At 41.2% G+C, this 64,114-nt stretch overlaps 1 protein-coding gene across 1 annotated transcript; it reads right to left on the reverse strand.

The window, feature by feature from the left end:
• Positions 1–24,875: 24,875 nt before the first annotated feature.
• LOC117871648 (transmembrane protein 68-like) lies at positions 24,876–58,657 on the reverse strand. Its single transcript, XM_034759444.1, has 6 exons — positions 58,281–58,657; positions 47,525–47,689; positions 39,061–39,254; positions 35,380–35,440; positions 34,804–34,943; positions 24,876–26,493 (listed from the first exon to the last, which is right to left on the reverse strand). The coding sequence occupies exons 1-6, from the start codon at positions 58,594–58,596 to the stop codon at positions 26,389–26,391; spliced, it is 981 nt and encodes a 326-aa protein (XP_034615335.1). The 5' UTR covers positions 58,597–58,657; the 3' UTR covers positions 24,876–26,388.
• Positions 58,658–64,114: the final 5,457 nt, after the last annotated feature.

Consider the following 64,114-nt stretch of genomic DNA (forward strand, 5'->3'; position numbering starts at 1 on the left):
GCTGGCCTGACAACTGGGACACTTCACAACAGCAGCAGGAAGTGACTCCAGAGGCAAACACTTTTAAAAGTATCAGCAGACACCGCCTCATTTTTTTTAAAGTCTTACATGCTAAATGGTCTAGAAGATGAAGGGCTGAGTCACCAAATAGGGACATATATAAGCATAAAAGACCAACAGGCAAAAGAACTAGGATCGGCACAGTATGTAGTTGGTATTCCAGGTGGCTGGAGGAAGAGACAGCAGAAGCTGGAGAGCTGAGCAAGTGGCAGGCAAACAAGAAAGAGATGATGGCAGCCAGTCAGGGTAGCTAACGCACAGGAGGAGGCAAAGAGGAGCAGTGATAGTTTTGTGAATGCAGGATCTTTAGCTGCACACATTAAATGAGGGGAGGGTTTGACCATGGAAGTTACTTCTGTGTAGGCTCCAGTGAGGTCCAGCAGTAAACCCCTGGTCAGATATTTGCATTTCCATCTCCTTTTGTCTTTTGCTCCTCTTAACATTTCTTTCTAATCTTCTCTACTGTGTTATAGCTCTTCTCCCATTCTCTCTTTCTACTATGACTTCCTCAGGCCTCTTATTTTTTCTATCTCCTCTTCCACTCTGTCCGCTTTCCACTATAACTCTTCCCACACAGTTTATCCTGTCAATCACTATCTTTTCCCTTTACCTAACCTTTTTCACATCCCTTCTCTCAGAGTTTTTTTGTCAGAGATGTCACCCTTCTTGGAGCTAAGAGAGGGTATGTCAACACTATGGAGCCTATGGTGGCCTGTAGCTATGAAAGCATAGCCCTGTAAATGCAGCATACACCGACAGAAGCTTTCCTATTGGTGTCAAAACACCACCTCCCCCAAATCTCATTAGCTATGTCTACAGAAGCAATCTTCCATTGACATAGCTGTGTCTACACTGGGGGTTTTGTTGGCATGGCATGATGTCAAGGGTGTGTGGGTTTTTCAGTAATAATTTTCTTGTAGATGGAGCCAGAGTTTCCACCTCATTTTCCCAGAGGAGTGCTCTATTTTCCACCTAAAAGGCTTACATTACCATCGGTCTCTTCCTTTGTGGACTTCTACCCTTTGTTTTTGTCTCTTGTGGATTTTTCACATCAATCTCTATTTTACGCTTCTCTTGGAAGTGGGGGATTCCTGATCAGTAAAGGATTCCAGCATAGTTCTGGGCAGCAGTGGAAGAGCAGAGAGGCAGCAGTGGCCCAGAAAGGACTGTGTTGCAGGTTACACTGCTCTACAGCCAAAATGCTTTTGAAATAAATGTAGTCAAACTTTACTAATTCTGGGTCACTGAGAACGAAAATGATGCTTAAAATTGTTGATTGGCTCTAGTTTTCAATATATACTATTGGGTCAGTATATACGACCCTTGACTTGGGAATGGCGGAGGATAAGTGAGTTATAAAGGGAAGGGATCTCAATTTAAACCAGAAATGACTAAAATACGTCTTTGACTGGGTCTATGAATAAATCTATGACTGGGTTTGGACAGTACTTGCTTTTTAGGCAAAACAATGAATGATGCAATCTGAAGCTGGTATTGTGTCATACATTATATGAATTGCATCATGTTATTCCTAGAAGTCATGGATGATGCAATCATAACGAAGCTTACATTACTCTGCTGAACAAATTGCCCTATATCAGCTCTAGAAATCATACAGTATCGTGCTCTCTTATTTGTCAGTGTTTGATTTTGCGAAGGGACACATTTCTGTTTAGCCAAAGTGAGTAGAGATGCCTCGTACTTTTGTGAACAGTGCAGATAACTTATGCTATGTTTGTGGTGAAGTGACTTTTGCATCACAAAAGCGCAGTATAACCACTATGGTTAAGAAAGCCTATCACCTTTATTTTGGCTGCAAAATTGGAGATCAGGACAAGAGGTGGGCCCCACGCATATGCTGCAACACTTGTGCAACAAATCTTCGCCAGTGGTTGAACAGGAAAAGGAAATCTATGCCTTTTGCAGTGCCAATGATTTGGAGAAAGCCAACAGATCATACCTGCAATTGTTACTTCTGCATGGTGCCTCCAGTTGGGAAAGGTGTGTCAAAGAAGAAAAAGTGGACTGTGCATTATCCAAACATTCCATCAGCTATACGCCCAGTACCCCACGGAGAAGGACTGCTGGTTCCTGATGCACCAGAATCATTCTCACTTGAGTCAGATGAGGAAGAAGATGAAACTTCTGGTCCTGAACCATCAATGTCACAGGACCCACATTTTCTCCCATCCTCCTCCTCTGAACCACACCTCATAACACAAGGTGAACTGAATGACCTTGTCAGGGATTTGGAACTACCCAAGAGTAAGTTGGGCTCCAGACTACAGCAGTGGAATCTCCTGGCAGGTGATGTTAGGGTTTCCATGTTCCGTGACCGTCAAAAGGATCTTGTCCCATTCTTCTTCATGGAAGGTGATCTTGTAGCTTGCAACAACATCGATGGTGTGATGGCAGCCCTCAACATCGTTCACGATCCAGATGAGTGGAGACTGTTCATTGATTCATCGAAGACGAGTCTGAAAGCTGTTTTACTGCATAATGGCAATGTTTTGCCATCAATTCCAGTTGGTCATGCAGTCCATATGAAGGAAACCTATGACAACATGAAACAACTTTTGAGGTGCATAAACTATGACCAACATCAGTGGCAGCTTTGTGGCAATTTGAAGGTTGTTGCTCTCTTGCTTGGTCTGCAGACTGGATACACAAAGTACTGCTGTTTTCTCTGCGAATGGGATAGTCGTGCAAGAGATTCCCACTACATCAAGAAAGATTGGCCACTCCGACAGTCATTGGAGCCTGGGAGGAAAAGTGTTCAGCATCCACCACTTGTTGAATCAAGGAAGATTTTGTTACCACCCTTAGGCCTGGTCTATACTACCCGCCTGAATCGGCGGGTAGAAATCGACCTCTCGGGGATCGATTTATCGCGTCCCGTCAGGACGCGACAATCGATCCCCGAATCGGCGCTCTAACTCCACCAGCGGAGGTGGTAGTAAGCGCCGCCGACAAAAAGCGGCAGAAGTCGATTTTGCCGCCGTCCTCACAACGGGGTAAGTCGGCTGTAATACGTCGAATTCAGCTACGCTATTCACGTAGCTGAATTTGCGTATCTTAAATCGACTCCCCGCTGTAGTGTAGATGTACCCTTACACATCAAGCTGGGTCTGATGAAGAACTTTGTCAAGGCCATTGACAAAACACAAGCAGTTTTCAAATACCTCCATGGAAAATTTCCAAGGTTAAGTGAAGCTAAGATAAAGGAAGGTGTCTTTGTTGGTCCTCAGATTCGTGAACTTCTTTGAGATGATGCATTTGACCATGCACTGCGTGGCAAGGAAACGACGGCATGGAAAGCCTTCCAGTTAGTGGCAATAAATTTTCTCAGAAACAACAAGGCAGACAACTACAGGTTGTTGGTGGAAAACCTCCTCAAGGCATACAAAAGCCTTGGTTGCAACATGTCACTAAAGATACATTTTTTGCACTCTCATCTAGATTTTTTTTCCACCGAACTGCGGAGCAGTGAGCGACGAGCACGGCGAGCGATTTCACCAGGACATTGCAACAATGGAGAAACGCTATCAGGGCAAATGGAGCCCATCAATGCTTGCAGACTATTGCTGGACAGTGACAAGAGATGCTCCATTTAATGAATACAAGAGACAAGCCAAGAAGTGCCGAGTAGACACTGAATAGGACTAAACTATGTACATAATAGTTTTTTGCCTTTTCTTTCATAATCAATTTTATTTATATAACCCTTTTGCTGATTTTTAAAGTGTTACATAAACAGGACAGGTGAAATAATATCATGTAAAGCAACCATAAACACATGAAAAGACCTAGGTTTACAATTTATGATTAAAACTACTATCTACACAATATACATAGACATAAAATGTAAAAACTTATATCTTAGAAACAGTAGCCAATCAGTTGTTTTAATTGTCATATTTGAATTCAGCACATCAAAATACATAATAAATAGCAATTTTGTCTCTGAAGCAGACGACTTCTCAAAAATTGTAGACCAGTGTTACCAGTTTACCAACCGGGACTAGTTCCCCTTGACTACAAGCATGAGAAACTGGTTAGCAGAGACCCTGCAGAGCCTAATCAACGTTGCCATTTCTTACATCTGCCTCTGGCCATTCATTATGTATGGTTAGATTTTTTAAAGATAAAATATGTGGCTGAACTATCATGTGAAGTGTTTTTGGAGCAGATAATCATCATACATACTTAAAACCAATGCTCAATACAAGACAAATAATGGCTGTTTTATTATAGTCCCTTTTTTCTTGATGAAACATTGGATGTGGCCACTTTATGCAGGAGGTAAGGGTGCTATTTGAGATGATCTTGCTTGTTCCATTTTTCTGAATGTGTAAGTTTTTAACTCTTGCAGAAATATTTATTTGTGGTGCAGTTCTTAGAAACTGAACACAGCAGTCATCTCTGTTCTGCCTTAGGCCTGGTCTATGCTACAGAGTTAGAGTAATGTAAAGCAGCTTTCATCAATCTAACTCTGTAAGCATCTACACTAAAATGTAGCTCCCACCAACGTAAATCGCCCACTACACGGACTTAATAACTCCACCTCTGCAAGTGGCATAGCACTTACGTCAATGCAAAGTTAGGTTGACACAATGTCAGGGTAGACACTGCATTGCTTACATCAACTGTTGCTGCCTTTCAGAAACTGTCCACACTAGTAGTTAAATTGGTGCAAGCACTCCAATACACACGGACAACATAAGGAGCATAATGTGGACATGTAAAACCGATTCAATTACAGCAGTGGCTGTATGTCGACATAACTTAGGTCAACTTAATTTTGTAGTGTAGATTTGCCCTTAGTCTCGATGATTTAAATTTGTAGTTGTAGAGCTATTGCCTATAGCTTATATCTACAAAAGCAAACAAATCATCATATGGTGTCAGAAGCAGCCTAAGAATCAAACTGGTTTGGACTATGGGATGTGCTGAATTCAGTTACCCAGCATAAACTGGAAAAATATTCTTGGGGAGGGGAAGACATTCATATAGCATGCAGTGCCCATTTCCATGGGTCCCCTGCACTCCCCAGAGGAAGAGGAAAAATACGGTATCTGCTAGTAGCAGTAAAGACTTATTCCTTACTTGTTTCTTTTGGGGGGCGGGGAGGAATCTGCTACCTGCAAGATTTTCAACGAGAGAAACCCAGTGCTAAGCTCCCAAATCCATATTTTTTAAATATGGATTTTGGAGCCTAATTTTATGGTAATAAAAAAAAATCCTATCAGAGCAGTAGAAATGCAAGTAAGCAGGTACTAAAACATCACTGTTATAAAGAAAAACCCACCCTCTATTTTTGTTTGGTTTGCCATATATCCTGTTGCCCCAGTCACTGTCCTGATCTTTGACACCCTTTGATGCCTTATATTCTGTTTTCAAAGCTGTAGTGGCCCAATGAGTCCAGGTTCCAGAAGAGCTTTCTCTTCCTCTCATCATTTGACAGCCCAAGGTGTTCCCTTTGCCCAAGCTTTCCAGTTCAATCCTCTTTGTATTGCATCAGCATGCACATAGCAGAATCATTGATTTCCTTTTCCCCAAGGCTGCAAAAGATACTGGGGAAAAAATCATCTGAGTAAAGTGTGTGCAGGGGGGATCCACTTTAAGAAGAATAGTAAACCACTTACAGTGGCTAGTTGTCACCCTAATAGTTTCCTTTGAAAACCAATAATAAACAGTTATGGTGTCAATCTAGGAGAGATCTTAAGTGTTATTAATTCAATGGGACTTAAGTTCATACTTAATGTTAGCATGTGCTTAAGTTCCTTCCTGAATTAAGGAGTGCATCTGACAGTGCAGTTGTGAAATGAACATGTTAATCACAGAAGACTCAGTCCTTTGCCCATTTAAATAGACAGCAAAGTTCACATTGAGTTCAGTGGAAGCAAGGTAGTCCTAATATAAATCACACAACACTCTTTGTAATATTTGACTTCATAAACTTTATTTCTAGACTATTTCAATGGGAATTTAACAAAACTGATGTATTAATAAAATGGAAAAACATACAGTACAATCCTGTAATTTCTCAGGTGACACTCAAAACCTTCCAGAGAGGATGATAATCAGGAGAGCCAGTTCAGCAAGTTTTGGAGAATGCAGTATTAGGCAGTAAGCACATACCCTGCCGGGCTAGCTTCCCAGACTTGAGAGAGCCAGCCTGATTGGCTCTACAGTTATTCCTGTGGAGCTCCCAAACGTCACAGGAACAAAGTTTTCAAGAAGATCTTGGGAGTGGCCTCCAAAGAACAACCTGCAAAGTTTGACTATCTTAAGATAAGCAGCCTGCATGACAGTTGTACAAACGTGACCATCTTAAACCATACACATTTAATTTAATTTTTATTCTTGGTGTCTATATCAAATAATCATGTACAAATAGGATGAAAATTCCTTCAAAGGTTTCAAGCAATGTCACACCACATGAGGTTACACTTGCAGTGATTTAGCACCAGAGCCACTAAATTCAATGGTATTGTACATTTTATTTTATTTTTTATTGATATGCTATTTTACAGGCTACTAGTATATTAGTATCTATTTTATGTTACTACCACTACTTGGTACTTAAACTGCTTTCCCTCCAAGCAACTCAAGGTGCTTTATAAGCCACCCTTCTAAGATAGTCTATGTAAGTTTTTGACCTATTTCATTCACTTCTGAAATTAAATGTTAAAATACTAGCTTTCAGGGAGCTGTTGGATTGCAAAGTCTATTAAAAAAAAACACAGCACGTTCTCAGGCATAAAAGTACTAACAACTATGATTCTGGCTGTTCTTTGTGCTTGTTTCAAACCACAATTATAATTTAAACTCCTGGTTAAGAGCTAGAAACATATTTTTCCCCTTTCTTTCATTTGTATGTGTGTGTACACAAACACCACAATACTATACAATTATCCAAGTAAATCAGCTGAGAAAGAAATTTAGATTAATTCCCTGGCTGTTAAAGGTCAAATACACTCAAGAATGCTTTTAACTAGCACAGTATTGATGGAGAAATGGAGCCCTGTAGATGGCATATACTTCCTGAATACATTAACCAAAGAAGTGAAGTGAAAGGATTTAAAACATTTTGGGTTATATGTAAAATCAATTTTAACAAGACAAATCTTGTGATGATTCATGCTAAAAGAATGCAAAACACGTTTTTTGTGGTGGTTATAACAAAAAAATATGGCCACTGCTCTATCATCTGTCTATGATTACAGCTGGAGAGTTTCTCCTTTCTAGCTCTGGAGAATTAATTGTGGTACAATTATAGATGAGGAGGTTAAAGGGAGCAAAAAATAAGAGTTATAGGTGGCAGACAGCAGAGCTTTAGCTACTTGACTTCCTAGTAAGCCCACAATTTGTGGCATCAGAGTCATTTAAATAAATAAAAAAAAAAGCAGCCTCCCATGGCATATCTTTGTGAGCCTCCACAGCAAGGTGATACTTCAGACAAATATGTTAGCCATGCTTGGTATCCATGATCTTACATGGCCCAGATGATGGCAGATTTGTCTGGGTAGAGCCTTCATATTAGCTTTCATACCGAAAAAAAATAAAGATGCAACTCTTGTTTATAATGTACATACTGTATGCAATACATGACAGACAAAATTCACACTAAAAAAATCTAATGAAGATGTAATTTTAATTCTTTCATTTACTCTTAAACACAGAAATATTTCAAATACATTTAAAATAATGCAATTATAGAATGGGTTTTGATATTGCCAACAGAAGAATCAAATTTACCTTTTCAGCTAGTTCTGCAGCAATCTTTGGATCATATGAAATAGGATTTCCAATACATGTGCAATATTTGACTGGAAACCCGCAATAGAGAGGAATAACTGGCACTCAAAAAACGTCATAAAGCCACCTAAAAAACCCTGTATGTTTATTTTAAAAAATAGTCTTATAGCTGGGAAGGGAGTAAATACATGTCAAGCTTAGGAAAAAATCAGAGCCCCCAAATTAATTGAATCTAAATGGTGCCTGTTTGTCTCACTCTCGACAGAAAATTTAGGTGTGAGGATGTGTCTGTTCTAAGACAAGGCATGGCAGATTTAGTAAACTGGAGTCTAAAAACTGTGCACCTGAAACTGAAATTAATCTACTGATGGTTCTATATATACACAAACACACCAAGCAGGTTTTGCAGAGATGTTTTATTACGAAACATTCATATCATCTGCCCAAGTTTATCCATAGTATCAAAAGAAAGCAAAATTTAAAGACATTTAAAAGAATATTTATTCTGACATGCAAGTGAAGAAAACCATTTCAGACATTTGGAGGAAAAATATACTTGAAGTACAGTATATCTTACTTGTTTCTCTAAGAGACCTATATGCTTCCCGGACATTTTCAGTGTACGTTGGAATGATGGGCTAAGAAAAAGGAAAAACAAAAAAGTGAGAATTTAATAATGTACATACGAAAGAAATATAACAAGTATGAATTTTTAAGTGCTTATTAATGCAAATGAGAAAATTGATTGAAGCTGGAATAAGAATTCAGTTTATTAAGCAGTAGGCATGGAGTTCTGCGACAGTTCAGTATATGATCTGGACTGGAGACACTGCCCTCTAGAGGAGAAATATATTTCAGTCAGTTTACTTACAACGTTACTCCTGAACCCCAGAGACATTTAGCATGCATGTCAGGAACGTCGATGTGTTGTTAATCACTGTTGTCTCAAATCTAAATGAAATCCGTTACAGTATCCTGAATAATAACATAAGGAATTAGATTTGCTAGGGGGAATTATGGAGAATTATATAATTCTTTGTGGTGATGCATAAACTGTTGAATTAAATCTTGAGGTTTTTAATGAATCTGCAGAATATAGTGGAAGGTGTAACGTTTAGGGAGCCCTCTGAAGCTCTCTTACAGGTTTCAAAGTCTCAAAATGTCTTTTTATTCACAGGATTAGAACAATCTCCTGTGACTGTAAGGGTGCAGTTGTGGATTCTTCAAGATACACGAACATATTTGAGATTAGAGTAGAATACTCAGATTAAAGGAAGATTAGCTGGTTTTGTATCCTCTTATTTAAGAGTAATGTCAAGTGAGTCAGTTTTTATAACATACTAAACTTGAAAACAGAAGTCAGAGGTCTACTTTTGTTCCCCTCACCTGTCACAAATGTTGCTATTTTTTTGACTGCCATTTTTCTTGGACACTAATGCAGCCACTTTTATCTAGGGGTAAATCTATATCAGTGGTTCTCAAACTTTTGTAGTGGTGACCCCTTTCACACAGCAAGTCTGAGTGCAACCCCCCCTTATAAATTAAAAACACTTTAAAAATATTTAACACTATGATAAATGCTGGAAGTGAAGCAGGGTTTGGGGTGGCGGCTGACAGCTTGCGACTCCCCAGGTCATAACCTCAGAACCCCCTGAGAGGTCCCAACCCCCAGTTTGAGAACCCCTGGTCTGTCACTTCTAGAGGGATATCTGTTTTATTTTAATTGTAACTTGACAAAACAGACTATCATAGATATAATTTCTTTAGTAGAATAGAGTACTGTTCAACCCACCATCACAACAAATAGTAGCTATAAAGAGAGATTCCATGATTTCTACACATGAAACTAGAACAGTGTGTGGTATTGAAGATAGAATGAAGGAAGCAATTAACTGATGGCATCTCAGGTTACCTGAAAGCAATAAGGGAATTCAATTCTGACTCTTAAAATACCTTAAGCAAAATGCAGAATACTGCTTCTTTTGAGAGATAAATGTTCTACCTACACTTGTAGTGGTTGAAGGATATTTGGAAAAAAGGAAAACTTTGCATGTTAAAAATGGACAAATACTGACTGCAACTTAATTTCATCCGCTTTTTGGACTTTCTCAACACTACCCATAAGAAACAATACTGTTCTATATGCCTGGGTCTCTAAAGTTCAGGGCTTTACACACCTGTAGAACATGGGAACAAACAGCTCTCAGGAAAGCCATTAAAATTAGATGTTTTGGTATTTTTTTGTGAACCTAATGTATATATAGTTCACAGCTTAAGACAGAGAATTGACAATCAGTAGACAAACTAACCATATCTGGTGCATACATACATTTTATTCACCATCACTTTTTGTTCACTTTTCTTTATTCCTTTTCTATTTTATCCACTTGCCCTTATTTTATGCCACTTAAACTTATGTATAGTTTATTGATGCTGTTTGAGGAAAACACTTATTATCACACTGACTTTATTATCTGTGGAAGATAAAAACAAAATATAAAGAAAAAAAGGAAATAAGTCAAAGCAAAGAGGACTGAGACTCTGATTAGATGTACTTTAGAGATACAGGAAAAGAACTGAATGATAAAACAAAAACAATTCACTCATGTAAAATTATATCAGAGAACCTCCACAGAGCTAGTAGAACAATTAGAAGCAAATACTTAAGGATCAATAATACCTTCTAATAGCACTCATATGGGAAAATTTTTAAAATATCAGCAATTATGCCATATTGAATTTTGGTCACTTGATTTGAATGCTGCTTGATTATTTAATATTTAAAAATATAAGTCAGGACTAATTTATTATATTTCCTGTTTACCAGTATAAGTCTGATTTTGCGCCTGTTCCCCAAAATCTCCAATGGAAGTCCATTCAGCTTCAATTAATGCTCAATGGCATGTGAAGTTTTGTGGGCATTTTTTTAAGATAATGCCCAAAATATTGGTTATTTTTAAGATAATAACTAAAATCTGAGTTATACATACAAATCTTTTAAAGAGGTCTGCAAGAGGGGAGCACACAAAAAGAATCAAAGATGTTAACGTGACCCTGAAGCTCTCCAATATTACACAGTTTTAAACAAGATTCAGGGTTAGGAATACAGAGACTTCAGCTTTCTTAGTTCTATGGCAAACACACTAAGAAATCCATGCTAAAGTCTATCAATGTATTGGTTAGGATACAAAAGAGAAAATGAGCTAAAACACTTCAAAATGGCAATTAAGTGATTATATAAAACAAAAAACTAAACCCTATCAAAGCGCCTTTTAAAACAGCAGATATCAGCCAGGTTGTCCCACAAAATAATGAGAATCTTTCTTGGTGGAAAGGAAAGGGTTAGTTTTGTTGCTCAGCTCCAAGGAGGTGAAGGATGGCCACTTTTCCTGCTTTTGACAAAGAGCTGGACAGATGGGCATGAGCCCAGCAGACAGGCTAGTAATCGCGAGATTAAAAAGAATAGTGGTGATTAATCACAGTTTTAATCACACTCTTAATAATTGAATACCAATTTAAATTTATAACAACTATTTTTGGAATGTTTTCTACATTTTCAAATATATTGATTTCAATTACAACACAGAATTCAGAGTGGGTCATAGGTACAAACTCAGTGCAAACAGACTGAGAGGCAAAAAACACAGAAGCCCCAGCCCCAGGATATGGTGGACCGTGTTGGCTTTAAACCACGGTTGTGCCCTCCTGATCCTGGGTTATTCCAGGGGCTGGAGGAGAGGCTCCTGTCTAGGTTACAGGAGCTGTCCTATGGCATATAGTACTGCTTGGAAACTCCTAATGCTGTATACTGCAGCCCTGGCCCTGCTATGCTCCTCCCAGCCACAGACACCTCCTACACTGACTTTATGGGGAGCCGCCAGGAGGCAGCCTTATGCCTGTCTTCCATATTGCCTGCATGAAGGGAGGCCTCACCCAGCGAGATGCAAGGCCCTTAGGATTTCTTCACGTCAATCCAGCCATTTTAGATAATGTACAGGGGCTAAAGAAGGGGTGAGACTCTCACCTCATTATTTAATGAACTTTAAATCTGCATAATACAGGAAAGGCCACATTCTCTTAGCTAACCATGGAAGAAAAACCTGTGAGCCTCCTGTGATTCAGTCAGTGGAAGATGCAACCTTCTTTGCATGAGGAAAATATGACAGAATGAGTTTGGGGAAAATATTTACACTTGTCTTCAGATTGCATGTAAACATTACTGTTGTTAATAAACAAAAACTCCTGCCTATGAATGTGAAACTATTCACTGCTAGGCTGATTCAGAGGCCACTGAAGTCAATGGCCTTTTTTTTTCAAAATAGACTTCAGTGACTTTGGATGAGGTTCGTTAAGAGTGTGTGGCTACAGTTCTATTAGGGTAATACTTACACTGGCATAAATGGATTACTTCAGATTTACACCAGTTTAACAGATATCTGACCCAGTATCACTAAACCATTTGAAAAATACACTGTATACGCACCCTCCTTTCTGTCTAGCATTACTTAATATCAGCAGACCCGTACCCCCTCCTTTAGCTCCCATTCATTTGGGGTTTGGGTTTGCAATCTTTAATCTGCCAAATCTACGTCACTTTACAACTCACAACCCAATTCACACAAAGTATCTAGACGGGGCATCAGAAATGGGAGGGGCCTGGTGCCATTGGGCTGTGGCTCTCCCATTTGGTGCTACAAGAAAATGCACTATATGAGCCCCTTCCACTTCTGGGAATGGAGGGAATGATCCAACAACAGTTGCCCAAAGTATGGGTTTTATCACACAGCACTACAGGATTATCATTTATTTTATTACAGCACTTCTGTGAAGCATACAGAAAGCAAAGTATTAAAGAAGTGACTTTTAAAATGAAATTTGAAAGAGGAGCGGATGAAAAACTGTTTTTTTTAAATGATTAGTGATCATATTTATATGTCCAGTTGCTGTGACAGTTTTACATTTTTGATTTTTGGCATGTGAAAGAACATTTAAATTAGGGTTATTAAGGAGCAGGCAGTAGGATGTAATCTTTGTTGATAAAAACAATAGTAGGTCCCACACGCTATTACACAATAACTATGACACTGACATGGAGACAAAAGAATCTGAAAAAGGATCCAGAAAGAAATGTAGAGACAATATTATATTTAGAATATATACTATATTAGGAATAGTAACAATCCAACACAAAATGTTTGCCCATTTTGAGCTAACCTCAATCCCATCTTTCTTTTAATCATATCTTTCAATCCCCACTTTCTTTAGAAAAAATAGCTAGGTGTCTCAAACTGAGTTACACTCTATAATCTTTACTCAATTGACAGATTTTCACTATCAGTGGCCCTCACCTGTTCAAACCCACTACTATTAGGTTATACTCTTAATAATATCTATGCAACAAAACTGAAGGCAAGAGGGTTGCACAGGATTGATTGGAGCTCAGTATGAATTCTGTTGATATATTAGGAGGATATAGTCAAGCTCACTGTCTTAGGTATGTTGACTTTGCAGTTCTAACAGGAATAAATATTAGTGCACATTATTTTTGTCACTAAATTAAGCAGTGATGACTCTGAATAGATAGGAGGGGCTCTCTGGTCCTAAGAGGTGTCATTTTTAAGTACACACTTTTCAGGACAAAAGCAGGCTAAGTACATTGATACACTGCAGCATTGGCTAACTCAGTTCAACATACACAATGTGCAGTGCTTGTTCTGACATCAGAAACCTATCTAGTAATTGATCAAATTCAATGACCTTGAATTTGCAATAAATCCACTTTACACCTCTCTGGCATCATAAAGGAGGCTTTTTTTTTTTTTTTTTTTTTAAATACGTGTGTCTTTTATACTGCCACAAGTGACATATAGAGGGAGGCGGAAAAGGATATCATCAAATATATGCAGTTTATATATACATTTTTCTAACTAACTAAATTATATCTATCTATATATAGATCCTATATAAAATATAAAAAAAAATAAATAAAATTAGAATCTTGAGATCTTGCTTGTTCTCAAGGCAGTTACATCCTTGATGTGGTGTATGTGACCAGCACTGTCATAAGTCTGAAATAGTCCTAGTTTATTGATCTTCAGAGGATCTTTGCTCAGCAAAAGCCCATTTGTTTATTTCAGGGGTAAGAGAGGACTCCAGTAGGACATTAGAAAGATCTAAATATGTGCAACTGCTGGGTTATTATATATTCTAATTATTGGGTGAAGAGGGTGGTAATCATTTTTCTATAATTGTGGCAAGGAATGTCTAGAGCAGAGATGGGCAAACTATGGCCCACGGGCCACATCCAGCCTGCGGGACCGTCCTGCCCGGCCCCTGAGCTCCTGGCCCAGGAGGCTACCCCCAGCTCCTCCTCTGCTGTTCCTCCTCCCCCTCGGCCTCAGCTCGCTCCGCCGCCGGCACAATGCTCTGGGTGGCGGGGCTGTTAGCTCCTGGGGCAGCGCAGCTGCAGAGCCCGTCCTGACCCAGTGCTCTGTGCTGCGTGGTGGTGGTGGCGGCGGCAGCAACAGCGTGGCTCGGCTCCAGCCGGGCTTGGTGGCTGTAATGCCACCAGCGCTCCAGGCTGCTCAGTAAGGGGGCAGGGGGGTTGGATAGAGGGCGGGGAGATCGGGATGGTGGTCAGAGGGCGGGGGTGTGGATAGGGGTCGGGGGGAATTGGGAGTTGAATGGGGGCAGGGCAGTCAGGAAGGAAGGGGGTTTGGATGGGGTGGCAGGGGGCAGTCAGGGGCAGGGGTTCCAGGGGCAGTCAGGGGACAGGGAAAAGGGGTGGTTGGATAGGGCAGGGGTTCTGGGGGGGCCGTCAGGAATGAGAGTAGGGGTTGGATGGGATGGCGGGGGTCCGGGGCAGTCAGGGGACAGGGAGCGGGGTGTGTGGATGGGGCAGGGGTCCCGGGGGGGGGTGTGCAGATAGGAGGTGGGAGCCAGGCCACGACTCCACACCCTAACCGGCCCTCCATACAATTTACTAAACCCAATGCGGCCCTCAGGCCAAAAAATTTGCCTGCCCCTGGTCTAGAGAAAAAGGATAGAGGGTCCTTTTTATGAAATGGGTGTGTGAATCAATACAAATACATACATTTCTTTATTACTTAAGGGCACTCTTAAAAGTGTTTCTCAACACTGGACAGTGATTGTTAATAAGTCTATTCAGTTAGGTTGTGCTGCTGCTTTGAAACATTCTACAAAAATGTGGTGTACACTTATGCTAACTAAAGGCACTTTCAAAAATGTCCCCCAATAAGCCCCCTAACAGAAATGTGCATGTGTCCTGGACAATCTGCTTCTTCTGGAATTTGGCCTGAAGCACACCTGTCTCAGAATCATTGGGGTAAAGGGGAGCAGAAGGAATCACCCCCAACAGTAAAGAAGGAGAAGCCTCATACCCCTAAGGCTGGGAGGTCTGCTGTCACCACTGCGAATAGGAAACATAGGGTAGTGGTGGTCGGAAACTCTCTGCTGATGGGGACGGAGACACCCATCTGTCGCCCTGACATTTCATCTCAGGAGGTATGCTGCTTGCCGGGAGCCCGTATCCGAAATGTTACGGAGGCATTGTCGAGGATCATCCAGCTCTCCGACTACTACCGCATGCTACTCATCCATGTGGGCACAAATGATACTGCGCGGTGTGACACTGAGCGGATCAAGAGTGACTACAGGGCTTTGGGAGTACGGGTGAAGGAGTTTGGAGCGCAGGTGGTATTCTCTTCGATTCTTCCTGTCAAAGGTAGGGGCCCAGGCAGAGACAGATGCATCATGGAGGTGAATGCCTGGCTGCGAAGATGGTGTCACTTTGGCTTCCTAGACCACGGGATGCTAGTCGAGGAAGGACTGCTAGGCAGAGATGGCGTTCACCTTTCAAGGAGGGGAAAGACCCTATTTGGGCACAGACTGGCTAACCTAGTGAGGAGGGCCTTAAACTAGGTTCGACGGGGACAGGTGAGCAAAGCCCACAGGTAAGTGGGGAACATGGAGACCTGGGAGATGGGTCGGAAACAAGAGGGAGTGTGGGCTATACTGGCAGAGAGAAAGGAGGGTCAGGACAAAACTGGGAGGAAAGATCAAACCAGTATCTTAGATGCCTATATACAAATGCGAGAAGTATGGGGAATAAGCAGAAAGAACTGGAAGTGCTAATAAATAAATACAACTATGACATTGTCGGCATCACTGAAACTTGGTGGGATAATACACATGATTGGAATGTTGGTGTGGATGGGTACAGCTTGCTCAGGAAAGATAGACAGGGGAAAAAGGGAGGAGGTGTTGCCTTATATATTAAAAATGTACACACTTGGACTGAGGTAGAGATGGACATAGGAGATGGAAGTGTTGAGAGTCTCTGGGTTAGGCTAAAAGGGGTAAAAAACAAGGGTGATGTCATGCTAGGAGTCTACTACAGGCCACCTAACCAGGTGGAAAAGGTGGATGAGGCTTTTTTTAAAACAACTAACAAAATCATCCAAAGCCCAAGATTTGGTGATGATGGGGGACTTCAACTATCCGGATCAGGGCCGGCTCCAGGCACCGGCCTGGCAAGCAGGTGCTTGGGGCGGCCACTCCGGAGAGGGGCAGCACGTCCAGGTGTTCGGCGGCAATTCGGCGGACAGTCACTCACTCCCGCTCGGAGCAAAGGACCTCCCGCCGAATTGCCACCGCAGATCGCAATCGCAGCTTTTTTTTCTGGCTGCTTGGGGCGGCCAAAACTCTGGAGCCGGCCCTGATCTGGATATATGTTGGGAAAATAACACAGCGGGGCACAGACTATCCAACAAGTTCTTGGACTGCATTGCGGACAACTTTTTATTTCAGAAGGTTGAAAAAGCTACTGGAGGGAAGCTGTTCTAGACTTGATTTTAACAAATAGGGAGGAACTCGTTGAGAATTTGAAAGTAGAAGGCAGCTTGGGTGAAAGTGATCATGAAATCATAGAGTTTGCAATTCTAAGGAAGGGTAGAAGGGAGAACAGCAAAATAGAGACAATGGATTTCAGGAAGGCAGATTTTGGTAAGCTCAGAGAGCTGATAGGTAAGGTCCCATGGGAATCAAGACTGAGGGGAAAAATAACTGAGGAGAATTGGCAGTTTTTCAAAGGGACACTCTTAAGGGCCCAAAAGCAAGCTATTCTGCTGGTTAGGAAAGATAGAAAATGTGGCAAAAGACCACCTTGGCTTAACCACAAGATCTTGCATGATCTAAAAAACAAAAAGGAGTCATACAAAAAATGGAAACTAGGACAGATTACAAAGGATGAATCTAGGAATGCCCACAGGTAAGTGGGGAAATGACACAGGAATGCAGGGGCAAGATTAGAAAGGCAAAGGCACAAAATGATCTCAAACTAGCTACGGGAATAAAGGGAAACAAGAAGACTTTTTATCAATACATTAGAAGCAAGAGGAAGACCAAAGACAGGGTAGGCCCACTGCTTAGTGAAGAGGGAGAAACAGTAACAGGAAACTTGGAAATGGCAGAGATGCTTAATGACTTCTTTGTTTCGGTCTTCACCGAGAAGTCTGAAGGAATGCCTAACCTAGTGAATGCTAATGGGAAGGGGGTAGGTTTAGCAGATAAAATAAAAAAAGAACAAGTTAAAAATCACTTAGAAAAGTTAGATGCCTGCAAGTCAACCGGGCCTGATGAAATGCATCCTAGAATACTCAAGGGGCTAATAGAGGAGGTATCTGAGCCTCTAGCTATTATCTTTGGAAAATCATGGGAGACGGGAGAGAGTCCAGAAGACTGGAAAAGGGCAAATATAGTGCCCATCTATAAAAAGGGAAATAAAAACAACCCAGAAAACTACAGACCAGTTAGTTTAACTTCTGTGACAGGGAAGATAATGGAGCAAGTAATTAAGGAAATCATCTGCAAACACTTGGAAGGTGGTAAGGGATAAGGAACAGCCAGCATGGATTTCTAAAGAACAAATTGTGTCAAACCAATCTGATAGCTTTCTTTGATAGGATAACGAGTCTTGTGGATAAGGGAGAAGCTGTGGATGTGGTATACCTAGACTTTAGTAAAGCATTTGATACGGTCTCACATGATATTCTTATCGATAAACTAGGCAAATTCAATTTAGATGGGGCTACTATAAGGTGGGTGCATAACTGGCTGGATAACCATACTCAGAGAGTTGTTATTAATGGTTTCCAATCCTGCTGGAAAGGCATAACGAGTGGGGTTCCGCAGGGGTCTGTTTTAGGACCGGCTCTGTTCAATATCTTCATTAACGACTTAGATATTGGCATAGAAAGTACACTTATTAAGTTTGCGGATGATACCAAACTGGGAGGGATTGCAACTGCTTTGGAGGACAGGGTCATAATTCAAAATGATCTGGACAAATTGGAGAAATAGTCTGAGTTAAACAGGATGACGTTTAACAAAGACAAATGCAAAGTGCTCCACTTAGGAAGGAACAATCAGTTTCACACATACAGAATGGGAAGAGACTGTCTAGGAAGGAGTACGGCAGAAAGGGATCTAGGGGTTATAGTGGACCACAAGCTAAATATGAGTCAACAGTGTGATGCTGTTGCAAAAAAAGCAAACATGATTCTGGGATGTATCAACAGGTGTGTTGTGAGCAAGACACGAGAAGTCATTCTTCTGCTCTATTCTGCTCTGGTTAGGCCGCAGCTGGAGTATTGTGTCCAGTTCTGGGCACCGCATTTCAAGAAAGATGTGGAAAAATTGGAAAGGGTCCAGAGAAGAGCAACAAGAATCATTAAAGGTCTTGAGAACATGACCAATGAAGGAAGGCTGAAAGAATTGGTTTTGTTTAGTTTGGAAAAGAGAAGACTGAGAGGGGACATGATAGCAGTTTTCAGGTATCTAAAAGGGTGTCATAAGGAGGAGGGAGAAAACTTGTTCACCTTAGGATAGAACAAGAAGCAATGGGCTTAAACTGCAGCAAGGGAGGTCTAGGTTGGACATTAGGAAAAATTTCCTAACTGTCAGGGTGGTTAAACACTGGAATAAATTGCCTAGGGAGGTTGTCGAATCTCCATCTCTGGAGATATTTAAGAGTAGGTTAGATAAATGTCTATCAGGGATGGTCTAGACAGTATTTGGTCCTGCCATGCGGGCAGGGGACTGGACTCAATGACCTCTCGAGGTCCCTTCCAGTCCTAGAATCTATGAAAATCATTTATTGAACTAAAATCTAGGGTCCGAGACTGCAACCCCTACTCACAGGAGCGCCACCAGGTTTTCTGCCGCCCTAGCCAGCGGACGGTTCCTCCCCGAAATGCTGCCCCCCACAGAGGCGGCAAAAGGTCCCACTGTCGAAATACTGCCGCGGTCGCTGCCCCCCAAATTGTAGTGCCCTAGGCGACCGCCTAGGTCACCTAATGGGTTGCGCCGGCCCTGCCTACTCAGCCAAACAACCACTGAAACCAACAGGATTTTCACTTGAGTATGCACTATCGGATTGAGCTGCAATTAGGTAAAGAAATGCATTGTAAATACATTAACCAAAATTGTGCAAAACAACTACCTCATCCCATATCTTCACCCAGATGAGGAAATATTTTTTAATTTTCTTAGGGAGAGCAACATCTGTAATTAAAGTTGCATAACTGGTTCCATTCTAGATGGCGTTTTCCAATCATTTAAAATTCTCAATTTTTTAATCTTTCAGGCTTAAAAATTCCATGATTAGTTACAGCCTAAGGTTTTATTTATTTATTTATTATTGGGTAAAAACAAGTAAGCCATTTTTCAATAATAAAGTATTAAATATATTCTTGTCATTAGGGGAAAAAAAGACTTAAAAAAATAGCTTTAACACCTCTGGGGTTTGAGAAAAGAAACTTGAAATTTACCAGGGAGATAACATCTAGATTACTAATGTGTTTTCCTTGGTCTAATGAAAATCCATTTAGATTTGCCTGAATTATAAGAATTTTAAAAAGAAATTTTGAGCATTTTTATCAGATAATGAGGATTTTTAAAAACTAAAGATCTTCCAATATTTCACTGGCACTACGTGTTTGTATGTTAGCAGAGCACTAATACTCATTCAGCAAACAATCTCTTACTATTGGCACTGCACTTGTGCATATGAAAGCTGTGCGGCATTTCTCATTCAGGGTCTAATCCAAAACTCATTGAAGGGCTCATAATCAGGACTGTAGTGCATGGGTTAGATGAGTGAGGCATATAGAGAATGTGCCACTGCAGAAATTGAATTTTGCATAGGGAATGAGGCAAGGATCACACACTAAACAATGAGGATAAAAATAAGTATCAAACAGGTGTCTCAGTCACTGTGTGCTGTGGAACCTGTGCACTGCAGATGTTGCGTGGGGAAGGGATAGTATTTGTTCATTTAATTGAAATCTGCATTGTAATGCATATACACAAGGGAGCAGTTAGTAATGCAGTGGCCACCCTAAATTTGTCGTTTCCTGACTTTTGAGTATTTCACTTTGCGACCTTAATGTCCCTTTTAGATTGTTCTGTGGTTTATAATAATTTATATGCTGTATAAAAATGTGGTGGGTGCTGTACATACATATGACAGGTCACTGATCCAAAAAAGCATGCATTCTAAACAGACAGTTTTCCCAATTTTCATCATTCAGTGTTTTAAACTATTGTGTTGGGGATTTTTTAACAAGGATATGTACATGCACACCTCTTGCATTTTCATTTTTTGTTTTACACAAGCATTTTTAAAAGGCAGTTTTTGTCCAATGTCTGGGGAGTGTCATTATAGACATACTGCTTCCCAGGAGAGGGTGAGTGTTTCCATAATGTCAGAATAAGTTGAAGATTGGACTGGATTTATTTTAATTTAAGTTTCTGTGATGGGGCATGTCCCCCAACAGGGTTAAGAGGGGTTAAGGTGATCAGGCAGGCCAATTAATTCCAGTGGGAGGAGGAATCAGGGAGCATGCCACTAATTAGAAATAGGGTCAGATGAGCAGAAGGCAGGGCCAGTATAAAGCCCAGGAGCAGTGATCAGGAAGGCAGGCTGTGGTTACTCCCTGAGTGGAGGGAGTTGGGAGACTGGCAAAGGCAGAGCGGGGGAAAGTCAGAGGAGTAGGAAGAAGCCCAAGGAAACATCAGCAAGGGGGTCAGACTGGGCAGAAACCTTGGCTGCTTATTATAGGGTCCCTGGCCTGGAACCCAGTGAAGAGGGCTGGCCTGCGTTCCCTTACTATCTACTGGCAAGGGCACTGGAGACACCTGCCAGACAGCAGGTCCAGAAGGACTTTGAATTCCCTGAAAGGAATGAATTACTAACATTCTGCAAGTGATGGCAGTGTTCATTTGGTCAAGGGGGATTCATTTATGCAGCTACCTGGACTTCTTTGTCATCAGTGCAGCAGTCTGCTCAGGAGTCTTGTTTAATTTGATTTAGTCTTGGTCAGCACATCTTTCTTGAAAGCAAAGAGACACTTCATTTGATTTCTTCTCAACAGCTCTTGTACCGAGACATGGTGCTGCATGCCAGGTTAGCAAAGCCTGAGACTGACCCCGATTCAATAGTAACACTTCCTGCTTCCTGTCACAAGTTCTGTGCAGGAACCTCTCCCGATAAATGTAATCGCATTAGTTTACTTTGCAACCTGTATTACACAAAAAATAGTCCTTCTCTGTTGCTAACTAAAGAATCTCTTCTCTTCAAATGAACCTATTTGTGGGACTTCATACAATGGGTAAAGGTGACAGTTTTGCTGGTATAAATTATAACAGCAGCAAGTAGATTTGCAGATCACTCATTTGAAATAAGTGTTTGCTTCCCCAATCATCTCCTTGGGTGTTTACTGTAAAACCTAATGATAAATGTTGGTACGGTTACCTGTTTCACTGCAGACCATTTTAGAAGAAACATTCAACAAGCATGCTTGCTTATTCCCCTCTGATGGATGAAGCAGAGATATTGGCATGGAGGACAGTGAAGCAACTGATTGTTAGGGGACTAAGAGTCCCAGCCTCCCACTCAAAAAATTGAAGTCACTCCAACCCTGCTTATAGGAGAAGGAAAGAGGAGATTCATTCCCTCCCTAGTACCAAAAGCCACAACTGCCTCCTGGCTACAAGGAACCTGAGCTGCCTCCCTCACCTTTCTGGCTGCCAAAAGCCCCACATGTCTCCTTACCCAGCTATTAAAACTCAAGCGCTTCTCTGACACTAAACAATTTCTACTATGCAGTTATGGCTTGGCAATGCATAACTAAATAAATTGGAATTAGATATCAAAATAGGCTAAGGAATAGTGTAGTGATACTGTTCACTGACAAATGTGAAAATTAAAACTTCACTATTTAAATTTATTTGAAGCTGCTACACAATCTCCACACCATTAAGAAGCCAGAAGGCCTTGCTGAACAACCAAGATCCAATATACGGGGACTTGTCTATGGGGTTCATTCATACTGCCCATGATAGTAAGTTAAGCAGATTCCTTCATAGGAAAGTTAAATCGCCTCTGGAGCCCCAGGCAGCACTGGCCAGGCAGCGTGGAAGGGCTGGTTGGGGACGCTGACCCCTCCAGCTCCGCCCCTTTTGCCCAAGACACCGGCCCCCCTACCAGTAAGTTTGTAAGAATGCATACTGACTGGACAAAACTAGCCAACCAGCAACTCCAAGGCCATAAGAAGCAAATATGTAAGAATAATTCAACTGTTGTAAAATAAATACATATGTACATTAAAAAAATGGAATACATGAAAAGACAGCTGGATTGAAGAGGATAGCAATGGCTAAAAATAGATAAATAAAAAGGCACCAATTTTAGCAGGATAAGTAAAAATATATCAGTTACAAGGATTTGGGGTTATGATGCAGTTATATTTAGAATAAAATAGTTATAAATGAGAATTTTAGTGTGCACCTGCATAGTGTAACAAAACAAGACATAAAGAACATGTATTTAACAGAGGGAGGTGGAACAATGCAGGACATTCACCGGAGTGGACCAGCATTAAGCTAACACTAGCAAACAGCTTACCCGCACCCCAGAAAAAGGTAAGAAATTGTTACTCACCTTTAGTAACTGTTGTTCTTCGAGATGTGTTGCTCGTGTCTATTCCATATTATGCTGTCTACTCTATCTGCTTTACTTATGCTTTTTGCTTAATTAAGGTGGTAATATATTGTCCTAAAATTTTCATATTAAAGTTTTAAACTAGTTAAGCTTAGTTTTGGTGTGGATTGTGCTTTTCACCCAACAATGTAAAGCCATCTTCTCAAGGCCTACTGATACTATGGCAATGAAAGATTAAAGTAGGTTTCCACCTAGGTTACTACAATACCCCTTAGTCACTCATCAGCCCTTGGTTATTCACTAACAGACCAGGTTCTACATCCTTTTTCTGTCCAAGAGTTTGGAAACAGGCCTCCAGGAAGACAGCCCTGGGAGGAGTTGCTCTGTACAAGGGCAGTCAGACAATGCTGCAGAGCCGAAGACGGGATGAAGAGTGCAGAGAAGTGAGCCTGGATATAAGTGAAGAGTTTGAATTTAATTTATTGGACTTGTAGTAGTACCGGGGTGGGGTTCGTCCCTTCCTGGGGCACCTGGGAGCCAGGCCGCCCCGCTACAAAGCTAATAACAGTTAGGGCCCAGACCTTTGGGCAGGGATTGAGCACACAATTAACAGTTCAGAGCTCAGGCCCTTAGACAGGGGCTGAGCACACAATTAACAGCCCCGGCCCTGGGTCAGGGCGGGGCAGCAAACCAATAGTCAGTCAGTGGCCCAGGCCTTGTAGCAGGGGCTGGGTCAGTTTGGGTTAGCCCAGGCCCTAGGTCAGGGCAGGGCAGCCAACAGATGGTCTGCCAGGGGCCCAGGCCCCTTGGACAAGGAGGAGGAGAGACTGCCACCCGGCGCGAGGTGGCAGGGGGGAACACAGGCCCACCCACTCCACTGTGTTCCAGCCCGGGGCCCTATCCGCAGCAGTCCGTCTGCCACGCAGTCAGTGGGGATCCTGACCGCAACACACTGACATGGGGACGGGGTCTGCTATCCCCGGGCCACTTCCCATCTCCTCCTCCATGGGTGCCTGTTCCTCCTGAGTTTCGTCTGCTGGGTCGCAGATCATGGGCTCCTCCGGGCCCCGAGCACCAGGTAGGTTTGTCGCTCCCTCTGGGCCCTCGGCAGGGGGAAGCTCAGACTGCTCCTCTGGATACCGGGCTCTCAGCAGGCTCGGCCAGTCCTCCTCAGGATACCGGGCTCTCGGCAGGCTCGGCCAGTCCTCCTCAGGATACCGGGCTCTCGGCAGGCTCAGGCCCGCGGGAGCTCGGGCACCAGCGTCTGTCCTCTCCCGCTGCCGGCCAGCTACTGAGCGCTGTGGCCTGGCCTTTATACTTCCTGTCCCGCCCCTTGACTTTCGGGGGGCGGGGACAGGCCACGGTGGCTCCGCCCACTCTGGCGGCTGTTCTGGCTCGTCGCTTCCAGGGGCGCCTGGGAGCCAGGCCGCCCCGCTACAGGACTCCTAGATTGTGCTAGATGAGAACCTGCTATACTGCATTAGCCACATGGGACAAATCACTGATCTCCAGTTGGGCTGGCCCTATTCTCAGAGCTCTTAAAAAACGGGAGAGAGCCTACAAGACTCACTTCTGGTTTCTTTTTGTCAAAACAGCTGAAATTTGGCCACTTAAAGGTACGGGAGGAGGTTCACTGCAGAAGTGCACACAACTGGAAAACATGAGTATGAGCATTGGTGGCAACGTATTTGGTAAAATACCATTATGAAAGATTTCAGAGTAGCAGCCGTGTTAGTCTGTTTTTTTCCTCCTGCTGATAATAGCTCATCTTAATTAATTAGCCTCTTACAGTTGGTATGGCTACTTCCACTTTTTCATGTTCTCTGTATGTATATATATCTTCTTACTATATGTTCCATTCTATGCATCCGATGAAGTAGGCTGTAGCCCACGGAAGCTTATGCTCAAATAAATGTGTTAGTCTCTAAGGTGCCACAGATACTCTTGTTCATTATGAAAGAGTGTTTGAAGAAGGAATCCACACACAGAAGTTTGTCAGTTTTACAAGAGTGAGTCAAGTATAACTTCCAATTTTATTTGTTTCCAGGATTTCATGCACTACATTTAAAATATAGATTTGAATTACTAAATACATTAATATGTAGAGTGAAGCAACAGGGCATTTAGTTTTGATTCTTTTCTGTACTCATATACTTCTGTACTGGATACTTTTCAAATTGAGCTTCCAAGAAGACAAGAAATCTAAATGCTTCAGTGCACTTTTTTTTATGAACATAGATTTAGCTCAAAAGTTTGTACTCTACACATTTTAATACCAAATCAAGCAGACCATGATGCTGTACAAAATGACCAACTGGAGTTGTTTCTTCAGATCAAATTTTCCTGATTTTCCTCTTGTAAAAGTAGACAAGTGGCTATTGCAAGAAGATTAAAGCACAAAAAAATAAATGTTTGCTCAGTCTTTTGGAGTCATTAAAGAGCAAATACTATAAGGGCAATAATTGCATGAAATAAAAGCAAAAAAGGCATCTTTGAGTAGGAAGTTTTCTGCCACTGCCACTTGGGAGCTCATCTCTAACATTTTGGATAAAATGTTGGTCCAATTAAAGTCAAAGGGATTTTACTATTGAGTATAGGGGGGGTCAGGATTTTCACTCCCTATTTTTTGCAATTTAAACAATTCAAACATTAGACAGTGCTTCAACTTTTTACGTTAGAATAAGTTAGTAATTCTGCTGTGAAAGAATGAATATGATTACTATATCAGAGCATCTATGCCAAGCAAATTACTGTTAAATTTGGTGAAACATCAAAAATTTAAAAGTAACCTGCAAAGGAGAAAAGATGGGTTTGTGCTTTTTGTTTGTTTGTTTTTGTTTCTGGTACATCAAGAAGGCCTGAAGAGTTTTTCTCCCTGTGAGGATCTAGGAGGGTTTCTTCTTTCTTTTTTATATTAGAAAATTTTAGGTGTTGTCTGCCTTGGAAGAATCTGTGATGATTGGAGAACTAGCACAATGGGAGCTGTGCTATTGAGCAGTCAAAGCATTCTTAGACTCTGGGTTTTCATTTGTTTTGTTAGCACATGTTTAAAACATAACTTTTAAGGAACATCTTGTCATTTCAATTAAAGTGAGCCCACAGTGCCGATCTGAGACACCCCAAGAGGTTCTCCAACACAACCAGACTAGATGTTTATTATTGGCCTATTCCTATTCCCATCGACTTAAAATGGGCTTTGGATCAGGTTCATGGCTTTCAGTGGTACCAGTATCAAAACCTAAGTGGGGGGGTGGGGTGGAAAATTCCACCTCCAAAAAAACACCCCCACCTTTTCAGGCCATCTTCACATATCATAAGCTAGTAAAAAGAGCATGAGCCTAAATTTTTCAAAATCCTTTGTAAGCCAATTTTATCTTTTAAGAATTTGAGTTTTGGCCCGTTTCCACTTGCTGATCAGAGATATAAGAGAGACCGCCCTTGTTGGGAGAAAAACGAATTTTTTTAAAAGTTCAAAGTTCAGTAACATGTAGTTATTAATACTTTTACAACAAGGTATGTACATTTTAAACATATATGTAAACACACTAATCATCTTTCTGATGTTTATCAAATCGTTCCAATAGAGCCCTTAATATATTTCCTGGGAGTTTTTGGTGTCTGTCTCTTAGCGCTTCGATGGCAATCTTTGTCTGTTGAAAGAAAGAGAAGTGGAAACATTTTATATTATAGGAATGACGAGTCATTATTTTCTTCACGTTTTCCCAAGGTTGCAAAATATATACAAAAAGTCTAAAACTCTATGGAAACTGGTAAGGGTATGGGCAGAGGGGGCAGAAAAGGGAAATTCTTCACAAGATCCCATCAAACACTTGCTGAGGAAGAGTCTCATTTCCAGATGCTAGTGTATTTTCCTGTGATAACTAAGCATACTAAACAATTATATCTAGCTATGCAATAGTGACATAGACATGTTATCTCACTAAAGCCCTAATTATAATAATCTCTAAACTAAACCAGCACCGAGGAAAACCTATTCAGTGTAAAATCCTTTGCCACAAGTTTCAAGAGGCAGTTTCCCTTTCAAAACCAGCTATACACTTTTCAAACTCTATTTTAAATGTTTACTGTTCATTAAAATATTCATGGCATGGCTAAATAAAAAGGGAGATTTAGGATGTAAAAGGACAATTCCTTCAGCATTCAAATGTACTGTTCCCAACAAATCAGGTTTCTTCAGGCCTATTGACTCTCATCCACTATAATTAGGCTCCAGCTAAAATATGGTAATCAGCCAAGACTCTTTCCTCTACACCCCACCAACACTATAAACCAGGTCAACTTGAATTTAGTTAAAAAGGTCAATGGGAACTCTTTGGTGCTCAAACTCTTGGGGTGGGGGGATCAGACTATTTTTTGTAGGTGCCTAAAGATGGAATACTGAGCCTAGATTTAGGCACATAATTTTGAAAATCTTGGCTAATACATATAAATGCTTTGGAATCCGGAAATTTTAAATGTTTCTCATACTAACATTAACACCCACAGTGCTCCGGTAGGGCCCAAACCTCAGCCAGTTTGCACCAAGTAAGGATCTGACTTATAATATTTATCATTTGCAGATGACAGTCATGTATTTTCTTGGATTTCATAGATTCAAGGACTGGAAGGGACCTTGAGAGGTCATCAAGTCCAGTCCCCTGCCCTCATGGCAGGACCAAATACTGTCTAGACCATCCCTGATAGACATTTATCTAATCTACTCTTAAATATCTCCAGAGATGGAGATTCCACAACCTCCCTAGGCAATTTATTCCAGTGTTTAACCACCCTGACAGTTAGGAACTTTTTCCTAATGTCCAACCTAAACCTCCCTTGCTGCAGTTTAAGCCCATTGCTTCTTGATTTAATTTCCATTTTAAGAAAACTGGGGGGAGGGATAGCTCAGTGGTTTGAGCATTAGTCTGCTAAGCCCAGGGTTATGAATTCAATCCTTGAGGGGGCCATTTAGGGATCTAGGGCAAAAAACCTGTCTGGGGATTGGTCCTACTTTGAGGAGGGAGTTGGACTAGATGACCTCCTGAGGTCCCTTCCAACCCTGATATTCAATGAGAAACTTCCTCTGAGTTTTGGTATTTAAAGATGACCAGTAAAGCAAGACTTTTTTTTTTTTTTTTAATTCCTCCTTTAGGAAAAGTATATAAAGCCAGTCTCAGCGATTTTCTTTTGCTTATAATATTCATATGAAAAGAAGGCTCTATTATTTCTAATCTTTGTAGGAGAAACTTGATAAGATCACCAGAAAATGAAATTAGTATTACAGCCTTAAGTAACATCCTGAGCCACATCTCTCCTTCCCTCCAAAGAGTCTCAGAGACTATACACAGATTGTTTACTCTCTCTGTCCCTCTCCACCATAAATGAAGCAAAGTGTGGATTCCATTTCTTAGGCTTGGTCTACACTAAACCCCCAAATCGAACTAAGGTACGCAACTTCAGCTACGTGAATAACGTAGCTGAAGTTCAAAGTACCTTAGTTCGAACTTACCTCGGTCCAAACGCGGCAGGCAGGCTCCCCCGTCGACTCCGCGGTACTCCTCTCGTCTAGCTGGAGTACCGCAGTCGACGGCGAGCACTTCCTGGTTCGACTTATCGCGTCCAGACAAGACGCAATAAGTCAAACCCAGAACTTCGATTGCCAGCCGCCGAATTAGCGGCTGGGTGTAGACATACCCTTAGAGAGAAAGGGATTGTGTTTGGAGAGATGCAACATAGAATACATCCATGTAAGACATCTAGTCAGGTCTGCTAGCAAAGAAAGGAAAGGAAAGACTATAGCCACCTGACATTTTTACTTAAAAAAACAACAACCCTGAACATGCCACAGAAAAATGTCATGAAAAAATATGTTAAGGTAGTCCTACATCAGGAAGAACCAATGGAAGGCACAAACAAATAGTTGCCTTTGCTTGCAGTGCACCTTTAAAATATTCCTCTCCAAACTGTAGGAGTTTTCAGGCTTTCGTGTATTGAAAGTGATGTTTATCAAATAGCACTGTCAGCTATTCATCAGCAACTTAAATTCACAGGAGTACCATTTATCCCAGATTAAGCTCTCTCACATCACAAATGAAGTTTCACTAACAGCCACACCTGTAAACTTCTGGGTTTAGAGTCAAGCTGTGTTCCTTTCTCCTGCAGAATATTTTAGTAATGAGGAGGCCTATCAAGTTACCTTCATTTACTCCTGTGCAATCCCATTGTCTTCAAAGAGGAGACTACTGAAATCTTATTGGTTCATCTTTGTGCAGGAGTGTCCTTACAGCCTTTGAAGTTGGTGAATGATCCTTTACCAAGCAAATATAGGAGAAGAAAATGGAAACCTCCTAAAGTCCAGGGGCTGCTTTGTCATTTTGCCTGAGTAAGGCTTCTACTCTTTCCCCTTGTTCCTTTGAAAAGAAGTCACTCTTTCCTTTGTGGACCTTCTCTTTGGCCTCTGCATCTATCTTAGATGACAGAACAAGGTTGGATTTGTTCTTTGGAAATTTATAAAAACACAATGTGTCTTTTCACATTACTGTTAATTCTCAGTCCTCTTTAATTATTCCTCTTATTGGGTTTAGGGTAAGTCGTGTTTCCTTTTTCCTTCTTTTTGGAAGTGTCTTCCTGTGGATGAATGGATGGACATATTCTTTTTGGCTACATGCCTCCAACCGTAGTGGAGCAATGACTCTTGTGTAATGGAGCCAAAAGCCATGCTTGGGTCACCTGAGTTAGATTTCTCAGCATGTCCAGGGGACTCTGGGTGCCCAGGCCTGAGGGATTTTGGGAAGTTAATGTGTGCTGAGGAAGGGCAGGTACTGTAGAGAGAGGGGAGATTCTAATGTAATTCTGTTTCTTTCCTCTCCCTGGTTTTTCCCATTGTACATTCAGGAGGTCCTTCTCGGTGATGGTGGTGGTGAAGGGGAAGAGGAGACAGGATATTGGTGATCTGAATCTAAGGGAAAGCAAATAATTCTCTGAATTTTTAAGTGACTGAAATTAAGTTTATGTTGGTGGAGGAACGTAGCTGCTCCGATATTCCCACATCCAAGTAAGTGGCTCAGTCTGGAACTTACGAACATAAGAATGGCCCTACTGGGTCAGACCAAAGGTCCATTTAGCCCAGTATCCTGTCTTCCAACAGTGGACAGTGCCAGGTGCCCCAGAGGGAATGAACAGAACAGGTAATCATCAAGTGATCCATCCTCTGAGAACCTGGGAATAGAAAAGATATTTTCTTCCTCCTGGGAGTCAGGCCTGCATTTGATTTTAGAAACTACTTTGTGCAGGTCCTCAACTGTCTTCTGCTTCTCGAGACATTTTATGCTGTACTTGTCACTGTGGAATCTAAATATACCACAAAATAGAAGAGGATAAAAAGCAGGAGGAAAGAAGTAATAATAATATAGTCCCTTTAGCTCCCATAGAAAATAAGAGCAGAAAAAGATTGCAGAAACTACCTCAGGGAAAGATGCAAATGTAAACGAAGGTCTGAATGTAAAAAGTGTTCACTCTCAGGTGAACCCAGCAGTAATCCAGTCAGCTTTTTACCTTCTTTGTCTTCTCTAGAAGCTTGTGTCCTTTGCAGACCTCTTCACCATCACTTACACATTTGTTACCTCAATATCAAACTATAGCAATGTGCTCTAAATAGAATTATGCATTGAAAGCATTCAGAGAGTAACACTGGGGCAGAACACACAGCAGCTGTCTCAGTGAAGCATTTTTCTGGGAACTCATGACATAAGTGCTCTGGGATCTGCACTGGCTGTGTAATGGTGCTATCTAACTCCAGGTGGTGTTTAAGGTATTGGTTATGACTTAGGAAGCCTTAAATAGCCTGTAACCCTGCCTGCCTGAGCTGGGCCGGCCCACAACATTTTGGCACCTGAGGCGGGGAGCTCAAATGATGCCCCCATACCCTCTCGCTTGGGCCAAAACTTTGAAAGGTCTCAATTCTGCCTTCTTCCTGTTCTATTCCTCTCATGGTACTGCTCTGCTACCTACCCCAATAAAGGAGAACTAACAACTTAAAATGCCTTGTTCAAAAATTTTAAATAACACTTAACTTTCAAACACCTGAACAGCAAATGTAACTTTTCTTGTCTGCATAACAAACACTGGCATTTTTATCTGTTTGAATAATCAAAGTGGTGCTTTCCATGCCTTCTTGGTTGCAAAGATTTAAACTGCTTCCTGAAGGTCCACAGTCTGGGCCAGCTCATGCTCTATTGAGATGGTTGCAAGGCCGACCAGCCTCTCCTGTGTCATTGTGGAGCGTAGATGTGTTTTTATTAACTTCAGCTTGGAGAAGCTGCGTTCTCCACTGGCAACTGTTACAGGAAGTGTTAGAAGTATGCACAGAGCACCAAAAACATTTGGAAAGAGGATGGTCATCTTATTTGTGCACATATATTCTGGAACAGCCTTTGGAGTTGATCCTGCTGAAATATATCTTAAAAGGGCTTTCAGTTCATCACCTAAATCACTCGCATCAATAACGCGCATGTCATCATGTGTCAACACTGTCTCTAGTGCCCTGCATTGCTGGTGTAGGTCTTCTTCTGGTATAGTGAGGAGTTTTGGAATATCATACAACATCCCAAATATACTGCTGTGTTCCTTGAGCTGCATGAAATGTTCTTCAACTGCACAATCGTTCTTTATTGCACAATCTAGCACCTGGTTAAAGAATTCAACTTTGAATTGTTGTTTCGGGTCTCTTATGGGATTATCCCATGCCTCATAATCAAAATGTCTTCTTCTTCAGTGGCTCTTGTATTCTTGAATGGGTGGGAAAATAGCTTCAGTGTGAAGTTCCTTTGCCAACTTCTGTGCACTCTTCAGAACATTTTGAAATCCCTCATCTGACCAGTAAGACTGTAGGTATAACTTTGCTTTGTCCAGTTTTTCCATTGCTCCAGATATATCAAGGTCAACACCTTGGAGTCGCTTGCTTACAACATTTATTTCAAATAGTATGTTATGCCACAACACTAAGTCACACAGAAATTTGAAGTTATATATGTTTCTGGTGATTCCATTTCCCTCTGCCACTGTTCTCCCATGAACAGTTCCTGGCATAGCATTATCCTCCATAATGGCAAGTATCTTCCCAATTTGGTATTTGATAGGCTTTCCCATCGTGTGGCACTCAGTGGTTTCAGTGACAGAGAGGATGTTTCCAGATATTGCTTCAAAATTTGCCATTGATGAGTTGATGCAGAGAAAAATACATAGATGCTTTGAATTACATTAAAAAATTCAGCAGCCTCACTAGAAGCTGATGCTGCATCACTGACCACTGAATGAGAACTGCATGGGACAAAAAAAGCTCGAGGGTTTAACTTTCGGATCTGTGTCTGCACTCCTCTGTTCTTTCCTCTCATGTTTGCACCATTATCGTAGCCCTGACCTCTCATGTCAGCTATCACAATTCCCGTATCTTTCAGCTTTTTAAGAAGCACATTTGTCATATCAGCTCCTGTAGTATTATCAATGTCAATAAATTCTAAATGCTCTCTGACAGTCACCATTGCAGGAACATTATCACTAGGTTCTGTTGTTGTTATAAAATGCACCATTAAAGTCATTTGTTCCATATGGCTGATGTCACATGTACAGTCCAGAATAACAAAGTAATATCTTTCTGACTTCAGATCTGCCACAATCTTCTGTTTGACTTTTGTTGCCAGTAACTGTATGATCTCTGTATGAATTGTTTTTCCAAGGTAGTGGTGTGTGTACATTTCTTGGGTGGTGACTCTTCTTAGATGATCCTGGAGTACAGCATCAAACTCAGCCATCAGCTCCACAATTTTAAGGAAGTTTCCATTGTTTGGCACATACAGATGAACTGAAGTGCCACGCAGTGCTAGGTTTTGGGTAGCAAGCATTCTCACAATCGCAATGAGCCTTTTCAGAACATTTTGCCAGTAAAGAGACTCTGATGCAATCTTCTCTTGATGCTGATCATCTTTGGTGGCCTTTAACCTTAGTCTCATCTCAAGCTCTTTCCACCTATGGAATGCTCTCTGGTGATTTGCTGCCTTCTCATGGCATGCCAGATTTTTCCAGTCCTTTGTTTCTGTAGAACCCAATGTATCTGGAACATTAGACTGAAAGAGTTTGCAACAAAAACAGTATGCAGCATTCTGGGTTTTTGAGTACATAAGCCATGACCTCTCCACTTTGTCACCATTGGGGATTTCACAGCAGTAATGTGTTGGATGGAAACTTCTATTTTCATTGTCTTTGGGGAATATGAAGTTTTTCACTTGCTGTGGCCCATGCAGTACAAGGAAGTCCCTCAGACTACTACTCACATCCTCACTGGGGCCAGAAGGCTCACCATGAACATTTGTGTCTATGTATCTATCGTGCTTAGATAGAAAAGCTTCCTTTGCTTTCTTTCTTTTTCTGAATGCTGCCCCAGCGGGGCGTTTTCTTCTTTCACTCCTGACTGCTGTTCTGTGCCAGCTATAGTGGTGCTCAACACTCAGTTGAAGGGGACAAATAAGCAGGCTGGTAGCAGGGCCTGAGTGAGGGAAGATATCAGTGTCTTAAGGGCCTAACTGGCTCCTACTACTTCAGTTGACTGCCTGCCCTCAAGTGGGTTCAGGGAAGCAGCAGGAAACAGGAAGCTCCCTGAGAAGCTGGTGTTAATCAGCCAGGCTCCTGGGGGTGCTAAAGAGGTACATAAGAGGCTCCTCCTCCTCTCTCTCCCTGCAGCTTTCTGTTATTCACTCTCACCTTTTCTCCTGCCTGCCTGTTATGTCTCTTGTGCCCTACTTCCTCCAGCACAGCACTCCACCATCTCTGTGCATCTAGAGCAGAGAGAATACATATGCACCAGCAGTAGACACAATTTTCTACACTCTGGGTCCTAGTGTGCCCCTTCCCCCCAGTCTGGCACCCGAGGCGACTGCCTCAGTTCATCTCATGGTAAGGCCAGCCCTGACCTGAGGGATTGCCTCTCCCCCAGCCATAGTGCCACAGCTGTGGTCACCAGAGGCACTTAAGCTGAATCCCCTTCACTATAAGGGAGTTGTGGATAGCAGGATGCTCTCTGTGATGGCTCTAAGACTCTAGAACTTGCTCTCCATCAGTCAAAAATAGCACAGATTTGGTGACCTTCTAGACACACTGCCAGATATCTGTTAGATGGGGTTTTTGGAGAGGGCTGGCTAGGAGGGTGGTGAAGCACTGGAATGGGTTACCTAGGGAGGTGGTGGAATCTCCATCCTTAGAGGTTTTTAAGGCCCGGCTTGACAAAGCCTTGGCTGGGATGATTTAGTTGTTGTTGGTCCTGCTTTGAGCAGGGGATTGGACTAGATGACCTCCTGAGGTCTCTTCTAACCCTAATATTCTGTAATTCTAAGTATACCGTCTAGAACTATGAATGTGTGGAAAGCTCTTTTGTGGGTTGGTGGAAGGCAGATTTCCTCTCTGAATGATTGTTTTAATGCTGCTGGGGGTTTGTTGTAATATTAATTATGTGTTAGGGCACTAGAGCCTTTCATGCACATTTGTAAAAGTTATTTTAGCTCCTTTTGAGACAGTTTACCATCTGGAAACAAGGTCCAGGACCTTGTGATCAGCCAGCTCTTCACAGACTAACAGCAAGTGATCCACAGAACACAGTCCAGAAACCTCTGGTATAAAGTATTGAGGGAGAGGGCCAGGGAGGATAGTGATGAGACAGAACAATGCACAAATCTGTGGAGGAATCTAACAGTGTAAGATAGTGTTGTCTGGAGTGGAGAAAATGATATTTCAGCCAGAGATATGTTATTGAATAACAATACACTATTTAAGATGATCAATATACTGTAAGAAAGTTTTACTTCATAAGAAACCAGTAGACACAGAATTTGATGTTAAATATTTCACACCTAACTAACATCATTTAAACTAAGACTGTAGGTTCCCTGAAGTTTCAAAGAGAAGAGCCAACTTACCTTTTCAACTAGTTCCGTAACTGTTATATTTGGATCATAGGGAATGGGATCTCCAATATATGTGCGAAGTTTGACTGGGAACCCTCCAAATTCAGGAGCGAGTGGCAATTGAAAACGTTCATTCAACCACCTAATAAACCCTGTGAATTAAAAAAAAATACATTTTGAGAGATCGTAGATAAATTTAGAAGCTGGTAGAGTCCCTGAATCAAAATGGTGCCCGGATTGTAACTAACAAATCTTAAGTGATTTGGTTAAAGGCAACATGAAGGTCAAACAATATTCAGGGCACATAATCTTGAAAATAATAATCTACTCTTCCATTACCTCATGCATACCAAGTACCAGTTTAAGATGAGTCACCATGTAAAACACAATTAATACCTAGTCCAACAAATACATATAAAGATTAAATAACCAGAAGAGTTTACATCACAAGAAACAGTTACCAGAGTTAGAAGAGAACAAAAGATTAGAAAGAAATTCACAAGACGAGTATTTCCCAGAAACCGTTGATTTTGAAAATATAAATAAAACTCTACGAATTTGAAAAGATATGTATGAAGTAAATCTTACATGTTGTTCCAAGTGTTCTACAGCCTTCCCGAATATTCTGAGTAAACAAAGGGATGATGGGCTAAGAAATAAGGAAAAGAAGTGGTAAGACTATGGACAATAGTCCTTTTTTTCTTTTAAATCTTGCATCAGCTTTGAATAGAGTCATTTTGCATCTCTATCATGTGGTTATAGTCAACTTTACCATCCCATTAAATCAAAATGAAACTGTTAATTTATCATGACTAGAAACTCAAAAGGAGTCACATGTTTGCCAGTTAAAACTACAGCTAGTTATGTACCATGTGAGACTCCATTTTCTGAGGGTTCTTAGAACGTAAATCACATGTATTCATTATCATCACGATGAACACCAAAACAACACTGACAGAATAATACTTAGAAGAAGAAAAAATAATTTCACAGATATCAGAATTATCAGTTTCAGGAGTCCTGTTCAGCAATTTTTTTTCCAGTGCCTAAGAAGTCAGAATACTAGTGAGTTAGACAAAAAACCATCCAGATAGAGATATTATTTTGGTAACAAAATCTTGCAAGCAGATATTATAAATGCAGCACAAGTCCCATAGAAAACATACACAGACTATGCAATTTAAAAGTCTCAATTGTATTATGAAACTCTTGCAAATATTAGGGGAGGGGGCAAGAAGAAAGGATGACCAAATATATCTTCTGCTAAAGCTTCACATTGTTGTGGGATTACAATAGACTAAATGTTTTAATGTAGGTTTTTGTTTAAAAGGATTCTGATTAGGGCTGTCAAGCGATTAAATAATTAATTGTGATTAATTGCACGATTAAAAAATTAATCGTGATTAATCACACGATTAATAGCACTGTTAAACAATAGAATACCATTTATTTAAATATTTTTTGATGTTTTCTATATTTTCAAATATATTGATTTCAATTACAACACAGAATACAAAGTGTACGGTGCTCACTTTACTTTTTATTATAAATATTTGCACTGTAAAAAACAAAAGAAATAGTATTTTTCAATTCACCTAATACAAGTACTCTAGTGCAATCTCTTTATTATGAAAGTTGAACTTACACATGTAGAATTATATACAAAAAAACTGCACTTAAAAATAAAACAATGTGAAACTTTAGAGCCTACAAGTCCACTCAGTCCTACTTCTTGTTCAGCCAATCATTCAGACAAACTAGTTTGTTTACTTTTGCAGGAGATAATGTTTCCAGCTTCTTGTTTACAATGTCACCTGAAAGTGAGAACAGGTATTCACATGGCACTCTTGTAGCTGGCATCGCAAGATATTTACGTGCCAGATGCGCTAAAGCAGGGGTGGCCAAATTTACTGGTCCTCCGAGCTGCATACGACCATCTTCAGAAGTTTGAGAGCCAGGGCACACCTGCTGGGAGATGGTGCACCCCGCATGGCTGAAGCCCCTAGACCCCCTTCCCTGTTGGACAGAAGCGTTTACCTCACCACCCCACTGCAAGGCAGAGGTCCTGAGCTTCCCCCTCCCAGTCTGGCAGGTGGAGGGGGGGGCCGCATGGAGGGCTTGCAAGCCGCATTTTAATGGTAAAAGAGCCACATGTGGCTCGCCAGCCACAGTTTGGTCACCCCTGCACTAAAGACTCATATGTCCCTTCATGCTTCAACCACCAGTCCAGAGGACATGCGTCCATGCTGATGATGGGTTCTGCTCAATAACAATTCAAAGCAGTGCAGACTGACGTGCATTCATTTTCATCATCTGAGTCAGATGCTACCAGCAGAAGGTTGATTTTCTTTTTTGGTGGCTCAGGTTCTGTAGTTTCCGCACCAAAGTGTTGCTCTTTTAAGACTTCTGACAGCATGCTCCACACCTCGTCCCTCTCAGAGTTTGGTAGGCACTTCAGATTCTTAAACCTTGGGTTGAGTGCAATAGCTATCTCTAGAAATCTCACATTGGTACATTCTTTTTGGCTTGTCAAATCTGCAGTGAAAGTGTTCTTAAAAGTAACAACATGTGCTGAGTCATCATCAAAGACTACTATAACATGAAATATATGGCAGAATGTGGGTAAAACACAGAGCAGGAGATATTCAATTCTCCCCCAAGAAGTTCAATCATGAATTTAATTAACGGATTTTTTTTAACTAGCATCATCAGCCCGGAAGCATGTCCTCTGGAATGGTGGCCAAAGCATGAAAGGGCATATGAATGTTTAGCATATCTGGCATGTAAGTACCGTTCAATGCCGGCTACAAAATGCCATGCAAATGCCTGTTCTCACTTTAAGGTGACATTGTAAATAAGAAGCGGGCAGCATTATCTCCCATAACTGTAAACAAGTTGTTTGTCTTAGAGATTGGCTGAACAATAAGTACAACTGAGTGGACTTGTAGGCTCTGAAGTTTACATTGTTTTGTTTTTGAGTGCAGTTATGTAACCAAAAAAAAAATCTACATTTGTAAATTGCACTTTCACAATAGAGAGATTGTATTTGTATGGTATTTGTATGAGGTGAATTGAAAAATATTATTTATTTTTATTTTTTACAATTCAAATATTTGTAATAAATAATAATATAAAGTGAGCTCTGTAAACTTTGTATTCTGTGTTGTAATTGAAATCAATATATTTGAAAATGTAGAAAAACATCCAAAAATATTTAATAAATGTCAATTGGTATTCTACTGTTTAACAGTATAATTAAAACTGTGATCAATCACGATAAATTTTTTTAATCGTGATTAATTTGTTTTTAGTTTATCATGTCAGGATACTGCAATTAATTGACATCCTTAGAAACAACACAATGGAATCCCTGTTTGTATACCAAGTGAACATAAGGATGTGAAGTTAACATGAAGTCAGTGCACCAGGGAATAAACCTTGGAGAAAAAGAGAGATCATCCTTACTCTGGGGACAAACAATGGATTTGGAGGGATATAAGAAGAAGGCAAAAGAACACCTCTTTTTCCTGCATCTGAGGATATAATTGGGCAGTATGATTACATTCATGAAAATGAGATCCCAACCTGCCCTGGTTGGGAGCACTGTAAAGGACATTTAGGTGAGAATTGACTGCTTTTAGACAGATGGTTAGCCTGTTAAAGTTAAGTTTAGTCTCTAGAAAGCATATAGGGATTTAGTTTTATATGTAATCTTTCTGTTTCCATCATTATCCTTACTCTCTCTGAAATCTTGGATAATAAACTTATGATTGTTTTCACTATAAATATATCTCAGTGTTGTGATGTTATATAGGAGCCGATCTTCACTTGAATCAAACAAGTTGGCATGTACACTGTACTCTTGATGATAGCAAACCAGGTATTACTGTCAATAGCTAGTGACAGGGGCTGGATATCACAGGGGAATGCTTCAAAAGAGCTCGGGAACTGGGATGCACCTACTGTTAGCCTGCAAACCATAGTGAGGGCTCCCATTGCCCTGAGGAGAGTATTTGGGTGACTAACAGACTGGTGGTGTAAGGGATCTGAAACCCAGTTAAGCACAAGCAATTCTTCCTCTAGCTGGAGACAGGGAGGTAACAAGGTGATTCATAGCCCTAAGCATCCTGAGAAAGTGTCAGACCAGGCTCTGTAGCTGGAGGCTATGAGAGACTTGCATCCTTTATGACTCAGGCACAGAGAGGGCCATATAACACACAACAATCAATGGATTACACATTTACATCACACACGCAGGAGACGACTCACCACTTTTGCGTCTATGGCCACCTGAGCAAAACCTTTACGATTACCCCACAAGATACCGTAGTTTTCATCACTAAAGAATGATTCTCGAGCTCCACCTGGTGCAACACCCAGTAAGTTGCCTTTCTTCAGAATTTCAACACATTGTTCTCTCCCCCCATACACTGCAGTAAGCAGTTTAAGATACAGTTGTAGGCCTGCAGTAAACAACCAGTACAGATCATTATGGTACATTAAACTCATTACATAATTCACATATTGAAAATTAAACCCAACCAAACACACACACTCTCTCTTTCTCTCACACACAAACATACACGTCTTCAGCATTTTTTAACTGTGGCTACCTGTTACATATCTGATAAAACTGGATGTCATAATCAGTATAACGAGCTCAATGGAGTGGATCATTCAGTGCACTGAATCAGAGCAATAGAGAGAGGCAGAGGCAATTTAGAGGCCAAATTATGTTTTATCTCAATCAGCTGGGATAAAGGAGAAATCAATTAAGTGGGAAATAATCACCAGTAAATCAGAGTTAGTTGTTTTAGCAGGAACTTCTTGGGCTTACACGATAAACTATTACTGTTATCTACCTGTATATTAACTACTATTATCTTATTTGAACATAATTAAATGTATAGGTAATAATTTACGTTTATGAAATAGCAGAATTTTGAATTAGAAAATACAATGCACTGGAACATAAACCCCACTGTTATAAGTTCACTTATAAGTTTCTCAGTTTTCAGCCTCTGGAAGCCCAGAGTATGGAGGAAGAGTTCTTAGGATGTTTAGTTATATCCTGAGCAATCCTCTTGTGCAATCTTTGTTTACTGTTTTGAGTTCCAGCTTAAATAAAGGCATGTGTTCCTTGATGTGATGTGTTGGCTTCTTGACTGAAGAAGATTGATTATCCCTCTGTTACGTTCTGGCTTACAGTCCCTTTCCTCTCTGGCAATTTCTCTATTCCTGTCACGTCACTTTATATACCTTAAGATTCTGTCTGGATGTTTTGTTTTACAGTCCTTACTACTTTCTTACTTTTACTACAGCTCACTTCTTCCATATTTTTTTAAGTCTGTTTCTCTTTAATTACAGTTTCTTTTATTACAGCTTATTTCCTTTACAGTTCATTCTTGCTTTACTTTTCTCAGAGTTTTCTAACAATGTTTTTCTAATAATTTCTTAGATTACTTAGAGACTCTAGCTATTTTTCCTCTTGTTTAACTATACTGTTCCTCTTTTAACGTTTTCTCTTTTCCCCTTATACTGCTGTCTTTCCTTTTCCTAGTACTTTTCCTTTTGTGGTTATCCCTACTTTCCTAGTTTCTCTGTCTTTCCTGTCCCTCCTGAACTGGCCTTATTCCATTTCAGCTCTGTTTCTGGCACCCCTTCAAAGACACACCTGGGCCACTGGGGTCCCTATTCACTGGCTCTCCACTTACTGCAATCCTTCTTTCCTGTGCTGATTGCTGCCTCACTCACTACTTGCCTCTCTCCCAACGCTGGCCAACCTCCCTCCAGACTCCACCAGCCATGTCCACCACTGTCTGTTTAGCCTGCTTGCAGCAGCACTCCAGGAAGGAAGCTGCCACCTGCTCTTCCCCTCTTGTTTTTTTTTTCCTTTTCTGTTTTTCCCCCAAAACCATCCCAGGCTCAAGCTCACCCTGCTTCAGCAGCCCCCGGATAAATGGAGTTATCCAGACAAAGAACAGACAAAGTAGATAGAATAAAACCAAGGAAGTTACTGCAGGGTGACATGACTGTGCTGAATGGTCTTTGTCTTTTTCAGTTACTACTACTGCATCTGTTGATGGATACCAATTTAAAGCCAAATGCTGACTTTAGTGGCTGCAGATTTTGGTCCATAGTTTTTCTCACTTTTACATTAAAAACTTCTGAGACTTTGCCTGAGGCTCACTTGGAAATCAGAATTGTTTTATAAATTTACAGCTTGAAACTAAACAGCCCTGTCTTGTGTGTTCCCTTTGTTAGGGGACCTTTTGACAACCAGCAGAATGCCTAATGTTTTTAGGCCATCGCCAGTAACTGGAATATCAATTAATGTGCTCATTGCTAAAAATAGCTAAAGCTAGCCAGTAGGCCTTTGTAGCAGCCTTAGCATAACTAAACGAGCCGGAGGGTGGGGGCTGAGTGACCACGAGAGTTGGGCATGATCCTGCTTGCCTTCCTATTAAAGCTTTCTTTGAAAGTGCTGAAATTGCATCTTTTAAAAAAACAGGAAGTCTAGCTATATCTTTGGACTGTTGTTGTGTGGAAAGACAGCTGCAGGACTAACAGCTTAAAACGTGCTTGCTTAATGTTTTTTCTTTGATTGACACATTGTTGATATAATTGTAGTAGTTACTAACCTAAAAGGGGTAGATAGGTCTGAGGAATTTGGATTTGACCTTCTGGACATCTCTTGGAATCCAAAGCGACAGGCACTCAACTGGCCACTTGAACCTTGTCATTTGACCACTCGAGACCCCTTCAGACCATGGGTAACTATTATTTGGGGGCGCTTTAACATTTTGCATAGCTTTGTGCTTGAGTTCTAATAAAATAGTAATTTGGGATGAAAGCACTTTGGGTTTGTGCCAATCTTTAATTAGATGGATGCACTGTGTCACCCACTGATTTGTTCCTGACACTGTCTCACAAAGAGAACAGTTACTCTGAGCTTTGGGTTGAGAGAATCCTGGGTAACACCCTCACTTAATTTGAATGAGTTAAAAAAAAGTCACTGTTGCTTCCCCAGAATATATACACAACACCCAAAAATAAGCCTAACTTTACCATTACCCTATTGAAAAACTAAAAACTTTTGAGAGGGTAATAAACTATAACTTCTTGTAGTCTGAGGACAAGAGGCAAAGAGTCACAACACAGGGAATCATGGCATATCAGAATACAAAGAGACCAATACCAAGATTACAAATGTTTTCTGTTTTTACAAATTGCTCCAATAACATAATTATGTTAAGGATAGTAAGAATTTTTGACACTACAGATGTATATTGGGAAATTTTGTTACCTTTTTTCTTTCTGAGTTCACAAATGTAGCTCTGGGATTTTGGGTTACAAATGAAATAAAGATTACTAAAGTTGAGTTCCTCAAACTATTTTCAGTTGGTTTAAAGAAACTTCTTACAAAGATGTGTAACTTTAAATGAATACAAAAACTGAATCATCCACACTATGCTGAGCAGTATGGGAAGTGGGGATTATTCTTTGAAACAGCTTCTAAGGAGAATAGCATAGAGACAAACAAACCACTAGCTCCTAGGTAAATTTGAATTGCATTAACAAACCTCCAGCTACCAGTGGAATAATGGTAGCCTAATTATGGTGGGAAATTACCAGAAATTTTTTTGAAGCTTTAAACCTTAAAAGATATGGTCATTCACCCATAAATTTACAATAATAAGAAATATACTATATAAAACAATTACTTATGCACCAAAAAAGTACAGTGTAGTAAGAAACCAATCTCTGAAAGAAAGAAAGAATAGTTCTCTTCCCAGTGGTCTCTGCATATTGCCACTCATGAAACGCATGAGCCAAGCCTGACAATGGAACCTAACTAGCAGTGCTCAGACCCCGCTTCAGTGTTCCTGAAAATTCTAGGGGCCAGGCTATACAAAGGGGCATGGCAATCCACAGCCACCTCAATTCCTTCCTGCGGCCTGCAGTGATGGACTCTGAACCTTTCTGGACCTTTGCTCTGATGCTTTAAAAACCCTCTAGTAGTTCTGAAGTTAGAATGAAGGATTGTAGTTAGTTTCTAGTTTACATAGGTTCGGTAGTTTAGTTCTACAATACAATTTTAATGGAAAAATTCAAATGGTAGAGCTGAAGAAGAACCCTGGATTCAAACATTGTGTCTCTAGGCTACCCGAAGATGTTTCTGGCCTCAGATGCGCATTCCTGATGCCTTGCTTACTTCAGAGAGAGACGTTCTCCATCAAGGTGCTCAATCTGCACCACGTTTACTCCGAGAGCTAAGAAGGAGAGACAGAATAGATTGTTCGTACTCCTTCAGGAGGCATTGTCAGCTCAGTTGGGATCTGACAAGACATCAGATCCAGGGGATAAGCCCAGACCATCCTTAGATCTAGGTCCTTCAGATCAGAAAGATAAAGAGAAACATAATGACCTCTGTCCATTCTGAGGGCATCTTCAACTCCAGCAGCATCAGCTGTGCCACCTTCAGAGAAAGGGAAGAATGAGGCTAAGAAGATCTCCAGGTCTGCAGATCTGAGACAAGATGAGAGAAATCTACCTACGGAAACCACCTCTGTTAGCAGAACTATTCCAAGAATGGAAAATTCATCAGATCCAGACTCTATGAATCCGAATAAGATTATGGTACATAAAAATTCTGTGAGCAGAGCTAAGATACAGGCATCGAAGTCTTTGGAATCAGTGTGTAACCAAGGTACTTTGCCAGTTTCAAGTACTTGGGAAGCTTCTCTTAAGCCAGTGGCTTACGGACTGCAACCCTAGCCAGTGAGAACTACTCTTGTGCAACATTCTGGTTCCAATCCTCCTATTCATTCTCTCACAGAAATGGCTCAGATCCAGCCCTCTTGAGTCCTTAGCAGTCTCAGATGCATAAAAAAAATCAAGAACAAATAAGAGGAGCTCTTCTTCAGCAAGCCTTTCCTTACCTCCAGAGAATAAGAGAAGAGAGGAATGGTGATTTCACCTCCAGTTCCACTTCCCTTTGGGCTCTCCATATATTATCTTTATGATCAGTTCTATCAGATCCACTGCTGTCACCTCTACTCTCACTATCAGATCCAAGATCGGAACCATTATCTGAGTAATATCCACTTCAGATCAGCCGCTACCATTGGCTCCTTGTCATCCGCCTGATCATAACAAGAGATATTGGGACTCAAGATCCTTTCAATTTTATGGTCAAGGGTATGAATCGGATCTGATGACTGAATCAAATATATGTGCAGGTGACCCCGTTGAAGAAAAATATGTAATGGAATGGTGTATAGCACACAACATAACCCCAATTGCAATTCATTTAGCAGGAAAGGACAATCTCTTAGTGGATCATCTAAGCAGGATTAATATAGACTCACATGAATGGTCCCCAAAATTTCAGTAGCGTGAGATATTTTTCTTCAACGGGGTCACCTGCACATATATTTATTTGCCATCGGGAAAAACACAAAATGCCAAAGGTAATGGTTAAGAGCCTGAAAGGATTGTTGCTTAATTTCAGATGCATTCTTGATACTGTGGACTCAAGGGCTACTGTAAAGATTTCCTTCTTTTCCACTTGTATAGAAAATGGTATCTAGATAAAGCAGAACAAGGCAAGGATTATTCTGGTCATGCTGGCATGGCTCCAGCAACAGTGGTTCCCAATTATGCTCCGCTTCTCAGCAGGGAATTTCAAGATCCTTCCTGTCTCTCTAGAGTCGTTCACCCAGCAGAATGGTTGGATTTACCGCCCAGACCCAAGCTTCCTTCATCTAACAGCATGGACGATAGATTTTTAAGTGACTTGGAATTGTCTCTCTTGCCGAATGTGCACCCGTTTTAACAAACTCTAGAAAAGAAGTCAACTAGTAAATGCTGTCTATAGGCTTGCAACTCAACAGGACCCAACTACAGGGGTTGAGTTTAGGTCAAGTCAGAAAACAATCCAGTCCTCTAGGACTCAGGTCAGGTAAGCTCTTATCATCTCTGCCTGCCTGTGATATCAGCACAGTGGTGGCTGCATGCTCCACTCCTGCCAGCCGCCACCACCCCGCTGTGCTCAGTGTGAGGTGGAGTGAGTATGCCGACAAATCGCAGCACACACAGCACAGTGAGGCTGCAGTGGCCAGTAGGAGTGAGGCATGCCGCCTCTGCTGCCCCAACCCCACAAGCAGGAGGAGGCTGGAGATTGATCACGGGCATGGGGTGCAGGGAGCACCACGAGACTGAGACCCAAGGATGAGGCGGTGGCACTAACACAGGTTTGGGGATGAGTATCGGGTGCAGGTTGGGTCTGAAAACAAGTTGATGCTTTCAGGTTGCGTTCAGGTTGGCTGTGCTGGGGTAAGGTTCAGGTCTGGGTTTGGCTTTAAAATTAGGCCCAAGCTGACTTCTAATACTGTTACATTGAAAAAGGTTTTCTTTATAGGTGGCTAAAAGGGGTGTTCTCTCTTCCTTAGCCTCATACATAGTATTCTGGAGTATTTACTTTATCGTAAAATGTCAGGATTATCATTGTCCTCAGTTAGAGTGCATTTATCTGCCATAGTTACCTTCCACTCTAATAGGTTGGTGCTTATAGATGAATTATTTAACAAATTTATGAAGGGTCTAAACAATATGTACCCTCCTATAACTGGGTACTTACGCAATTAATGCAACAACCTTTTGAGCCAGTGGGGGAAATGTTCTTTATTTCTCCTTTCACTTACAACATTTCTAGTAGCAATTACTTCAGCAAGAAGAGTTAATTAATTACAAGCTCTTATGGTAGATCTGCCATATACAATTTTCCAAAAGACAAGGTAGTGCTAGTCTTCACTCCTGTTTTTTACCCAAAGTTGTTACAGATTTCTACATCAATCAATCAATAAATTTGCCATGCTCCCTGCCCCAAAGTTCACCCCCATAGGGCTAAGGCAAGACTTCATACACATGAAGTTAAAAGAGCATTGGCATTCTGTACAGATAGACAAGAAGCATTAGACATTCTCCAAGTCTATTTCTATTATATGCTGATGACAAAAAGGGTCAGTCTACATCTTCACAGACATTATCGAGATGGAATAAACTCTATATTCAGGAAACACATTCTTTACCTTTGGTTCCATTCCTTCAAAGGATTATAGCCAATTCCACTAGAATCAAGCAGGCTACATTATTACCTTGCTTCCATGTTCCAATTGCAAAAATCTGTATGGTGGCCACATGGAGTTCTATCCTTCCATACACATTATGCTCTTGACTTGGCTTCTAGATCCATCAATCTCTTTTTAATTAAGTGTTCCTTGCTCACCTTCCTAGAATGGGTACTGCTAATCAGTTTATCCCATTAGTGGGAATTTGCAGAAGCCACTCAAAGGAGAATTGAAGGTTACTTAATTGTAACTGAGATTCTTGAAAATGAACTTGGCATACTCATATTCCCCATCTGCCTTCCCCTCTTGCTTGGAGTCATAATCCATACATGGTGTTGAGCAAGCAGTGGAAAGACCTGAAGTGATGGATCCCCAGGCCCCCTTTTATAGCCTCACCCCTAAAATGTTCAGGAACAGTGAAGGAAGGGGAAAGTAAGAGCACCTGAGTGCTCCAATGGGCACTGCCTATTAGGATCCCTCTTCAGAGCTTCTAGGCCATCACATCCCATGAATGTGAGGGAAAATATTGATTACAAGTAATTAACCTTCATTTTCAGAACATCAGTTGGAAGAAGTCAGGGAGACAAAATAACTATTAAAGAAAACTAGCTGGAAGACTACAGTAGAACCTCAGAATTATGAACACCAGAGTTACAAATTCACCAGTCAACCACACACCTCATTTGGAACCGGAAGTACACAATCAGGCAGTAGTAGAAACAAAAAAAAAAAAAAAAAGCAAATACAGTACTGTGTTAAACGTAAACTACTAAAAAAATAAAGGGAAAGCAACATTTTTCTTCTTCATGGTAAAGTTTCAAAGATGTATTAAGTCAATGTTCAGTTGTAAACTTTTGAAAGAATAACCATAACATTTTGTTCAGAGTTATGAACATTTCAGAGTTATGAACAACCTCCATTTCCAAGGTGTTCATAACTCTGAGATTCTACTGTACAGGCAAAATCCATCCTTGGTACAACTCCATTAACTTCAATGAAATTACATCAAAGATGAATTTTGCATTCAGAATCCAAGTTTTGAATATGCATGGGACAGTGCAATCAATTATTAGTTCCTAATGCTCATCTTAATGAGAAGCTGGGATGCTTCATAGGATTTCTATTTAACAACAATACAGTAGGTTACCAGGCTGGAAAAAAAAGTTTGTTAGATTGGTTTATACTTTAGTTCTGTCTCTCTGTCAGGGCAGTCAGAAAGAAGTGGCTGGCAGTTGGGGTTGCCCTACCCTCTGTTTTAGCGAGGGGGAATATGAGACCATACAGGATGCCTCTGCAACCCTTTGCTGGACATTGCTAGAGAAAAGCTTTCCAAACTCCTGTGCAGAGGTCGCAAACACACCATATGTGGGATCTGCATGGCCAGGAGCTCAAAGAACTTTTAGCTATAATAAACTTCAGAAGGCCTTAGAGTTTCTCAAATGCTTGAAATTATACTATTTTCTGTAGTGCATACTTGGAAAGCATTTTGTTTGAGTCTTAATATTTGTAATAAGGTACTTATGTCTAGTATTGTGGGATAGACTTGTGTCTCTGAATTTAAGATATTTCTAACTCTCTCATTTACAATAGAAGTACTTTACCTGGTATCAGACGCAAGGCACGTTCAACTACTGAATAGGAGACTCTGCCCGTCTGTATATAGAGATTACAGACAAAGAAGTGGTAGTCTACAGAAGTGGCTCCATGATAATAAACAATAAGCGCCGGTCCTTCTGGTATTTTTTCTATACCATGAACTTCATAACCTGTCAAGAATACAAAGTACAATAGTTTCAATATTAGCTTTTTATAAGTCATGCTGTGATTTAACATAAAGCTACTCACTACAGGAAACGCCGTACTATATATGGGGAAGATGTTCTAGGAGTCAACTTTAGGACATCCAATGTTAGTCAAGAAGTGATTAGCATAACAATTAACTCTTGGCTCTGACAGTCAAACATTTCACTTCACAGTTAAAAATGCAGTGAGAAAATGGCAGCCATTTTTTTGGATCTCTGGCATCACTGCATCATATGTCAGCTCACAGAGCCTAAAGTACTGGTGCAGTTTTGAGTCAGTGTTATTATTTATTATTTTTGTAATGGTGTCCATGATTTAAAAGAAGTCAGGAATTGAAGGGGGAGAGTGGGAGGCTATCCTTGCCTGTAAATGCTATTTATCTAATGATCCAGGGCAGTCTCTAACTCGATGGGTTTTTTGTTAGTCACACTTGGGTAGTTAACAACCAATCAATCTACAGACGTTTGAGCACCAGGTCAGCGGAATGAGTCTTCTGTTAGTTTTCCAGGCTTTTATATGTTAAAAGTCCAAAAACTAAAAATACTTTCAAACTAGGGAATAGTGAGGGAGAGACAAATATATAGGGTATGTCTACACTGCACAGTTGTCACCAAAAAATTTGTCTTTCACGGGTACTTAAAAAAGCTCCCCCGCAAAAGACAAAAGTTTTGCCAACACAAGCGGCAGTGTGAACGCGACTTTGTCAGCAGGAACGCTCTCCTGCCGACAAAGCTTATGCCGCTTGCGGGGCTGGAAGTATTTTGTCAGCAAAAGTGCCAACAAAATACCACAAAAAAGCGTTCACACACACTGACTTTTAGCGACAAGGCTGTGTCAACATAGCCTTGTCTCTAAAAGCTGCGTAATGTAGACAAGCCCAAAGAAAGACCTAGTTAATTGAAAAATATTTTTTTTTGTGAACTAACTTTAACAGTTTAACTTGACTTAACACTGCACTATCTTAAATATTGGCTTTGGAGATGCTGGGTTATTTCCTCCTGCCTCAGTCTGATAACTCAGAGGTCAGTGTGACAATCAGAGATATGTGAGTCCAGACAGGCCTAGTGTAGGGAGCTACACTAAAGAAGGTCTGGTACAGCGTGGAGGAGCTCAGTATTTGTTAGTCTACTCACTGGAAGGCAGGGTGAGAATGCAGAGCTAAGAAGAGGCTTGAGATCATCTAGACTCAACTGGCTTTCAAAAATTCAGTAATCTCATTGGTCACGTCAAGTATGACCTAAACACAAAACCCATCAAGTTAGAGACTTCCCTTGTTCACTCAGAAACAGCAAGGATATAGGGAAGAATACTGTTGGTAAATCAGACTTTAAAATGATAAATTTCAGTGATTGAGTGAGACACAGTTGATAGCTCAGATGCTCAACCTGATCAGCACAATAAAAGTGAACTAATGTGAAAACTGCTTATCAAATCTACCCCATCAGAAAGAATCTACAGTGTTGTTTTCTGTGATGGGTTCCCCCTCCGTTGGGGAGCCATCTGGAACTGGGGTACCATTGAGCCCTCCTGACCCACCAGCTTGGGCTCCCTCTCACACTTTGCTGCTGTGATAAGTTGCTAAGCTTTCCAAGCCTGCACTTTCAATCAGGGTACACAGGTAGGGACACACCCAGCTGTAGTAACATGTAAACAGGCTCTCTGACCAGCCCCTGCACAGAAAGGCTAAACAGGTAGTCCACATCCCAGTTCCTAGGGCAGCCATCCCCCTTTGGAAGGTAAACCCAAAATTATACCATCTTGTGCTGCACAGGGAACTGTACAGCATAAACTCATGAAATCTCCTTCAATGTGGAGGAGTCTTAATAATTTTAATCTTTCATCATATGGAAGCTTTTCCATGGCTTTAGTCATCTGCAGTGTCCTTCTTTGGACCTATTCTATTTCTGCTTTATTATTTTTGAGAAGAAGCAGTGAATGGAATTGAACTTCATATTCAAAATGAGAGTATGCCATCCAGTTTGTGTACATTGCACATCTATTTCCGTCCAGATGTCCACTGTGACACCTTTTTCTTAACTGGTTACAATTTATTTAGAAATATTATATGTTCATGAGCAATGTAGTTCAACTTCTGCATTTGTCTATGCAGAACTCTTCATTCTGGTCTTACATGGGCTAGTACTTAAGTAACTGTGGTAATGGCTCAGGTAGGGGGCCAAGAGATGGTGTTGGTGGACTCAACACCCCATAGAATTGGCATAAAGGAGCAGCAGGAAGGGTTGGATCACATATATATTATATTAAATAATACAAATATATGCAAACTAAATTGTTTGTTTAGCATATGCAGGGATCAGTATTGCACGGAAGGAAGACATCAAATAATAAATCAACTGTCAATTCAGAGAAAGGAGGAAAAAAGAGTCTGCAAATAAAAACAATCCTAACTAAAAGCCCTCGTATCTCAAAATTAAAAAATCTGCAAAGAAAAAACCTTTAGTTATGCACACTAATTTTCTTTGTTTTGGTAAGAGTCTGTACTTTCTGCTTGACTTCTGGGTCACGGATGTGGAGAGAATATTTTGCTGAGATCCAAGAAATCATTTAAAGCTCTGTCTAGAGATGCTCCAAACAATAAAGTATCATCAAAGTGTGCTTGGATGAGGATGCTCCTCATTGTAGGATCTTTATCTGGTACAGCCCACCATGTGCTTTAAGATTCCAGAATTTTACATAGGAGACAATCAGCCAAGAATCTGGGAATAGCACAGGCTAAGATGTATAACAATTCTGGGGGTTGTCTTTGATTGGCTTCTGTCATTTTTCTGGGGTGGGGGTTCCTAGCTGATTACTTCTTCGGGGGTTGGATGAGGAATGAGATAGAGGGCAGTGCAGACTATGGCTACGCATACAAGGGCAGCTCTCAGAACAAGAAAGGAGGATCCAAAAATGTCATCTGAGAACACACTTTCAAATTTTCAGCCATTGACTCATGAACTCCAATAGACTTCCTGCTGCATCAGCTGAGCTGTAGGAAGAAAAGTTGGTCTTTGAAACTGCAGAAAATGTGTAAGCATCAAGTCCTATTGCATTTGGTATCACTTTAGTAAAGTTCAGTTGATGGACCTTTGATTTAGTTAACCCAAGTCTTCTGGGTTATTTAAACAGGAAAAGAAAGCTTGTGGTCTCCCTCAGACTCCAAGGGACTAGCCTGACTGGGCCCAGGGACTTTGTTTGCTGACTCTAATTTGTGGAGCTCTGAGCTAGGGCCCTGAGATCCCCCTTATGAACTTTGTTAAAAAAGACTATTACTTCCCTGATCTTCTTGAAGAAGACATGTGTTTTATTAATTTGTTTTGACTTCCCCTGTCTTGAATCCTTTACACAGTAGCTTATAAGAGATCTGGTCTGTTCTGTGTCCTATTCCAACTGGCTGCACGTGAGTTTCACAATGTCCTACCCAGACTCTGTTTGGAAAGACAGTTCCAAAACCACATCATGTAGGCAATTCACTCCAAGTGCCAGCAGAGGGTGTAGCCAATTCACAAAAATACATATACGAGAGGAACATTTGGTAGCAGCCTCCCAACTGTGGGGAGCAGGCAGGATAACTCAACTATAAGGGCCAGAGTAGTAGATCTTTGTGTATGAGAAATGCTATTTTTCAAGGAGCATCTCTTTCTATTTTATTCCAAACAAAGACACCAGGGATACCTGCTTTCATTAGTGATTTTTACTTTAAAAAAAAGATTAACCAAGGTTTTTTTTTAAAAAATATTGAATGCTCAATGCTTTTTTTGCCTCGGTCTTCACAGACAAGGTCAGCTCCCACACTGCTGTCCTGGGCAACACAGTATGTGGAGGAGGTGAACAGCCCTCAGTGGTGAAAGAACAGGTTAAGGACTATTTAGAAAAGCTGGACATGCACAAGTCCTTGGGTCCAGATCTAATGCATCTGAGGGTGCTGAGGGAATTGGCTGATGTCATTGCAGAGCCACTGGCCATTATCTTTGAAAACTCGTGGCGATCAGGGGAGGTCCAAGATGATTGGAAAAAGGCAAATATAGTGCCCATCTTTAAAAAAGGGAAGAAGGGGAACCCGGGGAACTACAGACCGATCAGCCTCACCTCAGTCCCTGGAAAAATCATGGAACAGGTCCTCAAGGAAACCATTTTGAAGCCCTTGGAGGAGAGGAAGGTGATCAGGACAACATGGATTCACCAAGGGCAAGTCATGCCTGACCAACCTGATTGCCTTCTATGATGAGATAACTGGCTCTGTGGATATGGGGAAAGCAGCGGACGTGATATATCTTGACTTTAGCAAAGCTTTTGATACGGTCCCACAGTATTCTTGCCAGCAAGTTAAAAAAGTATGGATTGGATGAATGGACTATAAGGTGGATAGAAAGCTGGCTAGATTGTTATGCTCAATGGGTAGTGATCAATGGCTCAATGTCTAATTGGCAACCGGTATCAAGCAGAGTACCCCAGGGGTTGGTCTTGGGGCCAGTTTTGTTCAACATCGTTATTAATGATCTGGATGATGGGATGGATTGCACCCTCAGCAAGTTTGCAGATGATGCTAAGCTATGGGGAGAGGTAGATACACTGGAGGGTAGGGATAGCGTCCAGAGTGACCTAGACAAATTGGAGGATTGGGCCAAAAGAAATCTGATGAGATTCAACAAGGAAAAGGGCAGAGTCCTGCACTTAGGACGGAAGAATCCCATGCACTGCTACAGGCTGGGGACCAACTGGCTAAGCAGCAGTTCTGCAGAAAAAGGCCTGGGGATTACAGTAGACGAGAAGCTGGATATGATTCAGCAGTGTGCCCTTGTTGCCAAGAAGGCTAACGGCATATTCAGCTGAATTAGTAGGAGTATTGCCAGCAGATCGACGGAAGTGATTATTCCCCTCTATTTGGCACTGGTGAGGCCATATCTGGAGTATTGCGTCCAGTTTTGGGCCCCCCACTACAGAAAGGATGTGGACAAATTGGAGAAAGTCCAGCGGAGGGCAATGAAAATGATCGGGGGGCTGGGGCACATGACTTACGAGAAGAGGCTAAGGGAACTGGCTTTATTTAGTCTGCAGAAGAGAAAAGTGAGGGGGAATTTGATAGCAGCCTTCAACTACCTGAAGGGGGGTTCCAAAGAGGATGGAGCTCAGCTGTTCTCAGTGGTGGCAGATGACAGAACAAGGAACAATGGTCTCAAATTGCAGTGGGGGAGGTCTAGGTTGGATATTAGGAAACACTATTTCACTAGAAGGGTGGTGAAGCACTTAGAGGTTTTTAAGGCCCAGCTTGACAAAGCCCTGACCAGGATGATTTAGTTGGTGTTGGTCCTGCTTTGAGCAGGAGGTTGGACTAGATGACCTCGTGAGGTCTCTTCCAGTCCTAATCTTCTATGATTCTATGATTTTATGAATACAAAATAATATTTAAGGACTTTAATTACTAACAGAATAGACATACCACTCTAAATTTACAAAAATTACATTTTTTAAAATATAGTAGGGCTGTCAAACAATTAAAAAAATCAATCGTGATTCATCGCAAGATTTAAAAAAATCACGATGAATCAGTTTTAATCACACTATTAAACAATAACAGAATACCATTTAGTTAAATATTTGTGAATGTTTTCTACGTTTCAAATATATTGATTTCAGTTATAACACAGAATACAAAGTGTACAGTGCTCACTTTCTATTTATTTTTATGATAAATATTTGCACTGTAAAAAAACAAAATAAATAGTATTTTTTCAATTCACCTAACACAAGTTCTGTAATGCAATTTTGTATCGTGAAAAGGCAACCTAACATAACTGCACTCAAAAATAAAATAGTGTAAAACTTTAGAGCCTACAAGTTCTACTTGTGGAACATGCTGTCAGAAGTCTTAAAAGAACAACACTCCAATTCAGAAACTGAATCACCAAAAAAGAAAATCAACCTACTGTTGCTGGTATCTGACTCAGATAATGAAAATGAATGTGTGTCAGTCCGCACTGCTTTGGATCGTTATTGAGCAGAACCCGTTATCAGCATGGAAGCATGTCCTCTGGAATGGAGGCCAAAGCATGAAGGGGCGTTTGAATGTTCAGCGTATCTGGCACGTAAATACCTTGCAATGCCGGCTACAACAGTGCCATGTGAACACCATCAGGTGACATCGTAAATAAGAAGCGAGCAGCATTATCACCCGTAAATGTAAACAAACATTTTTGTCTTATCGATTGGCTGCACAAGAAGTAAGATTGAGTGGACTTGTAGGCTCCAAAGTTTTACATTGTTTTGTTTTTGAGTGCAGTTATGTAACAAAAAAAATCTACATTTGTAAGTTGCATGTTCACAATAAAGAGATTGCACTACAGGACTTGTATAAGGTGAATTGAAAAATACTATTTTTTTGCAAATATTTACACTCAAAAGATAAAAATAATAATACAAAGTGAGCACTGTACATTTTGTCTTCTGTGTTGTAATGGAAATCAATATATATGAAAATGTAGAAAACATCCAAAAATATTTATAATAAATTTAAATTGGTATTCTATTGTATAACAGTGCAATTAAAACTGTGATTAATTACGATTACTTTTTTTAATCAAGTTAATTTGTTTTGAGTTAATCGCTTGAGTTAACTGCAATTAATTGACAGCCCTAAAATATAGTGATCAGTGAAGTATCTGACAAAAGCTGGTTGGTTTAACAAAACATGGCCTTTTAATAAAAGAAATACTCCAAGGGTGGGGATATTCTAGGGCTGTTTTCTTGAGACAGGAGGTTGCCTAATAAAGGAAGACACACTCTACGCGGAAGTTTTGCTTGTTTTAACATACAAAGAGTAGGTTCAAAGTCCTGCATTTCTCCTGAAAAAGCAGATAGCAACTCAAGAGTTCTTTAAATATTTCAGTTCCCTTTTCTGCTTTAAGTGTTTGCAGTATTACAAACAGTGCAGAAGAAATACACAACATTGAGCTGAGTTCCAGATGGGTATATGGAATAAGAAGTGATTTTTCAGCTATGTTATTTTACATTGTATTTATATATATTTAGTTATTGGTTTAGAATCTCAACTATTCCCTTGGATTTGATAAATAAAAGCATCTCAGTTCATCCTCAAGTGCCGTTCTAGCCCCAAAAGACTATATAAAAATGGCAGCTTCTAACTTATAAATTCAAAGTAGAAATAAGGAATAAGTGACTCAGGGGCTTTCCAGTCTGTTTATAAATAATCTAAGTGCTGGTCTATACACAAATTTAAATCAAAATAATTAAATCTGCTTCATTTCACACCTTTTGTTGTTTTAGTGCAAGTCTGTATGTGGATACCCTTGTTCCAGAATAAGAGCGTCCACACACAGACTTGCAACAAAAATAATAAAAGCCAAGTTTGATATTTTAGTGCAACTTTGTGTGTAGACCAGCCCTTAGTTTTCATTTACAAAAGAAAATATTCTGGCACTTATTGTTGCAAATAACATGACAAGTGTTATCTTCCCAAATGTGCAGACAGACAACGTGAGGTAATAGACACTAACTGTGAAAAGTCCAAATCCTGGCCCTAGCCACAAATATATATAAATAACATGGTAAATTTACAAGGAAGGTCCTCATGGATTTGAGAAGTCAGGGGAAGGAATCATCCTTTTACCTCCGTCAGATCTTCCTGAGGCAGCAAAGCTTCTCTTTAGCTATTGCTCAAGCCTCAAGGTTGGAGTTATCTTTCTCCAACTATGCCTACTCTGTGTGGGGTGCAATGATCTGTAGATCTTCATTGCAGCTGATATTCAGCCCTACTTCCCCAGTTACTGCTGTGCAGAAGCAAGTCGCTACTGAATTGGCTCCCGCGTCTTTCAAATGTTGCATGTTATTTCAACTACTCATACATATTGCCAGGTTCTAAGTAAACTGTGACCGCTCAGATAAGAGAACTGAGTATCATATGGACAGTTCAATGAAAACCTCCGTTCAAAGCTCAATAGTGAAAAAAGAAAATATTAGGCTGTATAAAGAATAAATAGAAAATTATACTGAGAATATTATAATTCCATTGTAGATCAATGGTACATTCACCTAAAATACTATGTTCACGTTTGGTCATCCTAACAAAAAAGGATATACCAGAAAGAGAAAAGGTCCAGAAATAGATGGCAGTATCTGAAGACATAGAAAAACTACTTCTTAACCCCTCCTCCATAAAGAAAAGACTGAATTGTATAATAGGGGACACAACACAGATATACAAAATAATTAATTGTATAGGGAAGGTAAATCTTCTATTTACCTTTTCAGAGAGACAGACAGTGAAACTGAAAATAGACATTTTTTAAAGACAGTGCATAATTAGCCTATGGAATTCACTGGAAGAGAATTTTGATCAAGAACTTAACAGGAATAAAAAATATTGGACATGCATTTGCATAAAGAGAACAGCTTACAGTTATATTATACAAGATAGTTTATTATTCCCCAGTAAGGGATATAGACCCACATATACTTAAGGGAATAAGGCAACCATTAACTGATGATCTTAGGAAGAAATTTTCCCTCTGGGCAGGTTATTTCATAATTAACCATTATAGTACCTTCCTCTGGAACATTTGGTAGTTGCCACTATTAGAGATGGGCTACTGGATTAGATAAGTGATTAGATTATGGCAGTTCCACTTCTTATCCACTGCATAGGTTCCCCAAACCGACCCCACCATTCAGAAGCTGAAGTACATTCAGTGACAAAGGCCTTAGACAGTCATGGGTGGGGCGACATTCAAGGCCAAAGGAAAGAAACACTTAATTTAATTATGCCTCTCGCTTCTGTGTGTCTTAGTTTTACCCTTCATAACTAATGTATGTCTGGAAATTCTGGGAAGCTTCAGCTCTCCCCTCTCACCCACTCCAAACCTTGTACACTTTGGCAACAAGTAGGATAAATAGTCTCACTCTTCTGTGAGACTATACAGGAGATGTATTATTAACAACTCCATTTCAGATGTGATGCACTGGCCTTTTGTGCTGCCCCATTGTATCGCAAACTTACATCCAAAATGCATTGCCTACTTTCACTCCCAAGCAGTGTCAAGCGTATTCCACACCCGGAGAATCTGATGTAGAATTTACTCTTCAGCAACAATTCTGTTCCAGAATCCGGGCGCTCTCTTTTTTAAATTGTTTATAGCCTATATGGTTGCAGAGAAAACCTTGAAAATGTGAAGTGAGTAAATCAACACAGTAATGTCTCCCTGAGTCTACAGAAAGTCTGAAACAATACCTGACGAGGTGTAAACTGCTCTGTTCATCTCAAACAGGGCCCCAGGAACTCTGCCTCCTTCCCTCCCCATGAGAGCCAAGGACTGCTGCCTCAGTGCCAGGGACTGGACTAGATGACTTCTTGAGGTCCCTTCCAGCTCTACATCTGTATGATTCTGTGATTCTGAGTGGAAGGAGCCAGAAGTGTGAGCTGGGCTGCCAAGGCATTGCAGCCAAGGCCCAGTGAAGCCAGCTTCGTGTTCCACTTTCATTGATACACACTGGGGGTGGGGGATGGACATTCTGACTCAGGCATCCTTGACAACATCATAGGAGCCAAAATCTGGAAATGAAGTTGGGTCCACTCTCAGGATTAATCAAAATCACAGCCTCAAATAATCACTATTCAATTCAACATCAAGGAGTATTTTCAGCTATAAATGACTGTGTGTGTGTGTGTGGGCAGGGAGAACAGACAGGAGACATGAAAAATGAAGAGTATTTCCTAGCAATAGAATAAGTTAACATTGGAACAGAATTTAGGGGTTGTTTCCTTCAGAATTTAGTTCCATTGCACCTACTGTAGAATTTCAAAATGTTTACCTCAGCACCCATGGAGCACCCACAGAGTCAACGCCTATGTCTACTACATTAACTTCATCCATTATGCTTGTTATTCCAATTTAACGAAAAAACTCACAATCTATCACATGTCTGGCAGTTCTAAAATTTATAAGACCACACCAGTACTTATGTTCCTTTTCTACAGTACACTTTTTCTTTGAAAAATTCCCACCACTGGTACTATCGGTGAAGCCACATCAGTGATAAGAACAGTGAGACATTTTTAGATAAAAGTCAAGTGTAGACAGCCAAGGAGTAAAACAGCATCAGCTGTCAAGAGCTCATTACTACCAACTTGGGCTGCATAAGAACCAATAGCTTAGAGCAGTGTTTCCCAACCGGTGTGCCATCCGAACAGGTAGCTGCGGAATTTTTTAAAAACTACACATAAGAACAAAAACACCTTCTCTTGTATTTTAGTGTCAGAGCCAGATCGCATTCTATATTTTGCGGGAAGCAGTACCGCAGCTCCCATTGGCCGGGAAGCGGTCCCGCAGCTCCCATTGTCTGGGAACGGCAAACCGCGGCCACTGGGAGCTGCGAACTGTGAGCGGTCATACCTGCGGACGCTCAGGTAAACAAACCGTCTCACAACCCTCCAGGGGCTTACCCTGAACAAGCCGCAAACGATGTTTGGGAACCCCTGTCATGTAGTCACCTGTTGCAATAATACATATTTAGTGTTTAAAGGGAAAAAAAATCTCTTACCGTGCCATAGCTTTCCATACATACTAATTATGCGTGACACCATTAGCCTTCCGTTGTCCCACAATTTATTGGAAAAATCATCATCTAGGCCGTTCTTTCTCTTGTAAATGTGAAGGCAAATATTACAAAAGACACAAATGATAAACCAAAGTAAATGAGGAAAAAATAATATTATGAGTGACACGCACAAGAAGTAGCCCATGTAGTTTGGACAGTGGTAGACCATGCCAATCCATTCTTTTAATATGTAAATCAGCCAGGTTGAGTTGGTCACAGATTCCTGCCCTGAAGTATAGGATTTACTTTCATTTATCATCTTCTGTTTAAAGAAGAATTAGGCAAACTGAGTCAAGCTCTCTTCGTAGTCAAAGCAGCTTCTTAACTTTGCTCCTAGAAAGAGAGAACACACTGTGTCATTTATTCCTATTACTACCACCAGAGAAATTACATACATGCTTTCATTATGTGTAGTTAATTTCATTATATCAGTGCCCTTTTGCTATGTTGCTCCTAAGCAGCTGTTGCTGTTCTGGGGAGTGTCGACAATTTATAGTAGGGAACGTGTTCCCTGGGGAAATGTTGCGCTTAAGGTGTTGCTGCAAACAAGCATCTACTGTATCCTGTTTTTCTCATGTGAAGTAGGACTTTGACATATGGTTATGCATGCATACACAACTATTTTTAAACACATTGCAGTAGTGCCAGAAGAGCATCAGCAGAAGAGGGGACTGAAAGCAGCAGAGGAACCCCTGACCAGTGATGGACTGAAGTGTCGTGAAAGACCTGTGCTATGGGGTCTGGGGCAACACTGATGGAGATTAGGTGTTGGTCAGAGAGGGAGAACTGAAACTGATAGATCAGAGAAGAAAGAGTTTTTATCCAGAACAAGATTTAATGAGTGGCCATCGTGGTGAGTGAAGGAGCTTTCTAGGGCTGAAGATCAATTGCAGAGGGGAGGATGAGGAAATGAGGATGAGGAGGCAGCAACTAATGGGTCAGAAGAGACAGCAATGTGGAAGATTAAATCAAAGAGTGTGAAAGAGGAGGACTGTGGGTAGAGTCAGAAGGAAAACTAGGAATCATAGAGGAACTTGGAATGGTCAAGGTAACAAAATAAGGAAGGAACTTGCTCCTTCCTAGATGATCTTCTCCCCACTTGCTTCTCTCCCTTCCACCAGAAGCCATTATGAAACCTTAATTATAGTGCTTGGTCCTACTATAATGCAGTGGTCTCCAAAGTGGGGTGCGTGCACCTCAGGGGGTTCACAAGAGGATTCCTGGGGGTGCGCAGCAGGAGGAGCGGGAGTCCAAGCGGCTTTTTTTTTTTTTTTTTGCTTCGGCAGAAATGGTAGAGCCGGCACGGCAGGGGATGCGTCCTCAAAATTTATTTACTGATAGGGATGCGCGATCAAAGAAGTTTGGAGACCACTGCGATAATGAAATGAAATAAATAATAAATAATGGTCAGTACAGCAATCTTTGAGTCTTGCTTAACATACCAACTTTTAGTGGTGTGCTTTTGTTCTATAATTGTTTTATATAATATTTCTTAACCTCACCAGTATAGTGAGGACTGATTAGCAAATTTTTGCGAAGGACTTTGATATGAAGTTCTACTTTAAAAAAAACTACATTAAGAATCATGCTCTGTATAATAGTAATATCTATCGGTATAATAGTAATTATAAAACTAAAAGGAGGCTAATTTGTCAGCTACTTTGCCCTCCTTCTCCTGTGTCAGCAAAATTCAATACACTGGTAACTAACAAGAATAGGACAAATAACAAGGTGGCTTGCAGTTGCACTGCGAGAATACACCTACGATTGTGGAGACAGATTAGAACCCCAGAGGTTTATGGTTCATTAAAAGTGGGACTGGTAGCACCCAGGTTGCCTGACACTTCCCCTTATAAGAGTCTGTTTCAGTTATTTATAATTTTACCAGACTTTAACTTTGTGGGCTGAAATTTTCCATGCCAGAAAATATGGAACCAGGGAAGGGATAGGTTGGAGAAGACAGGGCAGAAAGGATCACACCTAAGAGAATGGGCAGAAGAGTCTGTGCCCACTAGAGTGGAATTCAAGATTTCTGAGTCCCACCATTCCTCTGTGAAACCTATTGGTAAGTGTCCCATTCTGCTCTGGTGCTGGTCCACATAGCAGACACTGGTTGTCATCCTCTATTAGTTAGTCCATTAGCTGAAAATGGCAGAGGTCTGCATGGTGGATCTAAGGGTACGTCTATACTTGTAGCTAGGGGTGCGATTTCCAATTTACGTTGACATACACTAGCTCTTGTCAAATTAGCGTGCTAAAAATAGTAGTATAGTCACTATAGTGCAGGCAGCAGCAAACACCGGCACAGGCTAGCTGCCCAGAGTACAAACCCTCCTGGACCCTGTGGGTATGTACTCATGGTGGCTAGCTTATGCCACAACTAGCCTCTGCCCATGCTATCAGGACTACTAGGATGGCCAACTTTCTAATCTGTGAAAAATGGACACTGAGTGCCGGAACCTCCCCAACCCCCTGCTCCACCTCTTCCCCCTGAGGCCTCACCCGTGCTCTGACTCTTCCCTCCTAAGGCCCTGCCCTGCCCCAGTCACCCCCCACCACTGGAGTGCGGCTCTTCCTCCCCTGTCCTGCCCCATTCATCCCCCACCCCCAGAGCGCGGCTCCTCCTCCCCCACCCTGCCCCAGTCAACCCCACCCCCAGAGCACGGCTCTCCCTCCCCCACCCTGCCCCAGTCACCCCCCACCCCCAGAGCACGACTCTCCCTTCCCCACCCTGCCCCAGTCACCCCCCAGCCCCAGAGCACAGCTCTCCCTCCCCCACCTTGCCCCAGTCACCCCCCACTCCCAGAGCACGGCTCTCCCTCCCCCACCCTGCCCCAGTCACCCCCCACCCCCAGAGCACGACTCTCCCTCCCCCACCCTGCCCCAGTAACCCCCCACCTGCAGAGCACAGCTCTTCCTTCCCCGTCCTGCCCCAGTCACCCGGGGGAGGGGGAGGAAGAGCCGCGCTCCAGGGATGGGGGATGAATGGGGCAGGACGGGGGAGGAAGAGCTGCACTCAGGGGATGGGGGGAGACTGGGGCAGGACAGGGGAGGAAGAGCCGCGCTCCGGGGTGGGGAGTAACTGGGGCAGCACTGGGGAGGGATAGTCATGCTCTAGGGGTGGGGGGGTGACTGTGGCAGGATGGGGGAGGGAGAGCCGCACTCCGGGGGTGGGGGGTGACTGGGGCAGGACGGAGGAGGGAGAGCCACATTCCGGGGTGGAGGGGTGACTGGGGCAGGACAGAGTCCAGCACCTCGGGGGCGGGACACAAATGAGGCTGAGAAGGGGGACCGGGTAGTAAACCCAGTCACTGGCCCCACTCCTCAAACGCTGCCCCCTTCAGGATCCCTCCTCCAGGGTGCCGGCCGCCATACCTCTCTCCACCAGAGCCGGCCAGTTCCTGAATGCTCTTTCAGCTCCAGCAGCAGCTGCTCTTCCCACCCTCCTGGCGGCAGAACAGAAGCCAATTGTGGACCGTTACTCAAGTAATCGGACTTTTAATGTCTGTCAGTAGTACTGATCAGACACTGTCAAGTCCCCTTTTCAACAGACTTTCTAGTCAAAAACTGGACACCTGGCAACCCTAATGATTATACTACTATTTTTAGTGCACCAGCTCAAGGAAAACTAGTGGTAGTATATCTGCACAAGCTGGGAATCAGATCCTTAGCTCCAAGGGTGGATGTAACCTGTAGGTTCCAACCCTGCTGATGACTCATGACGATGCCACATGATGCAATTTCTGTTTTTTCAGATGCAATTTCTGTTTTTTCAGTTTTCGTTTTTTAAAACCTAGGAAACCACGTACGCACACCTGCGCGCACACACATACACAAAATCTTAAAAGAACATATATAACTTAGAGAAATTTTCACTTGACCAGAGCAAAGGTTACAAATTCAAGCACTCAAAAGTAAGGAAATGCCGGAATTAAGGTGCCTGTGCAACTGTAAGTCGGCCCTCTTGTGTATATGCATTATGGTGCAGTTTTTAGTTACATGATCACATACCATTTTTTTTTCACAAGTCCCCTGCCTCATTCAGTGCATGAGATGAATCAAGGTGATGTCTGTTCTGAGGATGAATCAGGATGATTCAAATTGACAACCCAAAATTAGTGGAATTTTTTACCTTAATCTCTCTGGGACTCAGGTCCCCATCTTTAGAATGGGGATAATACTCATCTCACAGGGATGTTGTGAAAATTAACATTTGTGAAGCACTCATATACTGTAGGGTTGAACACCACAGATAAACCCATTTGGAAATTAATCATTCTGTCTTCTGAGTAGTGTTTGAATAGTGTGCAGTAAATAAGGCATGGGGCACACACTGAATAATGACGATAAAATAAAATAATGAACAGCTGCCCATTAAGTAAGAATCATCCATCCTCTGCACTGAACGAGGTAGGGGTCCTGAGAAAAAACAGTATGTCATCATGTAATTAAAGACTTTATCATAATGATACACACAAGAGGACCAAACTAAGTTTGCACACAGAACCTTAATTTTAGCATTTCCTAACTTTTGAGTGCTTGACTTATCATCTTTAATAATGTTCTTTTAACATATATTAAACATTTCTCTCTCTTTTTTAAAAAATGTTTACAATCTAATGCAGTGCAAAACCTAAGGGAGAAGAAGAGGGAAAAAGAAGAGATTCCAGAATTGAAAGGATTGTGTTACACAAGTCTTTTCAAGATCAAGTCTTAAGAATGTGTTTAATTTTTTGTACTGAGTAGTTCCATTGACCTCAGTCTCTGTGTGCTATAATATTAAAAGCATTAAAATAATAAAGTAAATACACAAGTATTAAGATGTTTGGTATTTTGGGCCAGCTATCTTTAATAATCTCATCAGAGGAAATATTTCCAAAATTAAGACTACAGAAAAGCTAAGATTCAATGCTCAGAAGCTTCTACAAATGCTGAGGCTAATGATTGAAAGATAAATAAGCCAAATAAACCACCACCAACTGATATGAAACTGCAACTCCCACAACTCTTAAATTGGGAACCTGCCATTATATCTGACAAATATCCCTAAATTGACACTGTCAACATTAAATCAATTTTTAAAAGAGTTTGAAATAGTTTCATCTCAGATGTGCCCCTCTACCAGGTTTTGTGAGTTTACAATCACAGTTTACTATTATATTTTTCGTTCTCCCATCTTGCTCTGTGAAAAACCCAACAAGGAAACCTGACTAGCTGTATAAGGGAGCTGATGAAACTGTCTATACACAGAGTGCAATCACAGGAACTGCCAGATTGACCCGTGTTGCATCTAGTCCAGTGTTTTGTTTCCAATACTGGCCAACTACAAGATGCTTCAAGGAAGATGCAAGAAACCCCGAAGTGGGCATTTATGGAATACCTGCTCCTATTCTGTTCTCTATATACTATACAGAACACCCATCATTCTGCTAATCTAATGCCCATCAATTAGAAATTAGTTAATCCCTGAAGAATAAGAGTTGATCACTTCCATTTTTCTTACATATTACCTACATTTACTGCGGATGTTCTCTGAATCCATATAAATGTCAAACTTTGTTTTTAATCCTGCTAAACTCTTGTCTAACTGATATATTGTGGCAAAGAGTTTCCACGTGCTACTTATGCATTCGGTAAAAGATCATTTTGTCCGTTTTAAACGTGAGCCTGTTAACTTCCTTGCAAGTCCCATTGTTGCCTTATGAGAGAGGATAGGGTTGAGAGAAGCAAATTATCGCCTCTTTCATCTCCATCTCTAAACAGTCCCGATCGTCCCA

This window comes from Trachemys scripta, chromosome 2 (genome assembly GCF_013100865.1).
Source record: "Trachemys scripta elegans isolate TJP31775 chromosome 2, CAS_Tse_1.0, whole genome shotgun sequence".
Classification (NCBI taxonomy): Eukaryota; Metazoa; Chordata; order Testudines; family Emydidae; genus Trachemys; species Trachemys scripta.

Bases quoted from the DNA above. Each gene is read 5' to 3' on its own strand.
- LOC117871648 (XM_034759444.1), bottom strand. From the start codon at position 58,596: ATGATAAATGAAAGTAAATCCTATACTTCAGGGCAGGAATCTGTGACC. The intron at 47,690-58,280 runs GTAAGAGATTTT...TATTCTTGACAG, and splicing joins GTATGGAAAGCTATGGCACG to GTTATGAAGTTCATGGTATA. The intron at 34,944-35,379 runs GTAAGATTTACT...TTTAATTCACAG, and splicing joins TAGAACACTTGGAACAACAT to GGTTTATTAGGTGGTTGAAT.